The 60948-nt window shown below is 45.3% G+C and overlaps 3 protein-coding genes across 4 annotated transcripts in view; 1 reads left to right on the forward strand and 2 right to left on the reverse strand.

Moving 5' to 3' along the window:
• Cldn11 (claudin 11) overlaps positions 1–5665 on the reverse strand; it is a 12517-nt gene extending 6852 nt beyond the window's left edge. Inside the window, exons 1-2 of the mRNA XM_028872600.1 lie at positions 5257–5665; positions 1513–1677 (exon numbers count right to left, since the gene is read on the reverse strand). Coding sequence (XP_028728433.1) covers positions 1513–1677; positions 5257–5482 — 391 coding nt within the window. The 5' untranslated portion in view covers positions 5483–5665. The remainder of the gene's footprint in view (positions 1–1512; positions 1678–5256) is intronic.
• A 26648-nt stretch (positions 5666–32313) lies between these two features.
• Positions 32314–58219, reverse strand: Skil (SKI like proto-oncogene). Of its 2 annotated transcripts, none has more exons than XM_028872603.2 (7): positions 58009–58219; positions 54722–56440; positions 40528–40625; positions 37928–38022; positions 34464–34693; positions 34016–34240; positions 32314–32974 (listed from the first exon to the last, which is right to left on the reverse strand). In XM_028872603.2, the coding sequence occupies exons 2-7, from the start codon at positions 55808–55810 to the stop codon at positions 32816–32818; spliced, it is 1896 nt and encodes a 631-aa protein (XP_028728436.1). In that variant the 5' UTR covers positions 55811–56440; positions 58009–58219; the 3' UTR covers positions 32314–32815. The 2 variants fall into 2 exon arrangements, with proteins under 2 accessions (XP_028728436.1, XP_028728434.1); XM_028872601.2 differs by having other exon boundaries at positions 37790–38022.
• Positions 57152–59119, forward strand: LOC114695367 (basic proline-rich protein-like). The gene is made up of 2 exons (XM_028872693.1): positions 57152–57204; positions 57298–59119. The coding sequence occupies exons 1-2, from the start codon at positions 57152–57154 to the stop codon at positions 59117–59119; spliced, it is 1875 nt and encodes a 624-aa protein (XP_028728526.1).
• The last annotated feature ends 1829 nt before the right edge of the window (positions 59120–60948 follow it).

The raw sequence follows: 60948 nt of genomic DNA on the forward strand, positions 1-60948 counted from the left end.
TCGGGAGGCAGAAGCAAGTGGATCGATGAGTTCAAGGCTAGCTTGGTCTACAGAGTGAGTTCCAGGATAGCCAGGCCTGCATAAACTCTGTCTCAAATAAATACACATATATATGAAAAGTGAAAAGCGAATTCATCTGGGAAGTTTCAAACCACACATTGCTTCCCCAAAAACTCAAAAACCAGAAACAAAGCAAAGCAAACCCACAATTTGCATCTCCACACTTGCTTGCTCCTTTCCCTCCCACAGGCCCCTCTGCAGTTGTTTAGACCCCTGTCTCACTTGGAGCTCTTACAGAGAAAGGTAAGGAAAAAAACCGTATTTTTTGAGACAATGTATTTTCTGTATCCCAGTGAGTCTTATGTTGGGGCCCTGGTGGCCCACGCCTTTAATCCTAGCGCTTGGGAGGCAGAGGCAGGTGGATCTCTGTGAGTTTGAGGTCAGTCTGGTCTACAGAGCGAGTTCCAGGACAGTCAGGGCTACACAGAGAAACCCTGTCTTGAAAACTCAAAAAAAGAAAAAGAGTACTAGTGAGTCTTATGTATCCCAGGCTATCCTCATTAGCCAAGGAGATGACCTTGAACTTCTGGCCCTCCTGCCTTCACCTTGCATGGGCTAAGATTACACCTGTGCTTCTTGCCAGCATTTATTTTTGTAGTGCAGGAGAAGAGACCCTCAGCAGGGAGTTGAATCAAGCTCCCATGTGCAGGTATGATCAGCAAAACTGAATGAGCACACACCACGCCCTCAGTTTAGACTGCTCCTCCCTCCGTCCATGACCTGTCACCTGCTCCTCAACTCTCTGGAGTCCAGTGCTCTGGGAACCCCCTCCAGTGTGATTTAGGGGCTGTCCTCCCTGTACACTGCATACAAGCCAGTTTAAGGTGACCTCCCCAGACTCCATACCCTGGAGTGTCTCCACACCCCTGAAGCAGACATTCCTTTTCCCCATCAGGGTCCCCACTGGCTACAGAAGTGCCTGCTGTCATGATTAATGAACACTTGCTGAACAAAACATTCATCCATCCCTACTGGTCTACCCCCCACACACACCTTTCCTTTGTGCTCTTCTCTCCCTGTCCTTTTGTTAGAGATTAATGAGGCTCTCATTTCTTATTGTGATTAGAACCACCCTGGGAGCCTCCTAAAAAATATCTTTCCTGACTTGATCACCAGAAAATTCCAGTTTAGTTGATTTGCTATGAAGTCTGTGAAGAAGTTATTTATTCTAAAGGGATTCTATTGTGGATCCTGCCTAGAGAGCCGCCACACAACCCCTTCCTTCCAATTTTCTTTGGGTAGTTGTTTTTGTTACCCACCAGCTCTTCTCATAGATGTAACTTAGGGTCCTGTCTAAATTCCTCTGGAATATAACCTAAAGGGACACAGATTCCAGGTTTCTGTTGCCCAGGATGTCCTCTTGACCTTTTTCACATTTCTCTTGAAGTAGCAACTCCAAGATCCGAGCTCCTTCACATTCACTAGAGTGGGGGAGCCAAAGAGAAAGCTTACCCAGCAGGATGAGGAGCACCCCGGCCAGCTGGGCTCGCCTGTACTTGGCCACTCCAGGCTCGTGGCCCATGCGGATGCAGGGAAGAACCGTCAGCAACAGAAGGATGGCTGGCAGACCCAGGACCGAAGCAGCAATCATGAGAGCTCTGCAAGCCTGCACGTAGCCTGGAACGAGAGATCAGAGAGCGCGGCTTAGACTTGGGGTCCTCTTACTCTTGAGTCCCACCTCTCGGGAATTCAACACCACCTCCCTCCTCCTTGTCCCCTCTAAGACCTAAAATGGGATCAGTGCAGTCCAAGGTCACCCCGCACCTTGAACTTTTAAAGAGCAGTGAGAGTGCCAGAGAAACAGAAGCCAAGTAGGGATGCAGACCACTTGGCCACGGTGGAGCAGCCGAGCCTTTGCTTACACTGTTGTAACACCTTGTTAAAGGTTCGCCTAGACACTCAAATGTTAAAAGGTCACCTATGATGGCGGGTTGTTGACTCCGGTCCACTGCCACACGGTCTGCCTGCGGAACCTTAGTGAGTCAGTTACTGCATCCTGCTTCCTTGTCTCCAGAGCGATCATCACAGGCCCCTCCTCCTCCTCCCTAATAGAACTAACTCCACTGGCAATGAAATCCACAGTTCAAAGAGTCTTCAGAATATGTTCTATGCTAAGCACTGAGAAGACTGGCAGCAAGTATTACTGATATTATTGCTCGGTATCAAGGCGATACTTCTTTTTTTTTCAAGGACAGGAACTCACCATAGTCCAGGCAAATCTCAATCTCATGATCTTCCTGCTTCAGCCTCCCCAGTGCTGGAATTACAGGCATGAGACACCACACTCAGCATAGTGTGGTGCTGGTATCTTCAGGGTAGTGGTGATTTTGTCCTCAGTCCACAATGGGTGTGAATATGTGTAGCCCTGACTATACTACAAGCTAGGACTGAGACTCCCCCTCTCTCCCCCATCCCCAGAGGCTGCCGTCCTTGTGACTCCCATCCCCTTGGTCAAGTTCCATTCCCTGCTTTATTAATGGTGCCTGGGCATGTTCCTCCACCCATCTGTCAAGGCTTAAAAGGTGTCTCTCCAGCCCCGGGGATGCCTGTCTTGGTCTTCATGCCCCCATAACGGATGACGTAACTATCGATGAAGGAAAAGGTGAGTTGAAAGAGAAATGTAGAGCAAGAGCATCCACTCTGTGCTGTCAAATAAAAATGCTAAGTGAGAACTTGATGAGGACACAGGTTATAATATGCACAACTTCATGTGAAATAAAGCTGAACAGAAACCAGGAGAATTTCACCAGAAGATTTAAATTTACGGTTACACTTTTACATCATTTATTGTTTCTCATTGAAACATTCTCCCCAGGTTATACAAAAAGTGTTGCACTTATAAATGATGGCTGTCTGTTTTGTTTCATTTGCTTAGGCAGAGTTAGAGCTAGCGGCCTGAGTGAGGCTGAGTTAATGGCAAAGCCAAGAGCTGACCCTAACTCTTTTCCGGGTACCAGGACCCCATGTCAGACCCAGCCAACCTCCCTTTGTTCCAACACACAGCACCAACACTGCCCCTCAGCAAGGTATGCCACATGGACTCTCTTCGACCACTGCCCATCTAGTTCATCTTAAGAATGAGAGAACCTATCAGGTATCATAGACTTGTAGATCCCAGGAGGAGCCCCAGAAGTCTGAGGTTCAGCCCCTCCTGGCAGCTGGGAGAAGAGCCAGGGCCCACACAAAGGCAGCAGTCAGCTCAAACTGATGCTCTGAAATTTATGGCACAAGGCTGTCCACGTGCTACAGTCCCAAGGCCATGTCTGGAAATCAGAAATCGGAGATAGAGGAGTGCTCCTACCCACACACAATGGGTAAGGTAAGGAAGCATACAACAATTAAGCTTCTCTACAAAATATACTCCCTGCCCCCAGCATGGCCTATGTGCTCTGAAAAACAAAAGTCATTTGGCATCGAATGCTCAGGAAATTTAATTTCAGGGGAAGGAAACAAAGGGAATTTATACATCAGTCAGAAATCTCTACTGCCATGCCCATCTGTCAGTAGAAAATGACATTTGCCCTTTCTAGAACATCTCCTCCTTCGAAGAGAGCCTTCGTTTCTGGTCCCATTGACTGCTGCAAGCAATCCTGGAAGATAAATGGCTGGTTTGGTTTAAATTCTTTAGAGAAGACCTCCTAGGGTTGATTGAGGTTAGCAACTTGTCCCGGGGAACCCAGATGGTGAGTGCTGGATCCTGGAGTCTAACCCACGTCCACCAAAGCCAGCATTAGCTGAAGCTGAGTCCACACTGGGGCTCTTAGAGCCTGTCCTTCCCAGGTCCAAATGCAGAAAGGGGACTGAAAGGCGGGTCTGACATCCACTGGGCCCTCCTACAATGCGGTAGAGGCAAGGTGTGGACTAGGAGTGAATGCAAAGAGAACTTAAAATGCAGTGGGGTGGAGGCATAGCTCAGTCTGTAGTGACCTCGTCTAACATGAACAAAGCCCAGGTTCAATTCCCAATACAGCATCCTGGGGTAAAGGTAAGAAGTTGGCAGTAAGTGAGCTGGGTGGAGAGAGGTGAATTCCAAATGCCCTGTATGGAAAAGAGGGGATACTTGGGCTCTCAAAGGGGGTACAGGGTCTCTGGAAAGCCAAATGCTCTGAAGAAGGCACACATTCAGCTGCTCTCAGGCCAGTAACTTTAGGGCTGATTTCTCCTCATCTTAAAGCCTGGCTATGCTCTTAAATATACACATCATCAAAGGTCAGAGGGAGCCAGGGAACTTCACCTCGGTGACAGTAAAACCACTGGTGTGACAGATTTCCAGCAGGAGTCTATCAGTGGTGCTCACGACCTCCCAAGCCATCCACCCGGCTACAGGCTTCAAACTGTTTCCACGAACTTTCCCACAGGACAGAAAGGGAGATGCGCCCTCCCAAACTCCCTCACCCAGCATTCCGGAGGCTCCTCAGTCCTCCCACGCACACCCGAGGACACAGCTGAAAGCCCTCGAGGGGCCCCAGCACGGACCTTTGTCTCTGGTGGAGTGTCCTCTCCGGGGGTGCTGTTTCTTCTCAGTACCCAGCATCCTGCTCCGAGGAACTGGGGAAGGGTGTCACCCTCACCCTAACAGAGGAGGGGGGTCAGTGCAGAAGGACCCCAGGGCAAAGGATAGGGATGGTGCCGAGTCAGATAAGACAGGCCCTGAGACCTGCGGGAACCAACTGCGACTCGATCCAGAGAATCCTGCATGTGACCCTAACCTCACCGGGATGGCTCTGAGTCCCATCTCAGAGGCTCACCTATACTTAGTGGAGGCACCAAGTACTGTGATCTTTCCCCCTCAGATCTACAGACGGGCTCTAATCAGAAGCCCATCAGAGAAGGCAGGGGTCAGGCTTCTGTATCTTTGGTCCATTAGCTTGGGAACCTGGGAGGATGAAGTAATAGGAATTAACAAGAGTGAGTTCCTACTATGTGTACAGGATGGGTTCATTAAATTCTCAAAGCCATTGACCAGTGTTGCCAGTGGCCAAATTGCCTTTATTATCCCATGTTCCAGATTGAAAAAAAAAAAAATGAGGGCGACAGGTGGTTCTTTAGGGCTAATTCTCCTGCAAGGTGGGATTGGAGATGTCAAAAATGTACCCAGAGGTCTCTGAGTCCTCAAACTTCTGAGAACTCTGTCTAAAGCCCCCATTTCTGGCCCAGCCTGCCTCTGGAAGCTACTTGCGAGTTCAGGGTTCTTACCCGGGAGGATGAGGATGTCCACCAAGGGCTTGCAGTGGTAGAGACCGGTGGCCATGACACAGTCGGCCCACAGCCCCTTGGAGCCCAGTTCGTCCATTTTTCGGCAGGTGGGGATGGTGTAGCTGCAGGTCACCACCCAGTCATTGGTAGACGTGGTGACGATGATGCCGATCCAACCCACGAAGCTCGTGACGAAGCCCACCACCTGCAGGCAAGTGGCTACCATGGTGGCCGCAGTGCTCGACCCTCACGGACTGTGCCTCCTGCGCCGGCCTGGACAGAGCCTGCCCTAGGCTTGCCCTCTGCCGCCCTCGCGAGCCGCTGGCTCCGGGATGCTCGGAGGTGGAGCGGGAGCGAGCTGCGGCGAAGACAGGTGCGCACGGCGGGGACAGCAGCGCTGCTGGGCAGCGCCCCCCGCCCCCTCTTTAAACTCGGTGGCCCGGGCCAGCAAGCGCCAATCCGCGACAGCCCCGGGCCGAGCCGGCCAATCGCGGACCGGGCTCCGGAACGGGGTGTGGAAGGGAGCAGGGGACGGGGAGGGGGCAGCAGGCTGCCCCGCGGGCCGGTGACGCACGCACGGTCAGCGCTGGAAAGTAAATTAATCCCATCCTGATGGAGACCTGCAGAGTGTAAGGGGCGCGCCGCACTCCTGCTGCCTTCACTGAGCGTTGTCTCTCTTCTTGGGGCCTCTCTCTGGGTCTTCCTCTTCAACATCTACCCACTCCCCACTCGCTCCCTCTTTCCAGCTGTAAACTCTTCCTATGGCCCTAAGGAACCGAGGGGACCAGTACTCCGATGTTATCACAAGAAAAGACTGGGAGATGACTTAGGGGGTAAAAGCACTTCCTGCATGCGCACTCGAGAACCTGAATCCCAGTCCCCAGCGCCCAATTTAAAAAAGCCTGGTGTTTAAAAAGCCTGGTGTGGCCTGCAAGTCTGTGGCCCCAGTGCAGCTGGGCTGAGGCAGAAGGATCTCTGGGTTTGCTGACTGCCCCTCTACCTCCAGGTTCAGTTCTGGGCATCATCCACACTCACACATACCACACACACACACACACACACTCACACACACACACACACACAGGCATGTGCACACACACATACCACACACACACACACACACACACACACACACCACCACACACACACACACTCACACAACACACACACACCACACACACACACACACACACACACACACACTCACACCACACACACACTCACACTCACACACACACACACACAAACACCACACTCACACACACACACACGCGCACACACACACTCACGCACACACACACACACACACACACACCAAGAAACAACAATAAAGATGCTTTCCTGTGGTGTCAAACCAGCAGTTAGCTCTTAACACAATATGGTGACAAAAGCCACACACAGTACTGTTATTAATGCTTACTATGTACATGTATGTTTATATTATAGCTCATTGAATTCTCCACACTTTGCACTGGAACAACTGTCAATTCCACACAGAAGACACAGCCCCCAAAAGGATGAGCTCCTCAAGTCCACGCAGCTAGGAAAGAGAACCCATGGGTCCATCTCATCACTGTCCCTGACCGTTCCTGGGAACCCATCCTGGTTATCACTCTCTGAATGTTCCTAAAGGGCTTGATGTTCCACTTCTGATACATTAAAAGTGAGGCACTCTGTCCAGATCACAGAAGACAAGTGAGCTTCTATTCTCCATTGAGGAAACCACCAGCCCAGATTGCGTGGGAATCAGAAGCTATGAGCAACCACAGCCTGGCAGCCCCCTTCTCCACATGCATTCAGATAAGGCTCATTCTGTGCCCCTTGGATAGAAGGAAGTACCGGGGATGAACCCAGGGACTTGAGCATGCCAGACAAGTGCTCTACTACTGAGCTACAGCTTCAGGTTTGCATAGTTTGAAGTCTTGGAATCATTTGGCTCATCTTACTATATGACGTGATCTGATCTTGAAAGTATTCTTGAACTAGTCATCTGGGCCACTTCCGGCTCACCACCTATTCTATTTAAAATGGTGAAGGGTTTCAACAAACACAAAAACTTGGTGTGAAGCCTCAGATACCAACCACGCACCGCTGGTGTTGAGCTTACCACAGTCGTTCCCACACTGGAGCCACTGCGCGTCACCGAGTCTTCTGGGGAGGACTGGCCTTGAGGAGACAGTGAGCTGTCTCTTAGCCTGTGTGACTCGTGGGTTCTTCTTCACTTTGGAGTGAGAATGGCAAACACTTCATTAGTGTTACTGTGGCCTCAGTGGGATAACCCCACAGTGCTTGACAGGGCTGGTCCTGTGGACAAGCTGGGCTGCACAGTTTGAATCCTGGCTCCACTACTACAGCTATGGGATCAAGACAGTTCACATTGCTTTTTTAAAAAATAGAATATTTGTATTCATTTCTTGAGAATTCTGTGCATGTATCTTTTTTATTACATTTTATCTACTTGTTTTGTGTGCATGTATACGTGTGTGGGTGTGCGTGCATGGCACATGTGTAGAACTCAGAGGACAGCTTGCAAGAGTCAGTTCTCCCATTCCACGTGGTCAAGGTGGTCCCAGGGTTCAAATTCCAGTCTTCAGGCTTGACAACAACGCCCTATCTGGGCCATCTCACCAGCCCTACTTCGTGTTTCTTGGCCTCCTCTCATTTGTAGAGTGGGAGTGAACATGGAACCTATCTTATAGTTCTCTTTAAGAGTATGTAAGTCACCGGGCGGTGGTGGCGTGCGCCTTTAATCGCAGCACTCGGGAGGCAGAGGCAGGCAGATCTTTGTGAGTTCGAGGCCAGCCTGGTCTACAAAGCGAGATCCAGGAAAGGTGCAAAGGTACATAGAGAAATCTTGTCTCGAAAAAAAAAAAAAACAAATAATAATAATAATAATAATAATAATAATAAACCTGGCTACTTGTATTACAATATGGTACTCAGAATTCTTGCTTTTGCATTCTTCTTGCACCCATGTAAGGGGAGGATTTGCACAAACTATTTTGTAGGACTATATCTCCTTTTTGATACAGAGTCTACAGAGTACTTCATCATGGGGTTTATTAATCTAGATGTAGTTGGATATTTTCTTAGAACACCCAAAACGAGCTTTGTGCTGAGTACAATATAAAATATAAAAACACAAGCACTGTGAACTAGTTACGAAATTTATGTTCTTGGCACTCCATTAGAATTAATATTCTACCCACGACAGCTCAATCAGAGTTCAGCAATGGCCTGCTTGCCCACAGGTCTCACACATGTACACTAGTGCATTCTCTCTTTCTCTCTCTCTCTCTCTCTTTCTCTCTCTCTCTCTCTCTCTCTCTCTCTCTCTCTCTCTCACACACACACACACACACACACACACACACACACACACACAAACACACACACACACACAGGTTTGGAAAGTCAGATTTCAGAACTCAGGCACAAAGTAGTAAAATGACCTGCTAAACTGTCAAAGTTTCTGTCTTGGAGGGCAATGCCCAGGGTACACATTCCTTCTAGATCAGTTCCTTCACCCACGTGCCTCTCATGATCTTTTCTTGGGAATGAGAAGTGTGAACTTTCCACTAGGGATATTGTGAAGATTAAGGCACCATATATCACTTGGAAATGTATAAGCTACATTTATGAGACAAGACACTAAATAATTATTATTATAATTTTCTGATGACAAGCACACACAGAACGCTACCTAAGGGAGGCCGGCAGACATGTGGCTGAATAAATTAGCCATGAGTAAAATGATTACCCACTCCAAAGGAAGCCAGGCAGCCGCAGAGACCTGTCACCAACAAGTGGACAGAAGCCCTGAGAATCCTTCACTACCCACAGGATATGGCTTCACAGGCCCCAGATGAGGAGGCTGCAATCCCACAGCAAAGCTCTCTGGGTTCTGGTGAAAGCCCACCAGCTCTCTCATGTTTTTGTTTTCCTTTTTCACTTTATTTTATTTGAGGTAGGGTCTCTCCCACGTTCCTCACTTTGACTGTGTCTCAAGTCTTCCCTGTGATAGGGATCTGATTTCCCACCCAATATAACTCAATAAAACACATCCCAAGCCCCACGCAATCTCAGGTGCCCTTCTGCCCTAACAGTGAGTCTGAGTCCAACCACACCCAGGAAGTGTCACCGGTGGGATCACAGACCATCCCATCTCCATTTATTTTCTCTCAGAAACTTCGTATCCCCTCTCCACATCCCCAGTTTATCACAAAACTAGAAAGTTCTAGAGGCGCCCTACATTTCTGTCTTCTGACCTGACGGTATTTAGAGGGCCAGTTAGTACACTAAAGCACAGATGTGTGAAAAAGGAAACAGCTGCCTTGCATTGTCCTCCCATCTACACCTGAAATTGGCCGTTCAGTGAGAGCTGGGTGTAACACAGGCTAAGGCTTTTGCTAGGACACTCAAAAAGCTCGCGCTGAGAACTCAGGCCAAGTCAGTGTGCTCTTAGCGCCCACTAGTGGTTTTGTTATTGCGTAGGTGGTTAAAAAAATTTAAGGGAGCAATGAGAGAACTGGGTGATGGATTAACCTAACCTCAGCTTCATACATGTCAAGGTGATAGACTTAACTACAATTTGCATTTTTCTGGGACAGTTTTTATACTAAAGATATGCATCTCTTTAGGAAACTAAATATATGAAAACATAAGATGTATACGAACCCACTTCTCTAAGACTACAAATCAAGTATCTTTGGTGTGGAGTGGGTACACACATGCATGTGTTTATGGAAGGGTGGGATCCAGTGTGTGTGGGTGTGCACATGCAGGCACCAGAGGACAATACCGAGTACCATTAGGCACCTCCTTAGGCACCATTCACCTTCTATGTTTTGTTTGTTTGTTTTCAGGTCTCACTGGCCTGGAACGAAACAAGCAAGCTAGCCTGGTTGACCAGCTAGCTCCAGGGATTTGTCTGTCTCCACCTTCCCAGAGATGGGATTACCAGGGCACATAACCAAGCATACTTTTTTCTTTAATTTTTAGTCCATTTTATTTTAATTATATGTGTATGTGTGTGGTATGTGCATATGCATGCAGGTGCCTGAAGAGGCCAGAAGAAGGCATCAGATCTCTGAGAGCTGCAGTTGTGGATAGCTGTGAGCTGCCTCATGTGGATGCTGTACATGCTCTTCACCGCTGAACCATCAGCAGCCCCAAGTCAACCTTTTTTTTTTTTTTTTTTTTGCATAGACTTTGAAGACCAAACATAGGTCCTCCTGCTTGTGAGTACACTACTAACTCAGCCAGTTGCACACTCTGTCGAGTACCTTTTACACCATCTATTTTTACATTTCTCTGGTGGATTTAAAATATTTGATAATACAAAAACTTCACATACACATCTTTTTAGAATTACTACAGTACAGATTCACAAAGTAAGCAAGTGTCTCAAAAAAGACTTAAAATGAGTCAAATGCCCCATGCTTTCAGGATTATTGTGTTTAGCACTGCAACCTGAGACTGAGGCACAGGCACTCGTGAGGACATTCAGTACACACTGACTAAATGCTACAGAATTAGAAAAAGAGAGGAAGGTATCGCCCAAACTCCAAAGCCCCCAAGTCCCCTTAGTAAGGGAATCTGAAGACACTGTGCAGACATCAGAAGGAATCGGCACTGGTTTAGGGGATGGGCAAAGGCAGAGTCTGGCCTCTGTGGTCCCAGTCCTTAGACAGAGGGCTTTCCCAACCGAAGAGATATGACTGCTCGGCATGCCATCACATCCTCTTTGCTCATTCAGGGCTGCCAACGGCCTCTTCTGGAAATCTACCAGCGAAGAGTGAGTTCCACACATTGCTTCATCTAGAGCTTCAAACTCTGCTGAAAGCAGGCGTCATCACCCACGCCTGCAGTCTCAGCTAATCAGGAGGCAGAGTCAGGAGGACTGCTTAAACTCGGAAATGTGGGAATGGTCCTGGCAACCCAGTAAGATCCAATCTCAAAAATAAATAAACAAATTTTAAAAAAAATTAAGTAGCTAGGGGCACATTCAGAGCTCCATTTCTGGGCCTTCATCTTCAATTAAACCATTCTTCAAAAGCCTTCATTTTTATTTTTTAACTTTTTTCATACACAAGTACATGCATTTTGATCATATCTACCCTTCCTCCAATTCCTCCATGTTCTCCCAATACCTCCCTCTCAAATCCATGCCGTTTTCTTATATGCCTGTGTGCACATAAGTATAGAGCTAACTATTTGGGCACTGGCCAGCCATCAGACGACTCCTTCCTAAAAACAGACAGTTTCCCTCAGTGGACTGCCTGTAGCTCCTCAGCTAGGGCTGGCTGGGGTCTTGTAAGCTTTTCCCCATTGTGGTGGTCTGAATGAAAATGGCCCCGTAGACTCAGAGCAAGTGGCATTGTTGGAGTAGGTGTGGTCTTGTTGGGGGAAGTGTGTCACTAGGGGTGGGTTTTGAGGTCTCGGATGCTCAAGCCAGGCCCAGTATCTCACTCTCTTCCTGCTGCCTGCCAATCTGGATGTGGAACTCTCAGCCACCTCTCCAGCACCATGTCTGCCTGTGTACTGCCATGCTCCCCGCCATGACAATAGTGGACTAACCCACGGAAGCGTAAGCCAGCCCCAATCAAATGTTTCCTTATAAGAGTTGCCATGGTCATGGTGTCTATTCACAGCAACAGAACCCTAACTAAGACACCCCTCAATGCTGGAAGGTTGACTGGTGTGGTCTTACGCAGGTCTGGAGCAGACAGCCCCAAATCTTGAGAGTTCACAGTTGCAGCACCCTGTCCTGAAGACACTGTGTCCCTGCAATCCTGACATTTGACTGTTGGTCTTTCACCCACCTCTTGCAGCGCTCCCGAGCCTCGCGTGTAGGTGCTGTGGTACACATGTCCTGTTTGGGCTGGCCACTCCAGTCACCTTTCCTCCGCCCTTTCACCAGTCAGTTCTGGTTCTCTGCAGCAGCCTCTGTCTGCTGCAAAAAGAGGCGTCCTTGAGCCGGGCGGTGGTGGCGCACACCTTTAATCCCAGCACTTGGGAGGCAGAGCCAGGTGGATCTCTGTGAGTTCGAGGCCAGCCTGGTATACACAGCAAGATCCAGGACAGGCACCAAAACTACACAGAGAAACTCGGTCAAAAAAAAAAAAAAAAAAAAAAAAAAAAGGAGGAGGAAGAGGAAGAGGAGGAGGAGCAGAGTCCTCGACGGGGGCGAGAACTGCATTCATCAGGAAGACTTTAGGTGCAATTCCTGGCCCGGAAGCCATTTTTATCCCAAAGTTGCCTTCCTCCCCGTTACACACAAGTGGAATAACGAACGTGAGAAGTAGCTGGGGCTCGGGTTTGAGTCCTTTCTTTGGTCCTCAGACAGCCCGTTCTTCTTCCAGAAGCCTGAGAAGAGTGGGTGACGGCGTGGGCTTCAGCCTTGAGATCACACTTCCTGGTCCTTTAGTAAAAGGACTTGTGTCAACCCTACACTGGAGACCACATTTCCTATAGACATGATAATAACAAAATACGTGAGTGCTGGATGGAAGAATGGAAAACAATCTAAAGAGCCCTACCACCAGGTCCGGGAGCTCAGACAGTAAGAACAGGTACTGCCATTTAACTCCGTGGGACGTGGGTATGAGGGGCAGTTTGTCAGGGGTTAAGCCCCATGCACACACATACACATATTTAAAATAATAAAATGACTCTCTGAAAAAGAGATATTCTGTTATCAACACTACACAGCTGTTTCAATTTTTAAAAAAAAAAAACAGAAGAAAAAAATTTGGTGTCTTTTTCTGTATCATATTTTTTTTTTCCAAGATTGAGTCTTTTTATGTAAACCAGGCTGCTTCTAACTAGCACTCCTGCTTCCTCAGACTCTCTGTGTAAGATTGCAGGCATGCCCCGCCGGTCTGGTTTTTTTTTTTTTCTTTCTGTTTCTTTTTTTTTTTTTTTAACTGTACTGATGTGTATTGGTGTTTTACCTGCATGTATGTCTGTGTGAGGGTGTCAGATCCCCAGACAGTTACAGACAGTTGTAGGTGCTGGGAATTGAACCTGGGTCCTCTGGAAGAGCAGCCAGTGCTCTTAACAGCTCAACCATCTCTCCAGCCCCCTTTCTGTTTCTTACATAAATAATCGTATTACTAGGTTATCCTGGATGGGAACAGGCTTGAGCACCAGGAACCAGGTACACACGGCTGCGAGATGGTGTGAACCCTGGGTTGAAGCCCTCGCTCCGTCACTCGGATGGTGTGAACCCTGGGTTGAAACCCTCGCTCTGTCTCTCAAGATGGTGTGAACACCGGGTTGAAGCCCTCGCTCCGTCACTCAGATAACATGTCTAGCCTTTTCACTTTGTGAGTAGTACTGTGCTTCCCACCAATAAAATGGTATTAGTAATAGTAACTATTTCATTGTAACTGTGAAAACTGAAGGTGCAGTTTTAAAAAGAAGAAATGGCCTGTAAGATGGTATGGCAGGTAAAAGCACATGCTCCAAACTGATGCCCTGAGTTTGATCATGGGACCCATATGATAGGAGAGTGTGTATGAAGTAGGTGATGTGTAAAATGCTTGGAGCAGTAGATGGTGATCAATAAACGTTAGTTTCTATGTTTAAAAAAGTTAATTAATTGGCTATAAATCTGTTAGTAAACATGAGTAAAAATTTTTATGTGACACAGTGAAATTGAAAAAAAAAAAGCAAAGTTTGCTGGGGCAGAGGTGGGGGTGGGGATGGGAGTGGCATCTTTTTGTTCCAATGCTTTTGTTCCAAAAGTCTCTGTTTGTTTGTTTGTTTGTTTGTTTGTGTTTTTCAAGACCGGATTTCTCTGTAGTCCTGGCTGTCCTGGAACTCACTCTGTAGACCAGGCTGGCCTGAACCTCAGAAATCCACCTGCCTCTGCCTCCTGAGTGCTGGGATTAAAGGTGTGCCCACCACATCCAGCTAAGAAAAGGCCTTTTAAACAGCCAAGGTAAACCTCTGCTAAGACTTTAAAATCCTTCCTGTTTTAATCCAAAAATTAAAAACCTTCGTGTTTAATTCCACAGAAAATAATCTTTGCAAAACTTAAATTGACCACTGGAGGGCTCTCACAGACTTCCATTGCTACTAGATAAGAGACCTTTAAAATAACTTCTGCCTTTTCCCGTGATGTTCTCATATATCATGATATCTCCCTACCTGCCCTCCCACTCTGTCCCTGTTCCAACTCAACCCTCCCATTTCCCTATGTTTTCATCCCTCACTCCTCGCCCTCTGCCACCCCCACACCCAGTCCACTCATGTAGCTCTCATCCACTTCTCCTTCACGGGGTCATCCATGTGTCCCTCCTAGGGTCTTTCCCTGTTAGCTAGCCTCTCTGGAGCTGTGGGTTGCAGTCTGGCCATCCCTTCCCTCACATCTAGTATCCACTTATGAGTGAGTACATACTATGTTAGTCCTTCTGAGTCGGGGTTACCTCACTCAGGATGATATTTTCTAGTTTCATCCATTTGATTGCAACTTTCTTGATATCATTGTTTTTTTACTGCTGAGTAGTACTCCATTGTGTATATGTGCCATATTTTCTTTATCCATTCTTCAGTTGAGGGACAGGAGGCAGGGTGCTGGGGAGGCTCTCAGGAACCCACAAGGATGACACCATCTTGGACTGCTGGCAGTGGTCCAGAGGGTGCCTGGACTGGTCTATTCTGGTGACTGGTCTAGCGAATACCCTAACTATCATCATAGAGCCTTTGTCCAGTGACTGATGGAGGCAGATACAGAGATTCACGGCCAGGCGCCAGGCTGAGCTCTGGGAATCCAATTGATGAGACGGAGGAGGGATTCTGCAGGCGAGGGATGTTGAGATCATGACAGGAAGAAGTGCAGAGATGAGGGACCATACTAGTGAAAGTCCATGAACTGTGGACTGGTGGCTGTGAAGCCCTCGGGGTACTGGACTAGGCCCTCTGGATACGGAAGACAGTTGTTTGGCTCAAACTGTGTAACACAAAACTTAGACAGTCTTATTAATAAAATCAAACCTGGAGCCAGGTATTGGTGTGAATGCTGGAAGATCAGAGAAGCAGAACAAGCCACAGCTACCTCACCTTGCCAATTCCTCAGCTGATCCTGTTTCCTCAGACTGGAAACCTCTGAGTCCTCCTCCAGAATGAATCTCAGCTGAACTGTTGCTCAAAAGCCTAAAAGCTTAACCAGGCTAGCTCCTGGTTTTCACGCCTTATATACCTTTCTGCTTTCTGCCATCACTTCCTGGGATTAAAGGCATGAGTCACCATGCCTGGCTGTTTCCAGTGTGGCTTTAAACTCACAGAGATCCAGATGGATCTCTGCCTCCCAAGTGATAGGATTAAAGGCGTGTGTGCCACCATTTTCTGGCCCCTATATCTAGTGGCTGTTCTGTTCTCTGACCCCAGATAAATTTATTAGGATGCACAATATTTTGGGGAACACAATATCACCACAGAACTATTTGGGGAACACCCAAGCAGGGGGATTGGAATCCATTCCTGGTGCATGGGCAAGCTTTTGGGAATTCGGTGCCTGGGGTGTGGCGCCTTGTGCAGCCTTGGAACAGTGGGAAAGGGCTTCGACCTGCCTAGGCTCAGCGTGCCAGGCTCTGCTGACTCCCCATGGGAGACCTTGATTTGGGGGATGTGGGGATATGGTGTGGCTTGGGAGGGAAGGCTGGGAGATGGGAGGAGGGAGGAGGTGGGATCTGTGGGTGGTATGTAGAGTGAGTAGAAAATTTCTTAATAAAAATAAATAAATAACTTCCTTCTGCCAAGGAGTGTTAACAAAATACCGCCAGCCTCACTGGCATACCCTAATTCTCCAGAGTAATCTGGCAACATAGATAGAAGACTTAAGGTGCACATGTTCTTCCACTCAGCCCCTGAAAGTTTGTCTAAGAAGTTTGTAAAAATATTCTCTTGATGTGTTTTGCGATTTACTTTTCAATAAAGTATCAGTTAAGAACTATATATGTTGCCAGGCGTTGGTGGCGCACGCCTTTAATCCCAGCACTCCGGAGGCAGAACCAGGCGGATCTCTGTGAGTTCGAGGCCAACCTGGGCTACCAAGTGAGCTCCAGGAAAGGCACAAAGCTACACAGAGAAACCCTGTCTCGAAAAACAAAAAAAAAAAAAAAAAAAAAAAAGAACTATATATGTTATAAGATATGTTCTTATTCTTATTTTATATGCACATGTGTGAGTCTATGTCCATGTCTGCACAGATGTGTGCAGGTGCCCATGCAGGCCAGCAGACAGCATCTGAGCTCAGGAGCTGGAGTTAGAGGCACTTGTATCCTCCCAACCTGGGTGCTGGAAACTGAACTCTGGTCCCTGAAATAGCAGCAATTGCTCTTCACCACAGAGCCATCCCTCCAGCCCCAAATTATCGCTTTCAAAGTACACACTGCTAAAATTAATTTCAATATATGTACAATTGGAGGCTTTTTAAATCCAATACATATATTTGGAAAATATACACTAAAATTTAACAAGTATTCCTTTGAGTGGTGAGGTTGGGGTCTTTTGGTCTCCTTTTGCTGCTGTTGTTGGGTTTTGAGTTTGGTTTGGTTTGGTTTGGTTTTGGTGTTTGGGGGTGTGTTTGTTTGTTCGTTTGGGGAAGTTGTTGGTGGAGGTTGTTTGTTTTGTTGTTGTTGTTTTGGGGGTTCTGTTGTTGTTGCTGTCTTTCAAGACAGGGTTTCTCTGTGTAGCCCTGGCTGTCCTGGAACTCACTCTGTAGACCAGGCTGGGCTGGAACTCAGAAATCCACCTGCATCCGCTGGGATTAAAGGCGTGCGCTACCACTGCCTTGCTCTTTTGTTTTTTAGACATTTTCCCATAAGAAGCATGAGTTTTTAATAAATAGGAAATTTTTAAAAATTCTTTTTAAGTGTAAACTATCTTAGGCATTTATAAATACTGTGGACTGCTGAGACAGATCCATGGGTAAAGCTACTCATCACCAAGCCTCATTAATGACCTGAGTTTGATTACTGGGACTCTCATGTTAAAAGGAGAGAACTGATGCCCACAGATAGTCCCTTGACTATCATACAAATCACACACACACACACACACACACACACACACACACACACACACACACACACACAAACCCTTAAGGACCCCAAAATCACACGAGCACTTCATGCTTCAATACTATAAACAACCCATTTGCACAGACCCCGTTCCCAACTGATGTCCATCGCATCCAGCTGACCTCTGGCCATTCCTCATGGAAGGATGACAAGTGTTCCTGTCCTCGGTGCCACATTCCTAACTCTCCACCGTGCTGGAAATGGCTTTTTCTGCTGTTATTTTCCACCCATGTACAACCCAGGAATCTCCTACAAAATGACCTTTCTGCTTCTTCCCGGTGAGCTCTACAGTGTCCTTACAGAGCCTTGTAAATTCTCCTATTAAATATGTCTTCCAGGATGGGAGATAACTCAGTGGGTGAAACACTTGCTATCAAACCTGAGGACCTGTGTTCGGACCCCAGCCGCCCATGGAAATGGTTGATGGATTCTGGGGGGATTGCTGGCCAGCCAGTCTAGCCTAAACAGCCAGCTCCAGGTTCAGTGAGAAACAGACCTTATCTCAAACATAAAATACTGAGAGATAAATGAAGGTACCCAGTATCAGCCTCTGGCCTCTGCACACACAAGTATGGGCAAACACCCACACACACACTACACGTGTACACACTCACACTCACACACTCACAGTAAGTTTTAGCTCCCTGTGGGGCAAAGATGTTTTCACAGTTAAGTGTAATGCTACATGCTGCCCACAGGCCCCTCGCCTGTCCTCATGCAGCATTCTGCTGAGAATGCACCCGTCAGAGTTTCCCTCCCTTGACGAGATCTCTTATCTTTAGGGGTGGGGGTGAAGTGACCACATCTACTGAATCTCTGAAAACTCAGTTCCGGTGTCCTCTCAAACAGGAAGCTTCCAAGCCTCTACCCTCAGCTAGGTGCCCTGGAAGACCTCTGCTGTTGAGCTCACCCACTGGGCTTTGCTCAGGTATCTGGAAGTTCCTCAAGGGCAGAAGGCCTGTCTGACTCATTCCTACAAGTCACAATGTGGGTGTCAGGCCAGAGCAAAGCAATCATCTGAGTTAAATTCAGGCCCTTACATCTCTCCAACAGAAAGCTCCAGCTGCAATGTGTAAGGTCTCCTACTATCCACCATGATCTTTTGAGGATAATTTTCTGGTTCTTTCCTTTAGTAAGCAACATCTAAGATGACCCCCAACTGCCTCATCTCCTGACACTCAGTCTTGTGTGACGCTTTCTCCCATTATTCCAGTTAGTGTGGCCAACAGCATATGGCAAAATGGCCACATATCACTTGAGAGGCAAGGTTACGAAGATGTACGGTTAAACAGCAGTGACGAAAATGGTGGAGTAGGAAGCTGTAGCCACTGGTTCCCCCCACAGAAAGAGAGAGAGAGAGAGAGAGAGAGACGCACTTGTCAGAACCATTTTCAGAGCTCTGTGAAACAGGGAAAACTTTGCAGCAGCTGAGCAAACACAGCCAAGAGGGAAATGCCACCTTCAAAACGACAGGGAAGCCCTGTCGAGATTCCACATCTGGCCCATCCCCCTACCCATCATGGCAGCCATAGTCCAGTCCCTCCCTCAGACCAGAGGAGGAACAGACCTTATTGAAAGGTGGTGTGTGTAACTGTTGTGATCTCGGAGCAGACCCTTAGAAAGTGCTTCTGTTAGAGGGCATTGACTCCTCATACAGGGCCCACAAGGGAACTAAAGTGGGGTGAGCACCCAGGTGGTACTTGTTCTTTGGGAGTCAGCTGCGTGACTCTTTGTAGGTTAGGTATGTCAATCACTAAGGTGTGTCTGTCTAAAAGCCTGTTACCTAACCCTTCTCGTGTGTGGCGCAAGAGACAAAGATAAGAGTAACTGAATCAGCAGCTTTTACAATGTCCTGGGTCAGACCCCTGAAAGATGCCTGAAGCATCCGAGTCACTGTCCTAAGCCAGCACTCACCTGACATTCCAGGAACGTCAGAGCCTGCAGACACATCACCAGGAAGGTCAGCCCCACCGACCCCCCCAACCCCCCCCAAAAAACAACCAGAAGCTCATTCCTTAGGGATTGGTTTATGCCCTCAAGCAGTAGGACTTCTTCCTTCAAAGCACCCTGTAAAACTGGGCCTGAGATACTGATCAAGCAGACCCACCTTGACCAAGGTCACTTAGCTCTGCAGACCAATGTCTCAAGGCTGGACTGAGGAGGTCACTGACCTCTGCATCTGTACTTCCCAATCTGGCAATCACCATTAAGTCTCGGCAGTGGCTGGGAGATGGCTCAGTCCATACAGTGCTTGCTGCACTCGCAGGAGAACCTGAGCTCAGATCTCTAGCACCCATGTCAAAAGCCAGGCATGGCAGTTCCTCTCTGTAGCCTCAGTGCTGAGGGGATGGAGACAGGAGGGTCCCAGGGGCTCAGTGGCCAGCCAGCGTTAGAGACTAAGGAAGACACCCAACTCTGACACACGCACACACCCAGGAACAGGTGTATACACACCCCTCCATTCGTGGCTTTCTGCCATTGTTTTAATGGGTGTGTTTGCATAAGCGTCTGAACCTAGTGCTGGGCCCCCCAGAGCTAGGGTTTGCCATGAAGTTAGCGCCTCTCTGGGGTGGATGTTTGATGACACTGTAGACGAGGTACACACAGGTAGACATCATGCTCACAGATGTCCGAACAGAAGCACAGCTGGCAGAAACACTTGAGAGACCCCCTCGGGGCTAGAGCTACAGCCTGGTTGGTACAGTGCCTGCCCAGCAGGCACGAAGCCCTGGGTCCAGTCCCCAGCACCTCATAAACTGGGCCTGACGGTAAGTGCCGTAATTACAGCTCTCAGAGGTAGAGGCAGAATCGTAAGTTCAAGGTCACCCTTGGCTTCATAGCAAGTTTAAGGTCAGTCTAGGGTACAGGAGACCCTATTCTTGTTTTTTTGTTGTATTTTGTTTTGGTTTTGTGTTTTAAAGACTACCTAAGGACTGCAGAGGTTGGAGAAAAATCCTTCTGGCAAACAAGATATTGGAAGAAACTGTGTTTGTAAGGGAACTAGGAAAGCAGCACACATGCCCAGGCAAGACACACACCCAGAGAAGACCTGAGAAAGCCTCGAGCGTTCATCGTGGGTGAATCCCAAACCTAAGGCAACCGCAGGCTGACCTTTAGGATCTCAGCTGAGAGCTGAAAAAGTGCCCAGGCACTCCAGCTGCAAAGACTGGGGGACGCAGTTGGGCGTTTCTTAATCTGTTTTGGTTCTCTGTATTTCTTCATTGTTTTCTGGATTTTTGGTTGTTTGTTTCCTTCTTTCTTGGCTTAGCTTCTGTTCTTTAAGAAAACTCATCAAAGCCTTAGTTAAACATGAGAAAAATTAATAGAAATTTCAGTAGTGTGCCCCCCATGATAAATAATCTTTATGAAAATAGTTTAGGGAAGTTCAAGACAAACAAATCAGTGTGGCTCTTAAAAGTTAAAAAAAGGAAAAAGCCAGGTGGCACACACCTTTAATCTCAGCACTTGGGAGGCAGAGGCAAGTGGATCTCTGTGAGTTTAAGGCTAGCCTGGTCTACAGAAGCTAGTTCCAGGACAGCCAGGGCTACACAGAAGAAATCCTGTCTCAAAAAACAAACAAAAAGCCAACAAATTCTGGAGAAAAAAGTATCTGGTTTCCAGAGTTACCAAATTATAATTTTTCACATACCCAGATGGAAACAAAACTCACTAAGACATACAAAGAAACAGGGAACTATTACCTATTCAAAAGAGCAACCATCTGCCTGGCATAATGGTGCTCGCCTTTAATCCCAGCACTCAGGAGGCAGAAGCAGGAAGATCTCTGTGAGTCTGAGGCCAGCCTGGGCTGTCTCATAAAAAGAAGCAGTCACCAAAAGATTAATAGGAACCATCCCTGGAGAAACAAAGATATCAGAAGAAAACTTGATGTTGTTATTTACCTTTTCATTCCTGTGACCAAAAGACCTGACAGAAACTTAATAGAGGGGTTTATTTGGGCTTCAAGTTCAAGGAAAGAGTTGATCCTGTGGAGAGAGAGGTAAAGGCCCCAGGAGCCTGAGTTGCATGGGCACCCTGTGACTGTGGTCACAAAATAGACAAGTGGGGCGGGTTTCTAAAGGTTCCTCCCCCCCCCCCCAGCGATCCACTGCCTCCACCAAAGCTCCACACCCTACGGGTTCTACAGTCTTCCATAACAGAGCTGCCAACTGAACACCAAGTGTCCAAGCTTGTGAGTCCACGGGGTGTGTCACATGTTCAAAGGACAATAAAGTTGAAGCACTGATGGGCACACTCAGGAGAGACTGAACTTGCAGACTGTAGACGGGACAGCTGAAATGATAAGACATAAAGAGAAGCAGAGAGATGCTTTTGAATGTGGAGGAAAGACCATGGGAAGTGGAGAGGGAAGGAGGGAGGAGGTGTCCAGAGGGGGTGGAAGGTCAATAGCAAAGCCGTGCCCTAGAAATGAAGGAGGGAAGGAAACCTGCCCAAACAGAAACCTAATGGCCTTCGTCACCACCAGATTTGACCAAAAAATGCTAAAGGGAGTTCTTCAAATGGAAAGAAGAGGATGTTTTATACGTATGAAAATATAAAACTCACTAGAAAAATTAAGGACACTTCAAATTCAGTACACTCAAGTACTGCAAGGGTGGCATGCAAATAAATCATCCATTCATTGTTGATAAAAAGCTCAAAGCACAAAACTATTAAAATTAATAAAATCTGCAATAATTTGTTGAGAGATATGCAATGTAAAAAAATGTAGTTTGTTATCAAAACCAAAATGTATGTGATAGTTGATAACTTAATCAAATATTAATTTTTAAAAGTTTCAACAAAGATACCCTGTGTGAGTAGATTAAGCTGCACCCAACAGCCATGGGTTATTAAACAAAAAACCCGGAGTCAGGGGTGGGCCACCTCCCTATAAAGTGTTAACTAGGAGGCCCAGAGGCTCCCAGAATAATAATGCAGGCAGTTCTCATTGCTATTGGTTGTCTGCCAGCACTTGGTAGTAAGACCCTTTTGCTGAGGACACCACATACTTTTGTTTCAGGACATAGAGCAATCAAGCTAGAACTGGTCTGGAAATGTCCTTTCTGCTAGCTCGCCCTCATAGTGCCAGGATATGCTATGCAGACCCCTGGAAGAGAACGGCCATCAAAGTCTTGTTTCATGATTTGCACAGTTCTGACCACCTAGGCAAGACCAACCCACCGGGGCTAAGCGGCAAGATTGTCATGGAGGCAACCAATCACTTTGTGGTTAGATTTCAGGAAATTCACATCTGGTGCTGTAAGCCAACCAAAACCCAGTGGCTGGGAGGGGATAGGCCGACCAGGGCAGCTACCGTAGTTCTGCTCATTTGACATGGTGTACCTCTCAGATTGCTTTCTAAATAGCCGTGTTTGCGCTTGTAGGTTACTAATGCTGCTGTTGGCTTTGGCCAGAGAAACTTTTTCTTTTTTTCAGAATGGTGACTACAGAGAGAGACTGATAGCTGGTCACAGTGCTGATAAGTAACTGTTGAACTCCCAACCATAACGGGACATCCATATCACTATTACCCCCTCTAAGGCTCAGTGAGCACAGTGAAAAAAAGAAACAGAGTAAGGGAGAGGGAGGAAGGAAGAAGGGCTGGGAGTGGAAGCAGAGTTCTCGCTTCCAGGCACAGCATGGTGGAGCACTCCGGAGTCCACAGCAGTGGAGTCCACAGCAGTGATGGCCTACACAGGCAGGGCGTGGTGGAGCACTCCGGAGTCCACAGCAGTGGAGTCCACAGCAGTGATGGAGTCCACAGCAGTGATGGAGTCCACAGCAGTGATGGAGTCCACAGCAGTGATGGCCTACACGAGGCTCACAGGTGTGTTTGGTTTTTAATTTATTTTTATGCGTATGAATATTTTTCCTGCACATTTGTATGTGCACCACACCACTCCCTGACCCCTACCAACCAATAGAGCTTGAATGTAACTTCAGTTCTCCAATAAAAAGACACGGGGGGGGGGGGGGTCTGGGGAGCTGACTGCCTAAGAATGCTGCTGCTCTTTTAAAAAAAGTTTATGTGTCTACCTGACCCCAAGATGCACCCCCTTCTAGCCATCTCTTTCCTTACTCCCCTCCATCCACCCCTCAACCAGTTCCCTCCCGTTCCCATCCCCACCTGCCCCCAGTCCACCCAGGAGAGCTCTTCTATTTCCCCTTCCCAGGGAGATCCAAGCATCCCTCCTCGGGCCCTTCTTCTTACCTAGCCTCTCTGGGTCTGTGGATTGCAGCATGGTTATCCTTTACTTTACAGCTAATATCCACTTATGGGTGAATACATACCATGTTTGTCTTTCTGGGTCTGGGTTACCTCACTCGGGATGATTTTTTTCTAGTTCCATCCATTTGCTTTCAAATTTCCTGATGTCATTGTTTTCAACAGCTGAGTAACACTCCATTGTGTAAATGTACCACTTTTTCTTTATCCGTTCCTCGGTTGAGGGACATAGGTTGTTTCAGGTTCTGACTATTACAAATGAACTGCTATGAACATGAGTGAGCAAGTGTCCTTGTGAAATGATAAGTGGATGAGGGGGCGGGATGGGAGAAGAGGAGGGAGGGAAAATTTGTTCACCAATTTAAAAATTAAAAAAACATTTATATGGGTGTTTTACCTGCATGTGTACATGCATGGAGTGCCTGGGGTGCCAGAACCCCAGGAACTGGAGTGACAGGTGGTTGTGAGATGCTATGGCAGTGCTGGGAATTGAACCCGGGTCCCCTGCAGGAGCAGCAAGCACTCTGAAGAGAAGCACAGGCCTCTCCCCAGGCCCCATGAATATTTACTGCTCTTGCAGTAGACCAGAGCTCACTTGCCAGCACACACATTGGGTGGCTAAAACTTCCTGTAATTCTAGTTCCTCAAGATCTGACCCCTTTCCCTCTGGTACCTGCTCGTTACCTCTCCCTCCCCTCCCCTCCCCTCCCTCCCTCCCCTCCTCCCTCCTCTCCTCCCTTCCCCCCCTCCCCTCCCTTCTCTCCTCCCCTCTCTCTCTCTTCCTCCCTCCCTCCTTTCCTCCCTTACAGACACACACACACACACAATTTTGAAATAATATAAATCTTTTTACAAAGAGATAGGGTATCTCAATGGATAGTGCTTACTCATTTCACCTTTAAAGACACTGACTGAAAATGTTCAGGACGACTAAGGGGTGGCTCATCAGCAGACAGAGTCTGTACAGTACGGCAGCCCGGTTCAGTCCATAAGGCACACATGCAGACATGTACACAAGGAAGAAAGGAAACGGAGGAGGAAAACCAAATTCCATGCACATGAAAACCAAAATGTAAAAACAATCTTTTCTCACCACCAACCATAGTGTAAAACTAGAAATCAATAACAGGAGAAATTGCAAAAACTTCCCAGTTTGTGGAAACCAAATACAGTTCCTAAAATAAAAACTAAAAACAAACAAAATTCCAGTGAGTCAAAAAAAAAAAAAAAAGGAAAATTAAGTATTTTTCATCTGAGACAAATGAAAACAAACCGTTTGCCGGGACTCACCGTATGCAGCCACAGCAATGCTAAGACGGGACGTTTGTGGCGATCCATACCAACATTTAAAAGGACTCCTTAGGGCAGCGAGGCCTGCCAACCTGAGCTTGATCCTCAGAACCCAGAAAAAAAGCAGGGAGAACCAACGCCACAAACATGTCCTCTATCCTCAAATGACCACCAACACTTACACGATAATAAGTATTTTTTAATCTGAAAGATCCCAAACAACCTAACATTTTATCTGGTATCTACAAGACGACGACCGAGAGAAGCCTGAAATTTGTAAGAAGCACAGGGTAACACAGAGGAGAAAGGATTAAAAGAAGACCAGGAAAGTGACCTAAGAGGTGGGGACACCCTCGGGGCTGGAGAGATGGCTCTGAGGTTCGGAGCACTGGCTGCGCTTCCAGAGGACCCAGGTTCAAGTCTCAGCACCCAATGGTAGTTCACAACTGTCTAGAACTCCAGTTCCAGGGTATCTGGCACCCTCACTCAGGCAAAACACCAAAAAAATTAAATAAATTATTTTTTTAAAAAAGGTTTGGATAGCCCTGTTAGAGGAAAAAAAATCAATAAAACGTCAGCTGGACGAAGTAAAAAACACAGGACTCAAAATGAAAATGCGTTCATTCCAACCAACACCACAAAGATACAAAGGGTAGTAAGACAAAGTGCAGTGGTTGCATGGTGATAAGACTGGACAACCAGGAGAAAACTGTGTATTATTGGACACATTTATCCACCAAGGTGAAATCATGAATAGAAAAGCTTGAACACACCAGTGGTAAGAAGACTGAATCATTAAAGTCTGTCATTAAGAATGATCAAGGACCTCAGCCACACACACACACACACACACACACACACACACATCGCACCATACTCATACACCACAGAGAGAGAGAGAGAGAGAGAGAGAGAGAGAGAGAGAGAGAGAGAGAGAGAGAGAGAGAGAGAATGAGGGAGCTAATAAATCCACTCAGCAAAGTTGTTTAGGGATACCTTTAACCAAGAAAGAGAATGACTTATGGACTGAAAACTACAAACAATGCTGAATGAAATTAAAGACCTAAGTGGAGAGACACCTCAAGTTCACATTCCATAGGATTTAATTTCAACAGAATGGCACGACCACACAAAGCATTCCCTAGATTTAGTGCAATCCTATCAAAATCACAATCATTATAAAACGGGTATGAACCCAAAGGACACCAATTATCAAAGCAGTAAGAATGCAAATCTGAGGCCAAGCATGGTGGTACACATGATCCTAGCACTGGAGAGGCCGAGGCAGGTGGATCTCTGTGAGTTCCAGGCCAGCCAGGCCACGCAGTGAAACTGTTTTAAAAAGAAAAGAAATTTATAAGACTCACAAGTCCTCATTTCCACACTTACTTCAAAGCTCTATGTCAAAACAGGGTATTTCTGGTGTGAGGACAGATACAAAAGAGCCAGAAATAGGCTTACGTGGTTCAGTTGAGTGATTTTTTTCAAATACGGGTACCAAGACCATTTGATGGGACAAAGAGAGGTGGGGTTTTGTGTTTTGTCTTTTTTCAACATGAGTGCTAGGAAAACTGGATGTCCACATGTAAAAGAGGAGAGGAGGAAGGAAGAAGGGATTTTTGCATCATATACAAAAACCAAGTGAAAACTGATCAAAAACCAAGATTAGTGACACTGAATTTAACAATTACTATGACACCAAAAAACACAAGTAACAAAAGTAAGTTGGGTTATTAAATTTCAAAACTTACTCATCAAAAGTATGATGATTCCCTGGGTCAACCTAAGATGCAGGCCTCAGACTGAACAAAAAAGAGCAAGCAAGCTGGGCACCAGCAGTCAGCTCTCTACTTCCTGACAGCAGACACAATGTGACAGCTGCCTCGAGCTCCTGACACTATGCTTTCTTCAACTGAAGGACTGTATCCCCTGAAAGTGTGAGCCAGAACAAACCCTTCCTTCAGTAAGTTCATCATGGCATCAAGCAAAGTAAGACTACAATGAAAAAGGCAAATCAGAATGGTAGAAAATATATGCAAGTCATATTCTGACAAAGAACTAAGATAAAGAATATGTATGCTCAGCATGCAAGAGGCCCTGGGTTCAATTTTCAGCACAGGAAAGAAACCTTGACTATGACGAAGGACTCACACCATTCAACAAGGCACAACAGAAGCCAATTTTTAAAAAGAACAAAGGGCTTGACGATATGTCTCCAAAAATATACAAGTGGCTAATAAGAACAAGAAAGGGGGCTCAAAATCAGTAGTCACTTTAGCAATGCAGATCAAACCACAAGGAAACCACATTTCATATGCCTGTGGATAATTATTATTGATAAAATAAAAAAAAGCCCCACATTCTCACATCTCAGGATGTAGAGCAGCTGGTGCCTTTCTGGTGGACATGTAAGATATAGAGCCCTGTGGACATTTCCAGCTCCTTGAATAGTTGTAAAATTAATAGGTGAAGCATGAACTTAAAAAAACACAACTTGTAAATTAAGTCAGGTAGTATTATTCACAAGAGCTACAAAGAAGAAACAACCCAATAGCCACCAGCAGACAAAGGCATAGACAGACTATGGTATAAACCCGTAAAGGAGTATTATTCAGTGGTAAAAGGAATAAATTTGGATGTGTGACATGTAAATACTGAAAGCATACCAACTGGTTAAGCCAGACACAAAGGACAAATATTTTCACTCCATCCAAGTACAGAAGCAGCAAATCAAACACCAGGTAAAGCAGAGGGCGTGATGGCTCAGTAACTGATAGTCTGGAAATAACGACTGCAACACCGAATGTGCCCAGTGGCACTGACACCCTTCACGTGGCTCAGTGTCTACGTATGCCACAGAAAGGAAGATGTGCAGAGTATCACTACCACACTCTACCGCCACCTCGGGTGACTGCTGTCTTCTGGTATGTGTGCCTTTATGAAAACTCCTCCTGTTGAGTATGAGCTGGACTCAGTGACCCATTTCTTTTCTTTGTTGGTTTTTGGTTTGGAGACAGGGTTTCTCTGTATAGGCCTGGCTCTCCTGGAACTCAATTTGTACACCAGGCTAGCCTCAAACTTAAGAGATCCATTTGTCACTGCCTCCCAAATGCTGGGATTAAAAGCATGTGCCACAGCCACTAGTGACCCATTTCTAACACACAAGGAGAGTGTAAGTGTAAGTGACTGTGTGACTTGGACTCTTGGTCATAAGGAAACAAGCATTGCTTTCTTCCCGGTCACTTATTTGGGTAAGTCAGGTTCCACACTGCCATGCCATCAAGAGCCACGAACACATCCACATGTGGAGGACTGCCCGTCAACACCCACAAGAGCTCACCTAGAGCAGGCCCTCCAGCCTAGTCAAGCTCTGATGACATCACCCTTCTGTACCCCAAGTCAAAACACCCAGCCCACCTACTCCTGGCTTTGACTCTCAGAAACTGTGGTGATAAGAAATAACATGCCAGGGACGCGGGACCAACATGAGGGTCCGAGGGGCACACCAATCACAAAATGCTCAAGTATTATATAAAAGTTTGTAATTCCTAATAAAATAATGTTCCATGCTAATCTGTGCATTATGAGTAAGGTACAGAAAGAGGAACGGGGCTGGAGGGACAGTTGGGCAGTCAGGTACACCGGATGCTCTTACAGGACTCCAGCTCAGTTCGCAGCACCTATTTACAGCCATCTCTCTTGCCTCCATGGGCATCAGCCATTCACATGGCAAACATACATACGCATGAGCACTCACACATAAAAACAGGTAAGTTTATTTAAAATTAAAGGAAAATGTCCGTCTTACGGGGACAAGAAAGTCAGCAGCTGATACTGAGACAACCTGAGCCAAATCTCATTGGCATTAAAAGCTTTTATTGGGAATATCATCCACAATCTATACAAGTTATGTACAAGGCATGAAAATGGAAAACAGCACAAAATACAATTGAGGTATAAGCTAAGAGCACAGTATGTCATGTTTCAATAAATATAATCCAAAATTTGTAAACTAAGTAACCAGATAGATGAATATTTTTTTTTTTAGTAAAACCATATAAAATATTTATTTCACGTGAGGTAGAGGACAGTTTTGTGTGTCATATAATGCAACCAACCACAGCAATTTTAATCATAAAACTATACACATTGGCAAAATTACCAGTTGAATTATGCTCAATCTAGTCAATGTGCTTCAGTAGTTGCAGAAGGGACCTTTCACTTACTGCCTTCACAGGCTGGAAACTGAGGAATAACTGAGGACTGTTACGCTGCCTTCAAACTACCAAGGGAAGGACGCCAGCAGAAGCTAACGGCAACTACGTTTATCACAAACTCTAACAACGCAAACCAGGTCGCAGGTCCAGCAATTACTTTAGTAGGGTGTCTGCATGAGAAGTACTGTAAGTGTGCTGTGCTTTCTGTTTTTTCAAAGTGAGGTATCTATATTGAAGAAAAAAATCTTATAAATTTCTTTTATACTAAACTAACTTTAAACACTATTTTGTTTCTGGGCTTAATTTTAAAATGTTTTATATTTGATCACTTCCTAATTCCAAAACAGTAACACTATATATGACATTTAATTCTATTTCTAAATAGGCTTCAAATTGTATTATGCATTTTTAAAAGCCATTTAAGTGGGAAGATTAAAAAAGACTGTCCTTTTAAACAAGATACAATACAAAATACCCATATATGTTTTTCTCCCAACAGTGGAAATGCTTAAGTATCTTACACTAGAAAAAGAAAAAATTAAGTTCTGTTTAAATATCTCAGTCCACAAGGATAATATATAATGCAGCAGTTCCTATCACATATTGCTGATTGCTTCCATGAAACCATTAACAAGCAGAACCAAGAGCCGGAGCAGATGTACAGAAGAACACACTTTGTCATCAGTTTGTAATGTCCTGCCTTAAGGATTAAAGACATGATGGACAAATGAAAACCAGCGTCCTTCCCTACTCACTCAAGCACAGCAGAGCGCACCTTCCGGAAGCGGGTCGAAGCCCTTCAGAGGCGGCCCTGCAGCTGCTGTCCGGGAAATACCTCGGCCCCTTTCCTACTGCTTGTGTCCCCTTTCATTTTGCTTTTCTGCAAACAAGCCACAGACACACGAAGAGACTGGTTGTTCTGAGGTGACTTTCAAAGGACACAGGAGCCTTCGAACAAAGTGTGCTCCCGGTTTCATCCACTCCAGTCTGCCTTATAATTCACTATGTACAAATGAGTTTTTTCATTATGCCTTCCCACCCCTGTACAAAAGATTTTACATATAAACAGGTTATATATTAAATGTTATAAAATCAGCTCAAGAAGCATAAAACATCCTTATCATCAAAAACACAAGAAATTCAAGCGAAAGAATATATTTCAAAAATATTAAAGCCCAAGCCAAACCTAAGTTGTTGGTCAAACCTTCTCATGTTCAAAGTCTTGGTTGTGATTGGCAGGTAGTTAAGGGTCTCCTTGACAGCAGGAGCTCCCAAACTTGGACCACAGAGAGAAATTATCACCACCACAGCAAGCATCACTCATCTCTCAGTATAAAAGCTAACACGGTCTTTCCTCTACTTTAGCGAACTCTACAGTCCACTCCTAAATACAGCTTTTCAGAGTAAATGGTCTCATTTTCTCCTAAACAGAATATGAAGTCTGAGGAAAAATCTGCTTGCCTAGTGAACTTGGCACAACACACAAGACCTAACACCGAAGCAAACTTTAAGTTAGCAACCAACACACAAAATGAACATGCATAAAGTAAGCTTCACATGGAAATTTAAGCAGCAGTCACTTCGGGAGTATTACAGAATTTCATTTTGTTTTTAAGCTATATGGTGCAATGTAACTTAAAGTTACTTTTAACAGTAGTAGGTATAATATTTACAATTGATTAAAAATTATTTTTAAGGAAGTTCAGACAGAAAACTATGGCACATCCTTTCATCTTCTGGAAAGTAAAGACTATGCTATATATAATGTCATGAGGCAAGTTTCACTGAAAGACTAGAAGAATTACATTTACTACAGTAGCACATAAGAACAGTCTTAAGTCAGAAAAATAAAGGTGTAAGTCTCCCTCCCACATAGCCAAGCTGCGCTATAACTAACTGATAACTAAGCTAAAGCTATTTTACAAATGTCTGCTTTTTTTTTCTCCATATCTAAATAAAATGACATACATGGGCCCTGTGCAATTCAACATCTGCTTCTCCTCAAGGAGGTTACAAAGTCAACACATTAAATTAGAAAGCTCACATAACGGAGTCAATCCACATTTATGTCACAACATATTTAGAAAGCAGACTCCCTTTTGGAAAGTAGAAAAGCTGCTTGTCAATGTATCATGAAACAAAGTATGACCACAGGCAGGCACATGCTGACGAGGGCTCGGATGTCCCACACCACTCGAGTAGTGACAGCCTGAACTCGGAGTTCACGCAGTGACACGAGACAGCTTGGGAAACACGACACCGACGGTGCGGACGCTGCCTTCAGGAAACTCCCTAAAAGCCACCGCGGCAGGTGTGGAGGCCCGCACCTGTGAACCCAACACTTGGGAGGCAGAGGCGGGAGGAGCGAGCCCTGCGATTTGGAGGGGAAGCAAAAACAAAAAGAAAAAACACAATGTATTTCAAGGCAAGCATCAACTAATGTGAAACTTGCTGGTAAAAATGTCAGACTTTAATGTGCAAAAAATAAAACAAAGTGCAGAGACTGCCCTTCCCCAAATCATGGAATTCATTTGTCATCTAAAAATTATCTAAAATTCCTGCTAGTAGCAGATACTTCAATTGTGGATTGTTAACCTATCAGATACTATTAGCTGACTGTAAATTCCTGATTTTAAGATTAAAGAGTCATAATGGTCCATTCGTGCAAGTTTTAACATTTAAACATACAAAAGTCCAAAATAAACTTCAAGATATTTAATATTTTATAATTTAAAAGAAAAAATTCATTATATAAATCTCAGTAAGACCTTTATAAGACTACATATAAAAACTATACAAGAGGATTATGAATTACATAGGAACCAATGTACATCAGTGGAATCCATTTTCCTCATGAAGATGAGTATTTTTACACCACTATTAATAAAAGTTCAGAAATCATTTTAATTTTCCGAAGTTGCGCACACACACATATCTAGATATAGCCACTCTTAAACCGAAAGACAAATTACAACTGCTTCTTGTGTGCAGCATCAGGGCAGGGCAAAGCATGCTCCTCACCAATGGATGTTAGGGTGGTGGTACTCTCATTCCATCAGTAAAATTCCTCTTAGGAGGAACCTCATTCCACAACCTGAACAAAATAAAAAGAGACTTGGTATATAAAAAACGAGGAGATTCAGCCTGGCGGTGGCAGCGCACACCTTTAGTCCCAGCACTTGGGAGGCAGAGGCAGGTAGATCTCTGAGTTCGAAGCCAGCCTCGTCTACAGAGTGAATTCCAGGACAGCCAGTACTACACAGAGAAACCCTATCTTAAAAAACTTAAAAAAAAAAAAAAGATTCTGTAATAAGATATTCTGTAATGAGAAGGAAGATACAGAGTTGAATAAACATTACCACCGTATCTAAAAATCGAGCCCGAAATAAGCGTAACAGAATTGACACAGCTATTTTCCACCACATTCGCAGCTCTGAAAAGCATGTAACTGTTAGGCTTGCCTTAGAAAGACAGGCAGACCGTCTACAGCTGGAATTACACAGGCTATCATTATCAAGCTGACTGGAAAAGAACAAAGAAGCATACATTTCATTCATTTGGAAAACGGAAAAATTATGTACTAATAGAGAATCTCTTCACTTTGCTGCCCTACAAATGAACAGAGTATCTAGTTATCTTCATGCAGATAAAGTAAGACGACAGAATTCAATGTCCAAAGCAAGCGACAGACACAAAGCCCTGTCACCAACGCAGAGGCGTCTCTCCTCCGGCTCCTACTCCTTGGTGGTCTTTGCTGACTTCACCATCTGCGCCTTCAGCTCCTTTATCATCAGCTCTAACTTCTGCCTCGCCTCCCGCTCCTGTCTCAGTTCATCCTGGAGCTCTTGCCGGTCCGCTTCAGCATGGTCTAGTCTCTGCCTCAGTTCTGCCAACTGGAGGATTTAAAGACGGTTAGTTTTCCATCACTTTGGATTTCCCATTTCATCATCTTACCATAGTTACAAAACAAACTGTCTTTGCTCTTTACAAAATGAACTGTTTTCATGCAACCTCGGGACACCTAGCACTTCTGACACCGACACGCTAGGGAACCGTAGGGATGGGAGTGTCAAGAGGAATGCGTGTGCAGCACTCTCACAGAGGCTTCCGGCGTCGCCCGACACTCTCCACAGCTCATCTTCATATTCGTGATTGTAGTGACAAAGTTACTCATGCTTGCTAAATGGAATAAAAGCTCATCTTACTATAGCAAAATAACAAAAACTATATTCTATTTATGTATTCATTTACGTGGTGCTAGAGATTGAACCCTGCATGTTAAGCAGGTGTTTAATACTCATCCATATCCCTAGCCCAAAAAGATGCAAAACTTTATACAGAGAGTACTAGACATTAGTAACTGAGATAACCAAATTACAGAATCCCAATTAAAACTGAAAATAATAAAGGTTAAAAAATCTTATTGGAGGCAGGTGTGGTGGTGCACATCTTAAATGCCAGCATTTGGGAGGCAGGCAGATTTCTGTGAATTAGAGGCAATACTACAAATTGATACCCTCTCCCCATAGCCCCACCAAAAAAGGGGAGGGGAGAGAGAGAAAGAGGAGGAGGTAGGGAGGAATGGAGGGTGGGAGAGAGAAACAGAACTATCTTAGTGGAGATATACAGCTGCGCTTAAACCAGTTTTCCCTTCTGAAGGCCAGCTGGCTGGGCAAAAGGAATTCCTTGGCAGCAAGCATCCACACCTGCCATGCTAGCAGATTGCCACGCTAGCCACGCTAACAGACCGGCCACGCTAACAGACCGGCCACGCTAGCCACGCTAACAGACCGGCCATGCTAGCAGACCGCCATGCTCGCAGACCACCACGCTAGCCAGGCTAACGGACCAGCCACACTAACAGACCGGCCACGCTCGCAGACCGCCACGCTATCCAGACCGCCACGCTAGCAGACCGGCCCGCCCCCTCTCACCTGTGCGGCGTACTCAGCCTCCTTGTCTTTCTCTAAGTTTGAGTCACAGGTGCATTTCTGCTTCATCACCTGCTCCAGCTTCTTCTCTAAGTCTCTCTGTTCAGTGTAGAATTCCTCCATCCGCTGAGCATGCTCATTCTGCAGAGACTCAAGTTCTTTCTGGAGACTCTGCTGCTCTTCAGTAAGCTCCTTCATTGCCTTTGAGCTGCTCAACATGTCCACTTCCTGTAACATAGAGCCACAGTTCTTTATTTCCATCCCCTTAGGAAAAAGTAAGTCACAAGGCATTTAAAGCTCAGCTATGGTAGCATGTGTATATAGAAATGACTGACGTCAAGAACTGCTTCTTAGTATAAAACCGAACCACCGAGTCCACTGCGGTATCTCCTTCTGACTCTGTTATCATGAAAAGCTATTCTAACAATGACTATTTCTTAAGGCAACCTACCATCTGAAGCTGCTGCTTCTTCTGCAGAATCGAATTCAGCTTCTCCTGCTGTGTTACATAGGTTCTCATCACTTCTTCCATGATCTTCCCCTTGTCGTCCTCACAAGTACCATCTCTGACCGGAAACGGAGAGACAGCTTCAGCAGCACGCTTGCTGACGTCTCTCACTAAGCCGCAAACAGGAGACTCAGATTTCTTTTTACTCATAGAGCTATTTGAGATCAGTGGATCTTTGGAAAGAAACAGAAGAAGAAGAAAAAAGGGTTACTACCAATGGTAAAAAGTCACCGGAACAACCCCTAAGTGATTCACTTATTAATCAATTCAGAAGCAATGCAACACTCAAGGAAGGGATTAACAAAGGTGGTGCCACTGCAGACAGTCACCGAGAGGCTGGCACACGAAGACAGAAGCCCACGTTCACGGACTACAGACTTAACCTGCTCAGTGCAATCCACATCACAACCCCAGCGCCTGTTTTCGCAGAAACCTGAGGTGGTAATCTAATTGTACTGAAATGTGATGTTGATTGTATGTTAATAAATAAAGTTGCCCGGGGGTCAGAGCTATTAGAGCCATAGCAAGAATGTGGCGGTGGTGGCGCACGCCTTTAATCCCATAGATCTCTGTGTGTTCAGGGATACAGCCAGCATTGGAGACATATGCCTTTAAGACCTGGGGGGCTGTACATTCAGACAGTGACGAGGCAGTCACGTGTTTGGGTTTACAACCAATGAGAAGGCAGAACAAAATACTATAAAAAGATGAACAGACAGGATATAGCTCTCTTTCTGGAAGCTGGGACACCGCAGGAGGAAGGGTGAGATTTTTTAGCTCTGAGCTCTGACCTCTCAGCTTTCTCTTTTACATTGTTTCTGTGTTTCTTATTTAATAAAACGGTTGGATACATCTACAGAAACCAACTAGCTCATTCTAAGATTCATACTGAAATGTGAGAAATTCAAGGTTTGCTCAAACAATCTAGAAAAACAGTAATCAACTTGGAGGGCTTATAAGCCCCAGCCTCAACTCTTCCTACAAGCTACAGAGATCACAATGTGTGGCTGGCCCAGTGCTTGCCACCTAAGTGTGAACACCTGAGTTTGAGGCCCCAGCACCCTCGTACAGCCATGTGCAGGGGCACACTTTTGTAACCACAGCCTTTCTAAGGAAAAAGGCAGATGCAGAGGGGTCCCAGAAGCTCCAAGAGACAAACCTCAAGGGCGTCTCAAGGTGGGAGGTGAAGACCCACTCACAAAGTAGTCCTCTAACCTCCAAATGCCTCCACACACAATGTATACGTGTACATGTACACAAGACACACTGTACACACATATACAATCACAACTCTGGTGCTGACATAAGACTAAACATTAAATCAGCAAAAAGGAACTCAGAGTCCAAGTGCTCACTTCAACAGCATGCATACATGCTGAAAGTAGAAGGATTCGGAATTAGACATGGCCTCTGAGCAGGGATGACATGCAAACCTGTGAAGCATTCCCTATGGTTAGTGCAGAGTATAATGACATGGATGTATGAAAATATAATGGAGCCTAGAATTCTGTGTGGTAAGTTAAAAAGATAACGAAAAAATTCAGAATCCAAGCCAGGAATTAGGTGACATACACCTGTGATCCAAACACACAGGAGGTTGATGTTGGTCACAAGCTCAAGACCAGGCTGGGCTACCAATGAGGATCTTGTTTCAAAAACTCAATTCTCCAGAACTCAAGAGTCCAGAAATAAACCCATACTTTTATCAATTGCCATTACTATTGTTCCAAGACAATTCAATCAGGAAAGAACAATCTTTTCGACAAATGAACAGCAATACTAACATGTAAAGAAACAAACAAAAAAGAAATAGGACTCCCCACTGTATATAAATATTAATTCAAGGTCAGGCGGTGGTGGCGCACGCCTTTAATCCCAGCACTTGGGAGCCAGAGGCAGGCAGATCTCTGTGAGTTCAAGGCCAGCCTGGGCTACAGAGTGAGTTCCACAACAGAGAAATCCTGTTTCAAACCTCCCCTGCCCCCACCAAAACAGTATAACTATTAACTCAAAATGACCTAAATATTAGATCAAGGAATTAACTGTAAGAGCTGAAAACATTAAGTATAAATCTTCCAGGCCTTGGACTAGACAATGTTTCTTAGGTATGACACCTGAGATAAGAAGGCAAATTAAACAAACTGAACTGTGTAAAATTGCAACCTCTTTTGATCTAAAATGTCCAGAATAAGCACATCCACTAGACCACATAAGGAGCCAAAGGGAAAGGAGAATGGGGTGACTGCCAGAGGGTGCCAGGGGCTCATGTGGGGGCCATGAAAATTCTCTGGGATCAAACAGTTGTGACGCATTCCATATTATTATACTTAAGACAGATAAGTCACACACTTTTAAGGTCTATGGTATGTCAAAGGCACCTCACGTTTTTTTCAGATTTAGTTTTTATATGCACGTTGTGTTTTGCCTGCACGTATGTCTGTATATCATGTGTATATATGTATGGCTCCTGTAGCAGAGATTAAACCCCCTAGAACTAGAGTTACAGGTAAGTTGTGAGCCACCATGTTGGTGTTGAGAATCAAACCCAGGTGTTCACTTAGAGCAACAAGTGCTCTTAATTGCTGAGCCATCTAATAAACAGGAAAGCAAACAATGCAAATGTAATGACACGTGAATTATTACCACCAGTTCAATTCAGAGGAAACGGAGTCACAGCATAAAAAGCTCGAATACCGGAGGCTGAGGACTTTCCCCTGCAAGGCCCTGAGCAAAGCAGCGGGCTCAGCGGAACCACAGCAGCCAGTGCACAGCTCTCCGGTGCCCACGGCATTTTTAAAGGCACAGACACACACAGGCTTGCTCTGCGATTCCAGCCAGCACCTGCACCACTGCCGTCCGTCTGCCTTGCTTTACTGTGTCAGCAGCTCCAGTCTGCATCTCTTGAACCACGAGTTCAATGTCAAATACTTAACATCAGGTAAACGGCATCTCAGTTCACACAAAGTCGGAAAACAAGACAAGGAACTGCTGAAGAATTCTACCAACAAGAGCACGGAGCAAGTGACAGGCATCTGCACTGAAGCCATGCACTTCCTTTCCTCAGCCTCCACAGGCTGCCGTCACTCTAGAAAGCTCACCACTGACGTGTAAAGAAATCACCCTGAATTTTCCAAGTTAGAACTGTTTTAAAGTAAAAGCTGTGATTATATGGGGGAGGGGAGGTACCTTAAATAGAAAAGGCTTTTAAAATACTGATTAAATGTGTTTTTAACTAGCTGATTTTAAAGATAGAACTTCTAAATACTTACCTAAACGAGTGTATAAGTCTCTACTTGTTTTCAAATCCATTTTCTCCTGTTCCTCAAGTGAGACGTCTGGGTAAGACACTGTTTTTTGATGTTTACTACTACCATGAGTCTTTTCTGACTGTTTGGAGATGAACTTACTTGTCTCTGTCTTGGTAACCTCTTTAGACTGGGATGCAGCAGATGTGAGTGAGACATTCGGTGCAACCACTTTATCACACATGTACAAGTAGTAGCTGAAAACAGAGGCAAAACAAAACACACATTACATATTATGCTTAAGCATAAATTAAGATGTGGCATCTTTCTATAAACCCAATTCTATGCTACTAAACAATCAATGTAAAAATACAAAGACTGGAGGTCACAGAAAAGATTTCTTAGAAAAAAAAGTCAGCACTTGCTGTGGGATGGTCTGTATGTCAAATTGCTCCGATTGGTCAATAAATAAAACACTGATTGGCCAGTGGCTAGGCAGGAATTATAGGCGGGACTAACAGAGAGGAGAAAAGAAAGAACAGGAAGGCTGAGGAGTCACTGCCAGCCACCACCATGACAAGCTGCATGTGAAGACACCGGTAAGCCACGAGCTGCGTGGCAAGGTATAGATTTATGGAAATGGATTAATTTAAGCTATAAGAACAGTTAGCAAGAAGCCTGCCTCAGCCATACAGTTTGTAAGCAAGATAAGTCTCTGTGTTTACTTGGTTGGGTCTGAGCAGCTGTGGGACTGGCGGGTGACAAGAGATTTGTCCTGACTGTGGGCAACGCAGGAAAACTCTAGCTACAAGCACTTAAATTAAGGACAGCAAAATTCTGAGGGATTTTTGTTATTTTAAGAGTAATTTCAAAATACTAAAAGATACTGAAGAAAAAAAAAAGTGAGTCTCTTCCTCTTCCCTCAAAAGCACTTCAGAACTGAAACCATGAAACACCAGCTATGGTCCCTCACATTTATAATCCCAAGACCTGGGAGCTAAAACAGGAGGGCTGCCATGAGTTCAAGTTAGCCTGGGCAACATAAAGATTCCCAGACATGCTTCCCCAGGCTGTACAGGGAGATCCTGTCTCAAAACACAAATAACTATAGGCATGAAGTTCTTCATGGAGCATCTCAACAGCTCCGCTTCAGTGAGGCTTGCTGCTGAGAGTGAGGAGGATGTAGGCTACCCTGGGCACCTATTTGCTTACCCACAGGTAAGCAGTGTTTGACAGTGAGGCTGAATCAATGAGGTAATCCCAGGGACCTTCTTACATGCCTCAGAGAGAGAAGACATTCTTGAACTATTGCCCAGCTACCAGGCAATGCTTCCATGAAAACCTGTCTAAGTTAGGGTTTCTATTACTGCAATAACACACCACAATCAAAAGCAAGTTGGGGAGGAAAGGGTCTATTTGGCTAAAGGAAATCAAGACAGGAACCTGCAGCAGCTGATGCACAGGCCATAGAGGGGAGCTGCTAACTGGCTTGCTCCTCGTGGCTTGCTGAGCCTGTGTTCTTATAGATCCCAGGACCACCAGCCCAGGGATGGCACCACCCACCATGGGCTGGGCCCTCCCCCATCAATCACTAATTAAGAAAATGCCTGCCTTACAGCTGAATCTCATGGCGGCATTTCCTCAACTGAGGCTTCTTCCTATCTGATGACTCTAGCTTGTGTCAAGTTGACACAAAACCAGCCAGTACAAAATCCAGAGCAATCTTTTAACATTCTTAATAAAACAGCAATGTTAAACTACACAAAATTAAAGCTGAAAGTACTGACCTTTCTCAAAGTTAACATAAAATTATTCAGTAGGTCATCTGCAAGCCCTACATAATAAATCTGAGATATTCACATAGTTTAATCTATAACCTAAGTAACCTTCCATGAAAAGATATGGCCATTTAACTAACCCTGGCCTGCACTTCAATCTCCTTTGACATCTCCCTTTCTTTGTGCAGGATACCTACATTACCACTCTTTATCTCTGCTTCTGAGTACTCAGTATTCTGCTTTCCAGTTAAACACACAGACCCTCTCAAGGGTTTTACAGTACCCTGAAGACTGTATGGAAACTCTATGATGGTAACTGTGTGCATGTGTGAATTATAAAGCTAAGACTAACAGCTGGGATACACTTTTATTGAAATATAAACCCTGGATAGTTAAGGATGTGGTTATTATAAAATCTCCCAAGTTTCAAAACCATTTGTTTTTAAAATTATCAAAGTATGGCCAGGTGCAGGGATGAACACCTCTAATCTCAACACTCAGGAGGCAGAGGCAGGTAGACTTCCATGAGTTCAAGGCCAGCCTGAACTACCTAAGGAGGACAGCCAGGGCTATCTAATGAGAACCTATTCCAAACAAAAAAACAAAGTAACACACTCTTGAGTCAGTTTACTTCTTAAAGGTAAATAAAAGAAATTGATTCAAAGTAGAAATTTTATATTTCTAGAAAAACAAACACTTAATAAAGATTATTGCAAATATTCAATACAATTTATAGTTCATTTCATTTTAGACTCTTTGATTTTTTTCTAATAAAATATCTAAAGTTCCCTATGACTAAAAACAAGCAAAAAGTGTGTTCAATCCTAATGTACTTATCTAAAACAATTCTGAATCTTCAAAGGTCATTAATTAATAAGGAAATCTAAAGGTAAGTGATTTAAGTTTTAATCTCCAGAATCGTACCTAACAGATAGCTGTTAAAAAATGAATCTCAAAGAAGCAAACAAATGAAAACTCACTTACCTGGGGTGTAAAAACGAATGTGTCTGAGATACATGGTCACCTTCCTGTTTTATAACCGGGTACCAGGATGGCAATTCCATTCCTGATGGTGTATCTGTCTGTAGGAGTACATAGAAAGGAAAGTTACTGAGGGGAAAGATGATTTCTCTTTGTCTAGTGTGGCCCTGGCCACGACAGAAAACATGCCAACCACTGGGCTTCACAGCCATCCCCTGAAGCTAATCTTATGCCCACTTGGCAGGGCCATAGACCAAGTGTCATATTTTAAAGACATATCTACTAAGTGCTCTACCACAGGGCTATGTCTCATCCTTAAAGCTCAGCGATCATCACTACCTGGTCCCAAATTTTAATATGCACATTCAAATGACATGGCTTGACAGAAACCATTTCATACTTGGGGAATCGATTTCAGACAACAGAACAGGACCCTGAAAACACACACCACTCTCACTCTTGCACAGCACTTTCCAGAATCTTAACTAGACACTAGTCTACAGCAGCAAGTACTCTGGCCAATCAATCTAAAACTACTGTGCTTGCTAATAAGAATCAGTAAACCGTATTCCTCATATTAAAAGCTTTTTAAAAGCACCTATAAATAAAGAAACGGGGATAATAACCAGTGATTTCATAAATATTACTGGCTGAAAATGTTACACACTCTGCTTAATTCTAATAAATGTCCCCCTCCATTAAGAATGACCATTATCCCCACTCACACTTTCAAAACAACTTTAAAAGAATGGATTATCTATGGTTCCAGCATCTTCCTTATTTTGGCTTGCTTTATACTTTACCCTCCTCACCTATTCCATTAGTCATTACCCTGCTCTTGTGGGAGAACAGAAAGCAAGGGTCCCTTACAGAAAAGGGAAAGAGGAGCTGAAAGGTGCCAGACTGAGGCAGATGCCAGACAGGATGTTGACAGATCCAAGAAAGTGAGTTAAAGGAAGGCCAGCCTAAAAGGACAGCTGGAGGCTTTTCTCAACTCTTGCCTGAGAGGCTCTGACCCCATCTCCAACTCAGAAGTCCATGGAGAAGCTCACAGTGAAACCACAGGACCGTGGCTGTAGCTCGGTGGAGAGGACTTGCCTGGCATACATGAGACTCTGAGTTCAATTTCCAGAACCACACATAAAAAAGTCCCTCACCCAAGGGATGATCACCAACACTAAGAGTTGGGGAAGCTGGTAATATGTCCCAGTATTTTAGGTTAGGAAAGAACACAATGGAAAGATATGCAGTTCTTATTAAAAGTCAAATCAACTCTGAACGGTCTTGGGGGCTGGAGTGGAAGACATCTTATTAATGGAGAAAACAAATGTAAATGAAGAAACTCTGGAGAGACCAGACAAGCAAGCAGCCCAGTGACCAAAACAAAAAAAGCCAAAACCAGAAGGACTAATTCCTAGAATAAACATTCTTTACACAACTTCACAATCAGAAATGACTTTAATACCAATAAAAAAGTTTTTGAAAACGAAAAACAAAAAGCAAGGCTGGGTGAGGTGGCTCAGTGTGTTAAGAGACACTTGGCACTAAGCCTGAGATGCGGAGTTCAACCTCTGGAACCCATACAGTGGAAGAAGAGAAGTGACCCCACACATATGACATGGTACATGATCTCCCCCAAATAAATAAACACTATTTTTAAAATTCAGGAAAGTAGCCGGGCAGTGGTAGCGCACGCCTTTAATCCCAGCACTCAGGAGGCAGAGGCAGGTGGATCTCTGTGAGTTCGAGGCCAGCCTAGGCTACAGAGAGAGTTCCAGGAAAGGGGCAAAAGCTACAGAGAAACCTTGTCTCGAAAAACCAAAAAAAAAATTCAGGAAAGTAAAAAATGAAAACATGGTCATTTGTATTGCTGAGAGATCTGTATGTTTTCTAACAATTATTGGATGAGGAATTTAAAATACAAATAAGTACAAAATTATAGGGGTAAAGAATATTTATAAATCAATCTTTATTTTTTTACATGTGTATAAATATTTTGCTTGCATGTATGTCTGTGAATCATGTGCATACATTATCTGTGGAAGCTAGAAGACAGCTTGAGATGCCCCGGAACTAGAGTTACAGATGGTTACAGCCACCTTGTGGGTGGAGGGAATCAAACCCAGGTCCTCTAGAAGAGCAACCAATTAACTGTTGAGCCATCACAAGAAAAGAATACTTTAAAGGGGTTTAAGAGTTGGTTATCTATTGAAGATTTCTATGTAAATAGACTATTTTTTTTTCTGAAAACTTTACAAAGCTGGTAAAATGGTCATAAGATTCAAATAAACATCACAATTCTGATGTATAATTCAGGATCTGGGCAGGCTCAACCACTTATTTACAAAGTAAACCAATCAATTGTTTGCAGTTTCTCAGCCTACAGCAGATTAGGAGAACTGACTTCTGGCAACAAATACTAAATGAGAAATGTCCACAAACAGCTGACAACCTGAGAGAAAAGAAAATTACAAAATATAAACATGAAAATTGCTATAGAGCAAGACAATCTGAGGGTGTTAGCATAGATCAGGACAAGTCATTCACTACAGTTCGATTGTGTATGACTCACATAGTACTTTAACTTACTATGGTTAACTGGTACTTAAGTCTTGAATTCAGATGACATCATCAAATTATATTCTGTATATTACTTAGATCTGAACTTTTTGAAACACTTTCATTCATCTTAAATGTTTACATTTTTAGGGATCTGAAGCGTGGCTCAGCTTTTAGAGCACTGGATGCTCTTGCAGACAACCTAGGTTCACCCCGACACCCAAAGAGAGGCTCACAACCATCTGTGACTCTAGTTCTGGGGGATCCAGCACCCTCTTCTGATCTCCAAGGGTTCCAAGCACATATGTAGTGCACTTACATCTATACATCCAAACAAAATATTCATACGCAGAAAAAAATAAACCTTAAAAGTTAAAAAGGGGGGGGGGTTGCGCAAGCCTTTAATCCCAGCACTCGGGAGGCAGAGCCAGGCGGATCTCTGTGAGTCCAAGGCCAGCCTGGTCTACAAAGCAAGATTCAGGACAGGCACCAAAACTACACAGAGAATCCCTGGGGGGGGGGGGGAGTTTAAAATGGGTGTGGCTGCACATACCTCCAAAAAAACACTTTGGAGGCAGAGGCAGGTAGAGCTCTGTGAGTTCGAGGCCAGCCTGGTCTATATAGTGAGAACCCATCTTAAAAAAAATAACAATAATAAAAGTTAAAAAGAACCAAATGGCACATTTATTTCCAAAATTTTTATATTTTTTTAAATTGTGATTCTTAAAAGAGCAGCTTAACAGACAAAACACTTGGCATTCCAGCTCCAATTGATAAGAGGTGCTGATAGCATCAGTAAATTAACAAACCATGGGAATCTAAGACAGCGTGAATTAAATTAAATGGTTTGGTTAAACTCACTTTAAAAAATCTCTTTAATTGGTCTGATATATTAAACAATTCTAGATATGCTGCCCACTAAACCATTTTCAGACTGACTTTTGAAAGTTCAAATCACTCAAGTGAACCACATATTGAAAAGGGTTTCCTAGTACAGATACTGGAATCTGAAATCTTCAGAATAGCTTGCAAAAGTTTTTCAAAAACTCTGACTTGGAATCTGACAACTTTAAGTATTAAGTTCATTTCAAAACTCTACTTTGACTTGTGTGATAATTTTATTCAATTTTATTTTTGAGACAGTGTCTCATTATGCAGATAGACTAGGCTGGCCTTGAACTCTGAGATCTAATTGCCTTTGCTTCCCAAGTACTAGGATTAAAGGCTTGAGCCACCGTGCCTGGTGATGCCTTTATTTCAGCAATTTCTCTAATTCTGAAACATCACCTTAAGTAGCTGCATTTGTTTATTTATAAACATTCATTCTCAATTTCTATTCTTTATTTCCTATCCTCACATCAATCTACCAACAGAGTCACACAGGTTCTGAGCAAATCCCATGTCCTAGACCGCTTTCTGCTGCTCTGCTAAATCCCATGACTAAAAGCAATTTGGGGAAAGGATTTATTTGGCTCACACTTGCAGTTAGTAGTCCATCACTATGGGAGGTCAGGACAAGAACTTGAGGCAGGACTGAAGCAGACACCCACAGAAGGAGGCTGTTTACTGTCTTGCTCCCTGACCTCTGCTCAGCTCACTTTCTTATACAGCACAAGATCTCCTGCCTATGGCTGACACTGCCTACAGTGGGGTGAGACCTTTTACATCAATTAGCCGTCAAGGAAATGCCCCACAGGTAAGTCACACACAAGCCAATCTGATCTGGACAATGCCCCAAGTGAGGGTCCCTCAGATAACTTGAAGTGCATCAAGCAGACAACTGAAGCTAACTAGAATACTCCCTTTAATGATTATCTGGTATTGTCTCTAGCCAGTGTCTAAGTCCCAATTTCACCCTAGTAAGTGGCTATCCAGATTCTGGACAGTAACTTCAGGTCAAGCACATTTATGCTTTTGTATTTCAATGCCTAGCACCATGCCTACCATGCAGTATTTGCTGAGTGACTGTGAATGACGGGGTAGCTCAGTGACTCAGGATAGCACTGTACAGTTATTGTGGCAAAGAGCTAGCTGCAATGGTTCCATGGCCGAGCATCTGTCTGCCTAGCATCTGTGAGGCTGTGGGTTCAACTCCAGCACCAGCAAAGAGGAGAGGAGGCCAGGACAAAGGAGGAAGTAGCACACGGTTACTGACCACCAACTCCAAAGACAGCCACATCGGGCACCTTCTCCTGCAGGAAGCACAAGGGGAGCTGAACATGTTTGGCTGCATTTTCTCAGATGTACAAATGAAATAATACAAATCCTAAGAAAATGCACAATGCCAGCAGTGATAAAGTACTGCAAGTTAATTTTGCCTAAAATGCTGTGGTAAGCCATAAACACATCTAACAAATTATCCTAACTACATGTTAAAAACAATTAAGCACACATTACAAAACGAAACATTCACAGACACGCCAGATTTTCTCTCCTAAGCCTACATTTGTGTCAACATACAAATTAGGTTTTCGGAAAAAAGAATACAATTAAACAGAAAAGCAATAATGCTCCTGATCTAATACAAATTAGATATCAAAATGGGAGCCTTTTATCTTACCACTCAACGTGGGACAATTCACTCCTTTCTGTACTTAAACATTAAAACAACGTGCACTCTACAGTTGGCAGACAGAGAAGGACATCATTTAGCAGTTTAAGGCAGTCTTTCTATTTTAAAATGCTTCCACCACTGAACTTCCCCACCACCGTCTACCTCAAAATGAACAGATGGCACCCTTTCACACATAAGCAAAGTTTCAAATACATTATTTCAACCCAAAGGTTCTTTTTCTACTAGACACCAAAATAACACCTATGAAAGCAAAATTTAAAGGATTCCAAAATATTCAGTAATTTCATTTTTAATAAATAAAACGGAAAAAAATTTCAAAGTTTCCCTAACCTTCTGCATTTTAACTCTGATATTTTATTCACACAGTCCTTGCATAATTAGATAGCCTAACAAATGACGCATGCTTACAGTTTCACAATGACATAATTTAGGGAAACTGACTTCATTTTTTAAAAAGAATTTTTGGTACCACTTTAAATACAAAAGCACATCTACCTGCTCAAAGCTATTTGTATTCAAACTGCACTTAGTCTTTATGAGTATTAGACTTACATTCAAGAATAAACTTGGCTTCTAAGTGGTATGCTCGATTTTAATTATAACATCAGATTAATATTATACTCTTTAATTTGTAGTGACGAACACTGATTAGCTTTTTAAAAAGAGGGACAATGCTTTAAAATGTTCATGGGACTTCCAAACCCCCAATAAAAATCAAAAGTAAGACATTTTTAAAGTTTTTAATGATTTTACATTTAAAATGCGAAACTATGTGTTAGCATTCAGATCCACACCCCTTGGGGACCCGGCCAATAAGCAGGCAATACCTAGGGCCGCCCAGCGTCCTGATGTCATCTTGTGTAAAGTCTCCTTTGAGAAAAAGCCCCTCCCCTCCCTGCCTCCCTCCCTCCCTCCCCAAGGTGGTGTGTACCTCCTCTTCTTTCCTCAGCCCCTGCCCGTTCTCTGTCTTCTCCCTTCCCTCTGCCCCTTATAAAAACTTCACTTTGAGCACCATCTGCATGGTGGGGGTGACTTCCCACCATGCCCCTTGGCTCCACCCGCCAAGGGGCTGCCACGCCATATTTAAAATACAACAGTGTGTTTGTGTGAGTTGAATGTGAGTGAGTGTGTGTGTTCGCGCGTGTTTTCAAAAGCCAATTTTCAGGAGACAGTTCTCTCTACATGTGTAACCTGAGACTGAACTCAGGTCATCAGGTCGAGTGGCAAATGCCCTTACCCTCTGTCATCTTGTTGCCCCCCCCCAAATCTTTTAAAAGCAGTTTTTTTTAAATGCTACCGATATGCCAGGCAGCTGCACACCTTTAATCCCAGCACTCCAGAGGTGAGGCAGGTGGATCTCTGAGTTCGAGGCCAGCCTGGTCTACAGAGTAAGTTCCAGAACAGCCAAGGCTGTTACACAGAGAAACCCTGTCTGGGGGCGGGAGGTGGGAGGCTACAAATGGGGGGTGGAAAGATGGGTTAGGGGTTAAGAGAACTGGCTTCTCGTGCAGAACCCACACAGTAAAGTATATGTAACTGCAGTCTCAGTGGGTCTGACACCCTCTGCTGGTTTCTGCAGACGCACGCATGCAAGTGATGTATAGACACAAACACCCACACACATAAAGGTTAAAAAATGCTATAAATAATCATTTTTAAATTCTTGTGTTCAAAGACAGTACGCCAGCTGGTAAGTTTAACGGTCTTAATGGAATGCTTATATAAAAAATAAAATACAATGCACATTAAATGCACATCATCACGTAATATGTTCAACATAAATGGTCAGCAACCTTACCAAAAATACTACTAGATAACCTAGACACTACTGCTTAAGAAACACCTCCTTGGTATGAAGTGATACCCCTGGCACTGGGTCTTTATACTCTACATAACAAAGACATTCACGTGGTCGATAAATGATTTCAGAAGTATACAAAGCACCTCCTGCCCAAGAGCTGCCAACAACTTTTACTAAGAGAAACCCAATCCCTCAGATGGTATCCAGTTCCCTCAGGGTGGCCAGCACGCAGTGAATGAGCCTGTCAACAACAGGAATAAAACTGTGTTACGAGGTAGCAAATAGCGACTCAGGAGCTTTCAGGCTTAGGTTTCTGCCTCCCTTGTTTGAGAATGAACCTGATTGCAAGACTGAAGCTCCCCGAGCTAAGCACCTGTATTAACTTATCAAGGGCTGATCCCATGGATCTAGGAGTGACATGAGTGCCTGCTGCTCACACTGAAGAGCACACTCTCCACAGCTTTTGACAAAGCCCAGCTGGAAAGCAAAGGCTACTACTATAATAAGTATGTAGTCATCATCTTAAACTTCATGTGGGTGGTTAGTAACCCAGCTCTCCTTTGCAACTTGAACTGGTAAAACTCTTGTCAAGAGCCGGGCAGCAGTGGTGCACACCTTTAATCCCAGCACTCGGGAGGCAGAGGCAGGTGAATCTCTGTGAGTTCGAGGCCAGCCTGGTCTACAGAACGAGACCTAGGACAGGCACCAAAACTACACAGAAACCCTGTCTCGAAAAACCAAAAAGAAAAAAAAAAAAAAACTTGTCAAGGAATTAACAAAGAAATTAAGAAAATAAACTTTACACAGGAAACTCCAAACATCAACGTGCTGCCCCTCCCCCAAGTGCTTGGGATCAAAGCCCAGAGCCTTGTCCACACCAGTCAAGCATCCAGCACTGAGCCACATCCTCAGACAGTCAAGCAGAGTTCTCATTTGTTTTCTGTCACTGTGACAAAACACTGACCAAGAGCAATCTGGGGATGAAAGAAGGGGTTTGTCACTCTCGATTCCAACTCACGTCCATCACTGGACACTGTGGCAGGAATCGCAGCAGAGACAATGGAAGCAGGAAAGCTGGCTGGCTCAGCCTCCTTGCTTCCACAAGCCAGGAACATCTGCCCAAGGGGGGCCTCCTACATCAATTAGCAATAAAGAAAATGCCCCAAAGACAAGCCACAGGCCAAACTGACTGAGGCAATCCCCCAATTCAGACGCCTTCAGACAACCCTGGCAGCTGAAGCCAGCTAGGAAAAGCAGCAACTCAATGCCATAACCGTATTTTATTGAAATATCTGTCAACATGTTTAACATGTGTGAATCTAAGGCTTTCTTTCTGCATGGACGGATGGGTACCAGAAGGGCAAAGGGGTGATGGAGCCTCTGGAACTGGCTGTAGATCACCATCTGTGGGAAACCAAACCTAGGTCTCCCGCAAAAGGAGTAAATGTTCCAACCCCTGAGCCAGCTCTCCAGACCCAAAATAATTCTTCGTAAGACTTCAGAGGTGCTATCTTTTTCAGTGCTTCAACTTTAACTTCACTGACTCTGAAACTGCTTTTTTATTTGTTTGTTTGTTTTATGGGCATTGGTGTCATGCCTGCATGTATGTCTGTGTGAGGGCGTCAGATATTGGGATTACAGACAGTTGTGATGACCATGTGAGTGCTGGGAATTGAACCTGGATCCTCTGAAATAGCAGCCAGTGATCTTAACCAGAGTCATCCCTCTAGCCCCTGAAATGGTTTTCTTTTCAGCAGTACATAATTGTGGTACTTTTAGCCAATCTAGTAAATCTGGCCATTAACTGGGGTGTTTAGATCATTTACATTTGCCATTATTAATATCACTGCATTCCATCTACCCTCTTATTATTAGTACTCCATTTGTCCCTGTTCTTTTAAAATTAAAAATAAATGTAAAGCTTTATTTTTCTTAGTTGAACACACATGCATTTAAAAATATGGTCTGATTTGAGCCTTCAAATACTGTTCACTATGAATACAAAAAGAAAATTGGCCTTACTATGTATAATACCCCAAATTTTCTATTTTTTTCTACTTTATGTTGGCTTTTTAAATGCTAATGACCTACTAAAATGATTTCACGCTCCCACCTTCTGCCCTTCTCCACTCACTGTATGAGGTGAACTAATGTGAACTAACCTTTCCCGCACACTGAGATGGTACGCTCTTCACTCTTCCCAGGAGAACTGGGAAAGCCAGCTCTCTGGGCAATCTCTGCAGGGCTTACTTCTCTCTTGGAGCCCCACATGAGAAAAAGTACACAGATGAAAAGTTGTAGTGAAAAGGAACTCAAAATAAAAAGAATCAATATCTAACTTTTTTTTAGCATGTCCTTTTTTTAAAAAAACACTAACATTTCCATTTTAGGTTAAAAAATTAATACATCCTATCTATTTTTATTAAAACCATGGAAGTACTATTCCCAAAGCATACTAAAACTTTACGATAAAATCAGGGAACGCCTACTATTAAAATAAACTCTGAAAACTCATCACTATAAACTCCCTATCAAGACTCACTGTCCAAGAAAACGGTGTACCAAACAAACTGACCAATCCAAACATGTCTGTGCTGGGCTCCATTGTCCAAAACCTCAAGGTGATCTCAACCAGCCTGGAAATGGTCACCATCTCCAAGGAACAAATCCACATACTTGCTTGGGTTGCAGTCTATCAGTCTATATAATTTTTAAATCTTTCTGTTTCTTATGACAGACCTGTTTCACATGTTTGGTAAATGAAGATGTTTGGGAGGAATTTCCATGTACATATTAATATTTCAGTAATCATTCAATACCATCTGATATTTCTATACCAAAGGGCTTTCAACTTCCAAAATGCTTTCACCTTCATTCTCTTATTTGATGAGTTATACTAAGTTGTATATATAAACTATAGACATTTTCAAAGGTTAAGCCATTATTTTAAAAAAAAATCCTGCTGGGTGGTAGTGGCACACGCCTTTAATCCCAGCACTCAGGTGGCAGAGGCAGGCGGATCTGAGTTCTAGGCCAGCCTGGTCTACAGAACAAATTCCCGAACAGCCAGGGCTACACAGAAAAACCCCATCTTGGGGAAAAAAGTCCTTGGGCTAGGAAAGTTTCCTACCCCAGTGGTAGAACACACGTCTAGCAAAGGCAAAGCCCTGGGTTTGATCAAAAAATTAATGAATACCAAATATTTTTAAAAATTGCTTCCATCATTAGGGTTATAACAAGAAACATGTTTCCTAAACATCCAGCACCCTGCAAGAGAGAAGTATGTTCCAGTGATCACCGAAGAAACAAAAGTGCAAAACTAAAGGAGTGAAACGTTGATGCTGTTTTCGGAGAGGGGGACCTGTAGCTCAACCCAGGGCTAGCACGTTCTCTACCAAGCAGGAGAAAAGACTTTCCAGTTGTTTATCCTTCGGACATCTGTCTGCATCACAGATAACCTAACACCAATATTCCCTTAGTTGCATAAAGTAAAACTATACTATTGTGCTCAGAGTAGATGAGTCTGACTTAGAAATCTTTATTTTAATAAACTGCAAGGGCATACACCACCCTTTTTAAAATTTTTTTATGTGTTATGTGTATGAGTGTTTGTTTGAATATATTTATGTGCCTGCTGCCTTCAAAGGCCAGAAGAGGGCTTTAGATCCCCTGGGACTGGAGTTACATATGGTTGTGAGCTGCCATGTGGGTGCTGAGAAACAAAGCTGTGTCCTCCATAAGAGCAACCAGTGTTCTCACTCCAGCCTGGCATACACCATTCTAACTAGTGAATTAGAGATGGTCAGTGCAGTGTTACAGTGAAGAATCCCTACAATTCTGTTATCAGCTAACTAAAAATGACCTCTTCTTACCTGCTTGAAAATAGTGTTAAGCATCACCCTTCAGGTTTGTCTGCCAATGGCGTACTTGCTTAGCCTTGTTCTAAAAGCAGAAACTCAGTTGGTCTGATTCTCATCTGTCTGAATACCGACTTATGAGGTGAAAAAGAATTAGGAAAACAGTATTTTGCATATTAGCTACGCATTCTAAAACACAACAACCATTTTTTTAAAATAAAAAGCACACCAAAAAACCCTATCATCAGAGTCTGGAAATACCTATTCTATAGTGCAACCGGAGCATATTGGAATTATATGCCCTTTTTTTTCTTTTGAGACAAGGTCTCATGCAGCCCTCAATCTCTCTCTAGCCAAGGATGACACTCCTACTTCCACTTCCCAAACACAGGGACTCAGGTGCCATCACCACCCCTGGCTGATGCAGAGCTGGGCTCAAACCCAGGGCTTTGCGCAGGTCAGGCAAGCTCTCTACAACCAAACTATGAGCCCAGACCTATCATGCATATTTCTGATAACCTTAGAAAGGGTCCAAAATATTTTAGTTTCCACAAAGAATAAACTCAGTTCTCCTCTAAGAACACTTAACCTTATCCCACTTTATCTTAGAATCTAAATATAGCTAACTATGCAAATTAAATAGTTATGCAAATAAGTAGCTTGTTGATTGTTACTAATATATTTCTGGCCTTTAAAATAAGTTGCTAGATTTCCAACAAGTGCCTATATTTTTAGGTTTCTTTTTATTTTAATCCCATACCAGTATTTTGACCACATAAACCATATCAAATTACACTGGTCTCACTAAATATAATTTCCTTCATATAGAAGGTTAAAATATTCAGCACAGTCTTTGTGTTAAACGAAAGACTTGATTTTTTTTTTTTTTTTGGTTTTTTCGAGACATTGATTTTTTTTTTTAAAATGCACTTCCTCATCAATTTGGTTTGTCTGACAACCAACAACTAAAATTCCCTGAATGCTGACACACGCTCTCCAACCCTACTACTTTCCCATGTAAGTACTTGAGTTTCGTGGAGTCCAGAATTTAAGAGGAATGCACGTGCTAAGCTAAGCTCTAGTACTGTTCTTCAAATGCAGCCTCTGCTGCTCCAGGGAACTGTCTAGCCTGGGAGTCAGATCTCCCTTCAGTTACACACCAGCCACATCTGACAGGAACAAGAGTCCAGGTCACTTCCCTCACAGATCCTTCAAAGCTACCTCTCCATGTCTAGAGGAGGAGAGTTTCAAATGTTCAGTAACAGCATTTTAAAAACTGCTTAAGCAGGTGTTAAATACAAAGCTCAATTTTTTTTCTAAAAGGTTTGATGAATTTTCCTAAATTCCCCTAACTTTCATCAATTCACGTAAAAGTGGTAACAACATGATACAAAACCTCCAGCAAACTCTGAAAAAAAAAAAAAGAAAGAAAAGAAAACAAAATAACTAAAAGAAGGAGGGGAGCTCTCATACCTTCCCAAAACTAAATAGAAATGTATCTGTGTTACTGTACCCCAAGGGAAGGACAGTTTCAAGCTTTTTATCTTTTCAAAACAAATGCAGCGGTATTTCTCAGATGGTTTCACCCAAGTACAGAACAGGTACTTCTAAGAACGCTTGTCAAGAGTAGCGAAGACCGGAGCAGGAGTCCCTGGCAAACACTATGGCCACCGTCAGACATGTTAAGGGTAGTGGCCTAATTAGCTGGGGAGACAGAAGCACCAAAGGGAGCATCCTTCACTTTCAAATGCAGATCCCTGGACAGGAACTGCAGCCCTGCACAAACAGAGCTATATAGGCGAGTCTCACACTCTGAAGTAATGGCATCAAGTCAGTCCTGCTCCAAACCAGTTAACACTGCGTCTGAAGAATAAAACTTATCTAGTGCCCACCAGCAAGATTTCAGAGATAACTTTTGGGAAAGCAGCAAGGTACCCTAAGGAAAAGTCTAAATTTAATTCTCTCCATGTTGAGCAAACCACTGCCTTAGAAGACACTTTAGTTCCCTCAAAAGCACAAGCACAGAACACCCAATATTAAATTACAATTTAAGCCTACCTAGTTCTGCCTTGAACAACCTTGAGTTAGTTAATAAACTTTCTTCTGTAAATAGAAAGTAGTATTTCAAATGGGGGAAAAAAAAACTAAATTGTTGAAAACTTTAAAGTTCTTAAAAGGTGGCCAATCTTCTGCCACAAGAATTCAATAAAATTATACATAAAAAACAGCTCCAAGCCAGGCGGTGGTGGCGCACGCCTTTAATCCCAGCACTCCGGAGGCAGAGCCAGGCGGATCTCTGTGAGTTCAAGGCCAGCCTGGACTACCAAGTGAGTTCCAGGAAAAGCGCAAAGCTACACAGAGAAACCCTGTCTCGAAAAAACCCAAAAAAAAAAAAAAAAAAAAACAGCTCCAAAGTAATGCTCGATACATTTTAAAGAGTACTAGGTATATTACATACGAATTTTAAAACAAGCAGAAAAAGATATTGTTACATCAAAGCTTACCACTCCAAACCTTGTCTTTCACCCAGGCATTCAAATCTTATTAGTTACCTTAGCCTGCCAGCCAATGCTGTGGAAAGGGTAACACATAAATCTCTTGGCCGATAGCTTGTTATAGTAATATTTCGTTAATCTGAAATAACCTTTATTCTGCTTCTGTGCCACAGTTTTTCAAAAGCATTCCTTTCTTTTGTATTAAAAACAAAATCCTAAACCAGGCGGTGGTGGTGCACACCTTTAATCCCAGCACTCAGGAGGCAGAGGCAGGAGGATCTCTGAGGGTTCCAGGCCAGCCTGGTCTACAGAGGGAGGAGATCCAGGACAGCCAGGGCTACACAGAGAAATTTTGTCTCAAAAAACCAAAACCAAACAAACAAAAAACACCATAACCCTGGTTACTAGTACCAAATTACTCAGCTAAATGCCTTAATTTGACTTGAGTACAGATCACTCCTCAATCTCCAAGCACAAAAACATCAAAAGTCACTGGTGTAGCTTGGAATAGCAGAGTTCTGAGCCTACCACCAGACCACTTTGAGCTAGCTGTATCATTTGCAAATGGAGATAACAGAACACCAAAGTGCAAACGATTTTGAGTCCTAGGCAACAGACGTAGCAAGAAGCCGGATGTATGAAAGAGATTGTCCAAAGGGGCCACAATGCCTCCCAGTTTAGAAAAAGTCACATGAGACTCATTCTCTTACCTGTAAAATGGGAATGATTCTAGTTCTCTCAGATGAGGAAATATACAGAAAAAGACATCATGGCTAAAACTTCGCAAGCATGAAGCTCACGGGTTTCTGTTGTTACATGACTTAGCTGAAGTATTACCTTCATAATACCAAGCAACAGACACAAAACCATTACCACTATTCAAAATCACTACCTAAAAAAAGGAACTTGCCTTTGATTGGGTTCTCTTTCCATTTCTCATGCTAAACTTCTCCTTCATTTCTTCTAAAATTATCTTCAGTTTCTTTTCTTCGGGCGTCCCTAGGTATTTTTGGTTCACATGAAGGTAACAATGCCACTTGGCCGACTCGAAGCCCCAGTGGCAAGTTCTCTTGTCGGGGGACCTGTGAGAATGCATGACGAACGTCTGGGGCGCAAACATGCCACAGCACTCCAGACACTGGATACAGGGAGCGTCAGGCTGGACATAGAACTGAGGTGCGAAGAGACCCTGACATTTGCCTAGGCATTCGTGCTCCACTTCAAAGGCACTGCCGGTTTCCCTCAACTGAGCCAGAGAGGTCTTAGCAGGAAGTATGCTACCATTTTGAGGAAAAGTCCGTGGCCGCAGTAAAGCGTTACAGAGTCTCTGTGCGTCAGTCAATGTGATCAGCCCACAGGATGGGGCATTGAATGGAAGTATTCCGAGGACCTTTAAGATATGAAGCTGGTCTGAAGTACACCTTGAACAATATATGTATAGCTCATCACACACTGTGTTTATTTGCTGGAGTGAAAATTCTCGGAGGACAGAATTCAAGACTTGGGGCAAGCAGAGTCTCTTTTCTCCTCCAACTTGAAAACAAGAAATAGACTCCCCTTCCAAAACAGTCTGGGTGAGCTCCGTGGAGCTATCAGAAGGAATGAGAAGAGGTCCGGGGAGAACCTGAGGAGACGGAAGAGGCAGGAACACAGTCGGTGACATGCTTTCCTGGGAATAGCGAGCGGAAAACGCTGCCGGTCCACCCAAAGAGCTCTGACTACTGAGATGGAATTGTGCCAGTGTGTGTTTCAGACTGGGGTTTAAATTTAAAGTCTCATGAATGGAAGCACAGTTTCGCTGAGCATGCTCTCCATCGGCCTCCACGGCTTCGTCTCCACAGTCGTCCAAATGTTCCTTCTTCACCTTGGTTAGCGTTCTCCCATTGGCATGAATGTCTGACATCATTTTTTTCACAGGAGGGCTGCCATCGTCCTCCATTCCATTCAGTTTTTTACTGGAACCCTGAACTAAGGAGAAATTGGACTGTAGGTTTTCCATGGCTACACTGGTGTTTTAAATAATTAAGTCTGCAATTGGCATGTTGCACTCAGTTGCTAATTTGAAGAGAAAGGGGCAATGTATACAAATACTTATGACTCCCTTAAAAAATGTTTACTTTCCGAAGATGAATTTCCTTACTCAACAGATCTGTGCAAATTGGTTTTGGTTTAGTTATACCTTAGGATATAACCGAAAATACCACAAAATTTCTCATTTTGCTTCTAATAATAAAGAATATTAATCATAAGCTGACTTCTGAGGACAATCTTGTTTTCTTGGGTTCTTCAGATATTTGTATTAAAATAATGCTAATTTCTCAATTCAGACGCCCAACGTTCAGTGTAATGGTTGAGTTTGGTGGTGTTGTCTTTTAGGCAGAGCACATGGAAGTTTATGCCATTACCTTATCCTAAAACCACACCGACTATGAGTTACAATGGTGTAACATTTAATTTTTTGCCAAGGACACCAAAAAAGAAGGGGTGAGGGTAGCTTCACCAAAAATGGTGGTCTGCTGCTGTGTCAACAAACTGAAGACTTGTCTAACCCTCCACTTCACCTCACTTCTATAGTTAAAAAAAAACTGCCCAGTTATCTTCAAGAATTCCAGTTCTTCTTTTAATTGACCTGGAAAAGAGAAAAGGGTGGGGAAGGTTACAACTGAATTTGCTCCCGAGGCCAAAGGGTCAATTTAAAACCAGTTCTTAATCTTAAACTCAGTTCACTTTACCAACGGTAACAGCTGAGTGACTTCTTTCAATCTAACACCAGTTATCTCAAAGAAACTTCATTTACATAGGAAGCAACCCAGGAAGGGGGTAACAGGAGCATTAAATAACATCCCTCCAAACGAGGAAGAGTACAAATTTAGAATACAAATAAACAAAACTCAGTACGAGGCTTTCTCAACTATGCCATTTTAATTAAAAAATATTTTCTCTCACTAAAGAAAAAAAAAATGTGTAGTTTCAGCTCTCCAAAAGAAGCAGCTACATGTTAATATACCTACCATATGTAACTAAGTTAGTCTCAAGTGGATTAATTCATCTAGTCAATATAAGCTATCTTTCTGAATCGAAGGAAAAAATTAAACTTTCCCTTTAAAAGGTTAGCGAATTTGCTTAATGGAAGCCAAAAGCTGTTAAGACTCCATGCCTGGAAATCTCCATCCTTGAGCAAGACTAATCCGGGACAAAAAAGCACAAGGCAGACAGACCTCACAAAGAATGCAAATGGAGGCAGAGTAGGGAAAAGAGTCTTCCTCCACTTCCCTCCGGGGAGAAGAGCCAGTAAAAGCCGATAAATAAAAACCTTTGCCTTCTAAACTCCCAGCGATTCATGTTAACGCCAACCCAAAGGATTACCGCCGAAAGCCATCTAGCCGCCGCACGGTGACTTTCGCCACTACAGGGACACCTCACCTCAGCCAAGGCGAGCCAAGGCAGAGGGCAGGAGGCATGACCTAGACCGGGGGCGCCCCGCAGCCCCGCGCCCACGCGGACGCCCACCCAGCCTCACCCGGAGGAGGGGGGACAGGAGAGCGGGGGACTCCGGACGTCGGAGGAGGTGCGAGGGGCAGAGGGAAGTCGAGGGAGGAGTCCTCCCAACCCCCACCCGAGACTGGGATCACCCCGAGTGCCCTCCCCACACCGCCCCGCTGCGGGGGCCGCCGGTGGAAATCCCCCGCGCGGCCGGTCCGCGGGAAGTTCTCCGGGGCCACCTCGGCGCCCCAGGGCTGCGCCACCCCCTTCGCCGAGCCGTGGCACCCCGAGGGGCGCGGGCAGGTCGGGCGCCCAGCCCGGAAGCCCGCGAGCCCGCGCCGCCGGCCGCTCGGAGCTGGGGCCAGCCCGGGGCATCCCCGCCGAGCGCAGACGGCCGGGGGATGGCGGCGATGACCGGCGTCCAGGTCGCTCGGGTCCCGGCCGCTCGGGTCAAGTGCGGCGCTGCTGTCCCCTGCCAGCCGACCCGTCCCGGGACCCGCGAGGCCGGGACCCCCGTGGGACCCCCGCCGCGCGCCCCGTGCCCGCGACCCCGCCCGGGACCCACGCACCCCCGGACGCCCCACTCCGGCCCTCCGCGCCCCGGGAGGCTCCACGGGGGTCCGTGGCCTCCCCATCACCCCCGCCGCCGCCGCCTCGGCGTCCCCAGAGGCCGGCCGCACGCCCCTCGCGTCCCCTCGCGACCTGCGGCCGCACCTGTGCCCGCCGCCGCCGCCGCCGCCGCCGCTCGCCCGCCGCCTTCGCTGTGCCGGCGCCGCTCCGAACCCCACACACATCGCTACACACAGCCTCTGACGTCACCCGGCCTCGGCCCGCCCACGTCACTGCGGAGACACGGCTTCCCGCAGACGCCGCCGCCGTCTCCGGCCGCCCGGGGGACAGCGAGGGCGGCGGGCGGGGGAGGGGAGGGGACGAAGCCGGCGGCGCCGCGCGGCCCCGCGCCAGCCAGCCCTCGGGCGCGCGCGCCGTCTGGCCTATTGTGGCTGCTCGCGGGCTGCGCGCTCCGGGCCGCGCGCCCCCGCCCCTCCGGCCCCCGCCGCGCACGCGCGCGCGCCCGTCTCCCCTCCTTCCCCCCCCGCCCCGCTCCCCTCCCCGCCGCGCGCGTGCCCCGCGCGGCTGGCCCGGCGCGCCGTCTGGGCGGCTGGCGCACGGCGCTGTCTGCGGTGCCCGGCGCAGACAGGATGTTCCCTGGGCCCCACCCCCGCCGCCCTCCTTCCTTCCCCGAGTCGCCCAGCCGGCTGTCTGGGGCCGCCCCGCCACGCCCGCCGCCGTGTGGAGACGGGCCAGCCCCGGGGGCGCCCTGGCCGCTGGGGCCGCCGCGCGGCCGGGGGCGGGCGGGGTGGGGAGGGAGGGCGAGCGGGGAGAGGGGGCAGGGCGCGGCGGGCTGCACCGGGCGCGACCCGGGCAGCTGGCCGCGCCCGAGGTCAGCCTCGGCCACCACCCCCACCCCACCCCCGCGGCCGCAGCTGGCCGCCCGGCCCCGCCCCGGAGGTGGCTGCGGGCGGCTCCCCGCCGCGCCCCCCGGGGTGAGCCCGCCCGCCCGCCCGCCGCGCAGACGCCCCCGCCCGGAGGCGGCGACCCCGCGCCGCCCCTCCTCCCCCGCCGGCCGGCCGGCTGGCGCGCAGACGGCGCGGGGCCCCTCGCCCCCGCGGGGCCTCCCGCCGCGGCCGCCCTGCCAGCTGCCGGCGCTGAGCCCCGCCTGGGCGCGCTGGGGTGGCCTCGGCCGGCCGCCATCGCCGGGGAGGCCGCTGCTTCCGCAGCGCCGGGGCAGACCCTGCGGCCCCCCTGCCCTCGCCCCCCTAAGTGACCCGTTCTAATCCACCGAGCGCTCTGGTTTGGGGTTTCCAGGGTTTCTTTTCTTTTTCTTTTTCCTCCAGAGACGTGGGGAGGTGGAGAAAGATAACCACTTTAGAGCTTTCGGCTGCCACCCCGGGCGGGCGGGCGGGCGGGCGGCAGGGGGCGGGTGGGGGGACTTCCTAGCCGACGTCCCCGGGAGAGTCAGTTCGAATATTCAGCTCCGTGGAGCTGGCCCGTCACATTTCGAAACACCAAGAAATCCCCTTTCCTCCACCCCACCGCAGGATCAGGAACTGAAATAGCGCAGTGAGTAGCACTGCGCAGACTTGGGGAACTCAGGCTTCGGCGGCCGCGCTTCCCCCCAACCCCACCTTTTTTTTTTTTTTTTTCCGCCCAGTTTCTATTTTACCGCTTCGGGCTTACTCATGTTTGGGTCCACATTTGCAGCTGTCCTATTGGGAGTACTTTGGTGCTCGGAGGTTTTTCTCCCATCTCTCCCCCACAATAGGTCTAACAAATGTTCACCTCTCATCACCGCCCCCGCCCCTGTCGGCCCCCATCCCCGTGCTCCCAGGTCATGCCCTCTCCCACCTCCTACCCTCCGCTCCCTGACTGCTTGCCTGTGTGAACATGAATAATTCCACAGCACTTCCCATCTGTTATTACCATAGAGACAGAAGCTCGGCACAGATAATGATGTTCTGTGCGGAGCCAGTGTGGGGAGAGCAGCATCTGTGAGTCTGGGGGAATAGATGTTCTAACCGCCAGAATATTCAGAGGCCCGCCTGGAGAGCCGAGGTGAAAGCCAGGACAGCCCTGAGACGAAGCACCTGGTCACCTTGCACCTGGCTCTGTATCTAGCCAGAAGAAACAAATTTAGAAAAAAGATAACTGAGGGGTGTGTGTGTGTGTGTGTTTTAAGCGATTCTGAAACTTCAATTAATGCTAAGTATTTAGTAGTCCTCTTACCATCCATAAAAGTAATTACTTGCTAGCATGGCCAAAGGCCTAAGAAACAAAATTAATTGGACAATAGATAGACTTTTTAGAAAAAATCAAATACAATTTCCCTCTGTTCTTTCGCTCTCTCCAGGAATCTGTTTTTGAGAGAAGGATCTTTTGTGTCTGATTTTATGTAAAGCGGTTGAGGAACTAGTCCGAGCCATGTGGCTAGCACCAACCAAAACCAAGCTTTGGGGGCATTTTCAGCATTGTTCTAAAATTACAAAATAAAATTCACGTTGCCCTTGAATTTCCAAGATCTCAGCCTAAAGGTACAGCTTGGAATGAAACACAGTCGGTCTGCATAGCTCGGCTGCAGCAGACGGGTAGGCTTTTTCTAATCCACACCTTTGAAGACTACTTCAGGGTTTTCAGAATTATCGAAAAAATGTATAAATGTAAGATTAGAGCTGTGGATGTAGCCTAGTTAATAGAGTGATTTTGCCTGGCCCACATCAAGTCTTGGGTTGAACCATAGTACTGCATAAACAGGTGACCCTGGCACTCAGGAGGTGGAGGCAGGAGGGTCAGAAGTTCAAAGCCATCCTCTGCTACATAGTGAGAGGCTGGCCTGCACTACAAAGAGACCATATCTCAAGAAAAATAAAAAATTTCAATTAAAGACACTGAAAGCAAACAATGATGGTTCACTATTCCAGAAACAGATCTGAACAGAGAAAAGACAGGCCTTAGAAAAAGTCATGGGGTTGGGGAAAGAGCTCATTTGTGTAGTGTCTACCTACACAAACATGAGGCTCTGCTTTTGGTTCCCCAGGACCTATATAAACCAGACACAGAAGTGCTCATCTCTAACCCCAGCGCTGAGGGAGGGCAGAG

Source organism: Peromyscus leucopus, chromosome 6 (assembly GCF_004664715.2).
Source record: "Peromyscus leucopus breed LL Stock chromosome 6, UCI_PerLeu_2.1, whole genome shotgun sequence".
Taxonomy (NCBI): Eukaryota; Metazoa; Chordata; class Mammalia; order Rodentia; family Cricetidae; genus Peromyscus; species Peromyscus leucopus.

Bases quoted from the DNA above. Each gene is read 5' to 3' on its own strand.
- Skil (XM_028872601.2), bottom strand. From the start codon at position 55,810: ATGGAAAACCTACAGTCCAATTTCTCCTTAGTTCAGGGTTCCAGTAAA. The intron at 40,626-54,721 runs GCAAGTTCCTTT...GTACTCCTACAG, and splicing joins GAAAGAGAACCCAATCAAAG to ACAGATACACCATCAGGAAT. The intron at 38,023-40,527 runs GTAAGTGAGTTT...CTCTGTTTTCAG, and splicing joins CATTCGTTTTTACACCCCAG to CTACTACTTGTACATGTGTG.
- LOC114695367 (XM_028872693.1), top strand. From the start codon at position 57,152: ATGTTAACGCCAACCCAAAGGATTACCGCCGAAAGCCATCTAGCCGCC. The intron at 57,205-57,297 runs GTGACTTTCGCC...GGCGCCCCGCAG, and splicing joins AGCCATCTAGCCGCCGCACG to CCCCGCGCCCACGCGGACGC.